The sequence below is a fragment of the Salmo salar genome, chromosome 04 (genome assembly GCF_965601325.2).
Source record: "Salmo salar chromosome 04, fSalSal1, whole genome shotgun sequence".
NCBI classification, from domain to species: domain Eukaryota; kingdom Metazoa; phylum Chordata; class Actinopteri; order Salmoniformes; family Salmonidae; genus Salmo; species Salmo salar.
Window position 1 is genome coordinate 55,944,831 of NC_138294.1, and position 72,089 is coordinate 56,016,919.

At 41.8% G+C, this 72,089-nt stretch overlaps 4 protein-coding genes across 5 annotated transcripts in view; 3 read left to right on the forward strand and 1 right to left on the reverse strand.

Annotated features, from left to right (window-relative positions):
* The first annotated feature begins 8,447 nt into the window (after positions 1 to 8,447).
* LOC106603346 (odorant receptor 131-2-like) lies at positions 8,448 to 9,420 on the forward strand. The gene has a single exon (XM_014196907.3). It carries the CDS (start codon positions 8,448 to 8,450, stop codon positions 9,411 to 9,413), a length of 966 nt encoding a protein of 321 aa, XP_014052382.1. The 3' UTR covers positions 9,414 to 9,420.
* A 192-nt stretch (positions 9,421 to 9,612) lies between these two features.
* On the reverse strand, positions 9,613 to 35,954 carry LOC100195184 (protein phosphatase methylesterase 1). The gene is given in 15 exon segments (NM_001140213.1): positions 9,613 to 10,067; positions 10,588 to 10,655; positions 19,486 to 19,550; positions 19,734 to 19,778; positions 19,910 to 20,039; positions 23,435 to 23,477; positions 23,480 to 23,563; positions 23,634 to 23,699; positions 23,806 to 23,896; positions 24,112 to 24,266; positions 24,765 to 24,816; positions 24,919 to 24,976; positions 27,549 to 27,641; positions 34,983 to 35,076; positions 35,647 to 35,954. Coding segments are annotated over 15 exon segments (1,134 nt in total). The 5' UTR covers positions 35,733 to 35,954; the 3' UTR covers positions 9,613 to 10,063.
* Positions 35,955 to 58,503: 22,549 nt separating this feature from the next.
* Positions 58,504 to 61,808, forward strand: LOC106603347 (dicarboxylate carrier UCP2). The gene is made up of 8 exons (XM_014196908.3): positions 58,504 to 58,604; positions 58,969 to 59,104; positions 59,426 to 59,632; positions 59,797 to 60,004; positions 60,114 to 60,311; positions 60,415 to 60,516; positions 60,617 to 60,797; positions 60,982 to 61,808. Exons 3-8 carry the CDS (start codon positions 59,507 to 59,509, stop codon positions 61,094 to 61,096), a joined length of 930 nt encoding a protein of 309 aa, XP_014052383.1. The 5' UTR covers positions 58,504 to 58,604; positions 58,969 to 59,104; positions 59,426 to 59,506; the 3' UTR covers positions 61,097 to 61,808.
* Positions 61,809 to 70,484: 8,676 nt separating this feature from the next.
* LOC106603348 (dicarboxylate carrier UCP2) overlaps positions 70,485 to 72,089 on the forward strand; it is a 4,108-nt gene continuing 2,503 nt past the window's right edge. The window contains exons 1-3 of one of the 2 annotated variants that reach the window (XM_014196910.3): positions 70,485 to 70,653; positions 70,832 to 70,985; positions 71,806 to 72,004. In XM_014196910.3, the coding sequence (XP_014052385.3) occupies positions 71,879 to 72,004 (126 nt within the window). In that variant the 5' untranslated portion in view covers positions 70,485 to 70,653; positions 70,832 to 70,985; positions 71,806 to 71,878. Of the gene's footprint in view, positions 70,654 to 70,831; positions 70,986 to 71,805; positions 72,005 to 72,089 lie in introns of those variants that run through there. The other variant, XM_014196911.3, reaches the window with a different exon arrangement.

The window sequence follows — 72,089 nt, forward strand, 5'->3', positions numbered from 1 at the left end:
GCTGGGGAATGCCAAATTAAAAGTTTTAGCTTAACTGTTGAAAATGGCGCCAACAGAGAGGGCTGCTGTGCTTCTAGCTCTTAGGAAACTTTGCAGTATTTCGTTTTTTTATGTATTATTTCTTACATTATTAGCCCAGAATTGTTTCGGTTTTATTACATACAGTCGGGAAGAACTATTGGATATCAGAGCGGTGGTAACTCACAAGCACTACCAGTATTACGGCCAGGAATATGACTTCCAGAATCAGATCCTCTGGGGCAATTGAACCGATTCCAGAGGCTGACCCAAAACACTGCTGGCAGCAGAGAGCATCTCGGAGTGGTCTTCTAGTCCGACTTGGGAGGCGCACACACCACCCACCGCTTCCGGAGTATATTACTCGCTAATGTTCATTCTCTGGAAAATGAAGTTGACGAGCTCAGGGCGAGGATTTCTTTCCAGAGAGACATCAGGGATTGTTACATACTCTGTTTCACGGAAACATGGCTCTCTCGGAATAAACTGTCTGAGTCCGTCCAGCCAGTTTGGTTCAAAGTTCATTGCACAGACAGGAATAAATATCTCTCCGGGAAGAAGAAGAGCGGGGGTGTATGTTTCATGATTAACGACTCATGGTGTGATTGTGGTAACATACAGGAACTCAAGTCCTTTTGTTCACGCAAACTAGAATACCTCACAATCAAATGCAGACCATATTATCTCCCAAGAGAATTCTCTTCGGTTATAGTCACAGCAGTGTATATTCCCCCTCAAGCCGATACCACAACGGCCCTCAAATAATTGGACTTTATGCAAACTGGAAACCACATATCCTGAGGCTGCATTTATTGTAGCTGGGGATTTTAACAAAGCAAATTTGATAAAAAGCCTGCAGAAGTTCTATCAACACATTGACTGTAGTACTCGCGCTGCTAAAACACTCGACCACTGCTACTCCAACTTCCGGGATGCCTACAAGGCCCGCCCTCCTTTTGGCAAATCTGATCACGACTCCATTTTGCTCCTCCCTTCCTATAGGCAGAAACTCAAACAGGAAGTACCCATGCTAAGGGCCATTCAACGCTGGTCTGACCAATCAGAATCCACGCTTCAAGATTGTTTTGATCACGCGGACTGGGATATGTTCCGGGCAGCCTCCGAGAATAACATTGACGAATATACTGATATGGTGAATGAGTTTAGCAGGAAGTGTATAGGAGATGTTGTACCCACTGTGACTATTAAAACCTACCCTAACCATAAACCGTGGATAGATGGCAGCATTTGCGCAAAACTGAACGCGTGAACCACCGCATTTAACCATGGCAAGGTGACTGGGAATATGGCAGAATACAAACAGTGTAGTTATTCCCTTTGTAAGGCAATCAAACAGGCAAAAAGTCAGTATAGAGACAAAGTGGAGTCGCAATTCAACGGCTCAGACAATCACGGACTACAAAAGGAAAACAAGCCACATCGCGGACACCGACGTCTTGCTTCTGGACAAGCTAAACACCTTCTTCGCCCGCTTTGAGGATAACACAGTGCCACTGACGCGGCACGCTACCAATGACTGTGGGCTCTCCTTCTCCGTGGCCGACATGAGTAAAACACTTAAATGTGTTAACCCTTGCAAGGCTGCCGGCCCAGACGGCATCCCTAGCTGCGTCCTCAGAGCATGCGCAGACCAGCTGGCTGGTGTGTTTACGGACATATTCAATCTCTCCCTATCCCAGACTGCTGTTCCCACATTCTTCAAGATGGCCACCATTGTTCCTGTACCATAGTAAGCAAAGGTAACTGAACTAAATGACTATCGCCCGTAGCACTCACTTCTGTCATCAGGAAGTGCTTTGAGAGACTAGTCAAGGATCATATCACCTCTACCTTACCTGTCACCCTAGACCCACACAATTTGCTTACTGCCCCAATAGATCCACAGACAATGTAATCGCCATCACACTGCACACTGCCCTATCCCATCTGGACAAGTGGAATACCTTTGTATGAATGCTGTTCATTGACTATAGCTCAGCATTCAACACCATAGTACCCTCCAAGCTCATCATTAAGCTCGAGGCCCTGGGTCTGAACCCCACCCTGTGCAACTGGGTCCTGGACTTCCTGATGGGCCGCCCCCAGATGGTGAAGGTAGGAAACAACACATCTACTTCACTGATCCTCAACACTGGGGCCCCACAAGGGTGCATGTTCAGCTCCCTCCTGTACTCTTTGTTCGCCCATGACTGCGTGGCCACGCACACCTCCAACTCAATTATCAAGTTTGCAGACAATACAACAGTAGTAGGCTTGATTACCAACAATGATGAGACAGCATACAGGGAGGAGGTGAGGGCTCTGGGAGTGTGGTGCCAGAAAATAACCTCAACGTTGTTAGGTTCTAATTTGTCAGAGTAAATAGCTCATGGACACTAGAGAAGCTTAACCAAGTTTAATTCTTCCCAAAGGGTCGACACAGCTGTGTTCAGACAAAGACATTTTTCCATCATCACAAGTATATATACCCCACTTTGGACACCCCTCCTTCTCTCCAATCCTTACATCTTATGGTTCCACAGGAAGAGGGTAACAATAAATAATTATTTATTTCTCCCTGAGGAGACAACACCCACTGAGGAGCGACTCACATCTCTCATTTTGCTTCCTCCACACCCCATAATTACTGTAGAAGTCCCTGGCTATATGTGGTTTCCTCCCCTCCAAACTGTGCTTTAATCTTTGTTCATGTCCTGCTGAACATTGTGGTCCAGAAACAAAGAACCTGGTTCTTCTATTTGAGCCAAGCTCTATATCACCAAGCTCTATATCACCGAGCCCTATATCACCAAGCTCTATATCACAGAGCTCTATATCACCGAGCTCTATATCACCAAGCTCTATATCACAGAGCTCTATATCACCGAGCTCTATATCACCAAGCTCTATATCACCGAGCCCTATATCACCGAGCTCTATATCACCGAGCCCTATATCACCAAGCTCTATATCACCGAGCCCTATATCACCAAGCTCTATATCACCGAGCTCTATATCACCAAGCTCTATATCACCGAGCTCTATATCACCGAGCCCTATATCACCAAGCCCTATATCACCAAGCACTATATCACCGAGCACTATATCACCAAGCCCTATATCACCAAGCACTATATCACCGAGCAATATATCCCCGAGCCCTATATCACCAAGCTCTATATCACCGAGCCCTATATCACCGAGCTCTATATCACCAAGCTCTATATAAAATCTTATATCACCAAGCTCTATATCACCAAGCTCTATATCACCAAGCCCTATATCACCAAGCTCTATATCACCAAGCCCTATATCATCAAGTCTTATATCACCAAGCTCTATGAATCACCAAGCCCTATATCACCAAGCTCTATATCACCAAGCCATATATCACCAAGCTCTATATCACCAAGCCCTATATCATCAAGTCTTATATCACCAAGCTCTATGAATCACCAAGCCCTATATCACCAAGCTCTATATCACCAAGCCATATATCACCAAGCTCTATATCACCAAGCCCTATATCATCAAGTCTTATATCACCAAGCTCTATGAATCACCAAGCCCTATATCACCAAGCTCTATATCACCAAGCCATATATCACCAAGCTCTATATCACCAAGCCCTATATCATCAAGTCTTATATCACCAAGCTCTATGAATCACTAAGCCCTATATCACCAAGCTCTATATCACCAAGCCATATATCACCAAGCTCTATATCACCAAGCCCTATATCATCAAGTCTTATATCACCAAGCTCTATGAATCACCAAGCCCTATATCACCAAGCCCAATATTATGATTGCTTTAATTAATTCAAGATGCATTAAACTAGAGGTATCATTACTGTTACAATGAAAACACTTGTATCTGTGTGTGGTGCAGAACTCACACAGTTTTCAAAATACATGATATTTGTAGAGGCAAATTGTTAGGGTTGCAACAGCATATAGGTAAATGGGATTTACATTTACATTTTAGTCATTTAGCAGACGCTCTTATCTAGATCATTGATTTTATGAAAATAAACAAGGGTAAGTATAATAAGGAGAAACAGTTGTGAATTACAATATCAACAACTTGGTGGGTTAGGGTGAAACATGGTTTTAGATTTGATAGACATTTTATTTGTTGTAGGACATTATAAATAGTCGAATAACATTTGCTTAAAAGTGGAATATTTCAAAGATCATGATATTGTGGTCACTGTGTTGGTTGTCTTTAGAAGGTTAAAGGTCAGGACAATGAGGTAAACCTAAGCATCTTATGCAGTGTGTCAGAACAGTGCAGCACGGACAGGTGAAAGGTCAGGAAAGTATGGCACAATTTGAACAGCTAAGTTAAAAGTTCAATAGGGTACATTGGAGAGTGTGAGGCCACATAAGAGGCTGTGTTGCAGCAGGCCCTGGTGTCTGTCGGTGCTGTGAGAGGGAGGGAGGGAGCTGCTATTGCAGAGCTCCAGGGTGCCGATCAGAAACATCCCCTCTGACCCTCTCCCCTGCCCCCTCATTAATGGTGATATGGTTTGCTAACTACCCCTCTCAAAGAGTGCAGTGTATAAAGTCAGAAAATCTGCTGTGTCAGCCACTGCCTGTCACCAAGGGAGTACCCCAATGCTCGATCTTAGGCCCCACACTCTTCTCAATTTACATCAACAACATAGCTCAGGAAGTAGGAAGCTCTCTCATCCATTTATATGCAGATGATACAGTCTTATACTCAGCTGGTCCCTCCCCAGATTTTGTGTTAAATGTTCTACAACAAAGCTTTCTTAGTATCTAACAAGCTTTCTCGACCCTTAACCTTGTTCTGAACACCTCCAAAACAAAGGTCATGTGGTTTGGTAAGAAGAATGCCCCTCCTCCCACAGGTGTTATTACTACCTCTGAGGGTTTAGAGCTTGAGGTAGTCACCTCATACAAGTACTTGGGAGTATGGCTAGACGGTGCACTGTCCTTCTCGCAGCACATATCAAAGCTGCAGGCTAAAGTTAAATCTAGACTTGGTTTCCTCTATCGTAATCGCTCCTCTTTCACCCCAGCTGCCAAACTAACCCTGATTCAGATGACCACCCTACCCATGCTAGAATATGGAGACATAATTTATAGATCGGCAGGTAAGGGAGACCTCAAGCGGCTAGATGTTCTTTACCATTCGGCCATCAGATTTGCCACCAATGCTCCTTATAGGACACATCACTGCACTCTATACTCCTCTGTAAACTGGTCATCTCTTTATACCCGTCGCAAGACCCACTGGTTGATGCTTATTTATAAAAACCCTCTTAGGCCTCACTCCCCCCTATCTGAGATATCTACTGCAGCCCTCATCCTCCACATACAACACCCGTTCTGCCAGTCACATTCTGTTAAAGGTCCCCAAAGCACACACATCCCTGGGTCGCTCGTCTTTTCAGTTCGCTGCATCTAGCGACTGGAACGAGCTGCAACAAACTCTCAAACTGGACAGTTTTATCTCAATCTCTTCATTCAATGACTCAATCATGGACACTTACTGACAGTTGTGGCTGCTTTGTGTGATGTATTGTTGTCTCTACCTTCTTGCCCTTTGTGCTTTTGTCTGTGCCCAATAATGTTTGTACCATGTTTTGTGCTGCTACCATGTTGTGTTGCTACCATGTAGTTGTTATGTTGTTACCATGCTGTGTTGTCATGTGTTGCTGCCTTGCTATGTTGTTGTCTTAAGTCTCTCTTCATGTAGTGTTGTGTTGTCTCTCTTGTTGTGATGTGTGTTTTGTCCTGTATTTATATTGGATTTATTTTTTATTTTAAATCCCAGGCCCCCGTCCCCGCAGGAGGTCTTTTGCCTTTTGGTAGGCCGTTAAATAAAAAATACACACAGTCATATTTAATGTGATGATTCACATGTTCTATTGTAAATATTTTAGTTTTTCTGTCTGTAAGGATTTTTTATGACCATGTGTGAGGTCATCAGAATGTAATCCTAGGCAGCACCCAGTAGTTGAAATACATACTGTAGAGGAGTCCAGTGCATGTAATACAAAGCATCTTAGAGTAGGAGTGCTGATCTAGGATCAGTTTAGCTTTATAAATCATAATGAATAAGAGAGGGGACCTGTACCTAGATCAGCACTCCTACTTGGAAACGCTTTGTGAATATGGGTCAAGACAACTCACAGCAGGATAGTCAGAGGTCTAACGAGACAGACAGGTACAGTTGCAGCCAAATATATTGGTCATTGGTAAACACCGCTCTGATCTGTACTGCAAAATACCTCTAATTTTGTTTCATTAATCCACATAACATTCTCTCAACATTGGGGTCTTCCTATGTTTACCAACAACCTAATTAAGCATTGAAAGAAAATAACACCCTCCCTATAATCAAACATGGGGAGGTTGGATATTGCTGTGGGGTTGCTCTGCTGCCTCTGGTACTGGGGGCCTTGAACGTGTGCAAGACATCATGAAATCAGCAGATTATCAAGGTGTTTTGGAGTGCAATGTTCAACCCAGTGTCCAAAAACTGTCTCTCAGTTAAAGGTTGTGTGTCTTCCAGCAGGACAACAACCCCAAACACACATCTAAAGCACCCTGGAATGGTTCCAGAAGAAACACTGGACTGTTCTGGAGTGGCCAGGAAAGAGTCCAGATGTGAATCACATCCAAAATCTATGGCGAGATCTGAAAACAGCAGTTGGCGGAGGGCACTCCTTAAACATTGAAGAATTAGAGCAGTTTACTGCTGAAAAGTGGGCCAACGTGCTAGTATAAAGGTGCAGCAAGCTCATTGATTGCATATTTGTCAGCAGTTATCTTGGCTAAACGATGTGCAACCAAATACTAGCTCCGGGGTGCCAATCATTTTGTCCATGCCATTTATATTTTTTTCTTCTTTTTATTTACAATAATAAAATGTATTGTGCAATGTTGAAAATCCAGTAACTTATTTTAAAAGAAATAGGGAATTATTTAAGAAAAGTGCAAGGGTGTCAATGTATTTGGCCAGAAGAACTGTACATGTAGATGCATTTTGAATTTACCACCATACACAGTGTCCAAAAAATGTGTAACACCTGCTCTTTCCATGACAGACTGACCAGGGGAATCCAGGTGAAAGCTATGATCCCTTATTGATGTCACCTGTTAAATCCACTCCAATCAGTGTAGATGAAGGGGAGGAGACATGTTAAAGAAGGATTTTTAAGCCTTGAGACATGGATTGTGTATGTGTGCCATTCATAGGGTGAATGGGCAAGACAAAAGATACCCCATTCAAAAGTGCCTTTGAATGGGGTATGGTAGTAGATGCCAGGCGCACTGATTTCAGTGTGTCAAGAATTGCAACGCTGCTGAGTTTTTCACACTCAACAGTTTCCCACGTGTATCAACAATGGTCCACCAACCAAAGGACATCCAGCCAACTAGACAACTGTGAAAAGCATTGGAGTCAACATGGGCCAGCAAGCCTGTGGAACGCTTTCGACACCTTGTAGAGTCCATGCCCCAACGAATTGAGGCTGTTCTGAGGACAAAAGTGGGTGCAACTCAATATGTTTTGTACAATCAGTGTATAGTTCAATATATCATATTTTTTACAACTTTTACTTTTACTTCACCTCATTCCTAAAGAAAATAATTACATTATGAATGTTTAGCAAAACAGAAAAATGGTCCAATTCACACAGTTATCAAGAGAACATCCCTGGTCATCCCTACTGCCTCTGATCTGGGGGACTCACTAAACACATATTCTTCATTTGTAAATGATGTCTGAGTGTTGGAGTGTGCCTCTAGCGATCCGTAAATAAAAAAACAAGAAAATGGTGCCGTCTGGTTGGCTTAATATAAGGAATTTGAAATTATTTACACTTTTACTTTTGATACTTAGCTATATTTAAAACCAAATACTTTAATCATTTAAATCAAGTAGTATTTTACTGGGTGCCTTTCACTTGAGTCATTTTATAATAAGGTATCTTTACTTTTGGGTACTTTTTCCACCACTGCCTATACGGTGCTACTGAAGTAAGCTGGGAGAATGATCAGTAAGTTGTCAACTGACCATCTCTCCTCTCAGATCATTCTGTTCTTGGGGAGTATTGGTACCCATCTCATATGTGTGTGTGTGAGTGAGTGAAAGGGTAGCCCAATCAGTGATTATCTTTACCTTAGGGCCAATGATGTCACTGAATTCATCCATTTATAAATACAGAGCTCAACAGCACAACAACAGTCTGAGGAAGGCTCTCTCAGTCCTACCAATCACAAAGGTTTGTATTTCAGATTTCGGTGTACAGATCTGTGAATGACTTGTTAGAACTGTCACCACTTAATTTTTTTTAGATTTTGAATAATGTTAATCAGATAAACATTCATGTTTAAGTTTCTTGTAATAATGATGTTCTAATAAGTTATCTTTCTTTTCAAAGGCACTCAGTATGGCAGTAACCAATGAAACCTATCAAGATACTTCATTTATACATGAACAGATGATCATATTTGAGATGAATGAGAGGACTATGGTTAAAGTGGCAGTGGCAATCCTGATGGCTGTATTTTTTATCTACATAAATTGTGTGATGATTTTTGCTATGAGTAGCAGAATGACTTTTATGGAAATTTCCCGCTACATTCTCTTCACACACTTGCTATTAAATGACTCCATGCAGTTGCTGGTCAGCTGCCTTATGTATGTGTTTGCCTTGGTTTATCTACGATTGGTAAAGGTTGTCTGTGGACTGTTTGTCATGTTTGGCAGTGGCATGTCCCGTGTTGCCCCACTTAACCTGGCGTTGATGTCTCTAGAACGCTATGCAGCCATCTGCCTCCCTCTACGGCATAGTGACATAGCCACACCCAAAAGATCTGGCATTGCCATTGCTGTCATCTGGTTTGTCATACTCATAAATCTTATAATTGATATGCTTTATTCTACAGCAAAAGATCCCGGTTTTTTTGTTACCCCGATATTTTGCACACGGCAGAAGTTATTCTTTGCGTTGTGGCAGATGCAAGTGTTTCAGGGGTTCAATACTTTTTGCTTTGTAGCTGTGTCTCTCATCATCATTTACACATACATTGCCATAATTGTCACAGCCAGGGCTGCCTCTTCTGACAAAACTAAAGCCAGTAAGGCCCACAAGACAGTGCTGCTGCACCTGGTTCAGCTGGGCCTGTCTCTCTCCTCTTTTCTGTACGCACCCATAGAAAGTGCACTGGCCAGTGTAGGCAGTAATACCATCTTCATTGACCTGCGATACATCAACTTCCTCTTTCTCATCATCCTGCCAAGATGTCTGAGCCCACTCATTTATGGGCTGAGGGATGACGCCATACGACCCCTGTTCCTACACTACTTAACTTGCAGAACTAGAAAGGTCAGGGCTGCTGTGATGGTACAATAGAAGAAAACCTGGCACTATTTTTCTTCATGTTCCTTCGAGACAGATAACTGACCGGGCAGGTTAATAAGACAATTGGGAGCCCATCGTCAGTCTTGTACACTGGCAGAATAGTCCCTAATGGGTGTCTCTGTTCACCATGGAAGTAAACAGTGCATAAACCAGACATGCAACAGAACAGAAATGAAACGATCTGTAGAAATTGTCCTAATGCATTTTTAATCATCATTCTTAAAATCCAACGATGTTAAACACATAGCACAACATGGAGTTGAACAAGAAACAGGCAAGCCATCACAGGAAATGAAAAGAAAAAAAGGTTGAGTGGGATGGGTGAAACCAAATCCCTGTATTTAAAAAAAAACTAAAATGGCAAAGTCATATTGGCAAAAGATCTACATGTACATTTCGCAAATTAATAATTAATTACAAAAGCTAATTTAAATTTAAGAACCAAAGTGCTGAGAATTTTGCAGTTGTATAGTGCTCATGTTTATTTAATTTATCCCAATCCATTTTCTTCCAGTTGGGAGTAATTGGCAGAAGATGGTGTCCATGAGGCTCCAGGCAACTCCTCCATAAGTGCTGTTTGGGTCCAGGGCAAAACTGGTTCTTTTCTATGTAGATGACTATTTATTTGGATCCCATTCCCATTAGCTGTTACAATTTGACAACAAAAAAAACAAGAACACGAAAGCATCAACACATGCCTTTTGGTTTTCCTGTACCAGTTAGCATCCCATTAGATATCAAAAATAATTACTTGTCAAAACAGACCTTATAAAGTAACTACCAATATTGGTGTCAGCAATTGTTACAAAACCTTATATTGTATGAAGTCCATAATTTATGAGTTGATTTAAAAAAAATGTATATATACATTGAGGGTTTTGTTTTTTATTTCACTGAGGAGAGAGATAGACAGAGTTAGTCATAAAGGCAGTGGGACGGATTTGTACCCCCACCGGCAAGCATGTGTTGTAGGCAGCAGTCCTAACTGCTAGACCACCCAGGCCACAAATCATGTGATTTTAACAGTGCAGAGAAGCGATACACGCTTATGCAGGTCTTAACAATGAGATTGTACATTGACTATTGGACAAGCAGACTTAAAAGTAATAAACAATGTTGTAAACAAATGTGTGATATGTTTCTATTCGAGTTAAATGAGTCTTACCACAGGAAACCCTCCTTGAGTTCAGTGAACTTGTGACGGACCATGAACGAGGCCAGAGCGTCTGCTACCTGGGGAAACAAAAACAATGTGGGTTTAGTTCCCAGACTTGACTTCCCAGACATTGAGAATAGGGTTGGGCGGTATACTATATTTAACTATATACACCGGTATTTATGCACGGACCGGTTTGGGTTTTTACTTTACCTTCTAACGGTATTTGAATGTTTGGTTTGTTAAATGTGATATGCCGTGTGTAACGTCCATTTGTATAGTTTACTCCGCTACTTGAGTCATCTCTCTCTGCTCCCTCTCTCCATGACGCTTTCCACACAGACCTAGTCCCATCCTGTCACTCAAGGACCGCATGTTGGTGTTGCTTGACCACGAGACACTTTCGTTCAGTCTGTATGGTCAATGCAGCACATGCAACAATGTTGATGACAACGATGCTGTTTCCACTTTGATCTTAATATAAATCCACAAGCGTTCTACAATTACAATTCGTTTTTGTTTCTTACATCTGCAAACAGCTAGTTTGTATTTTCTTAGCAAGTTAAGCTAAATCGTGTTAGCCACTCATGCTAATCGCTAGTTAGCTGGCTATGGTAGGAGACTAAACTCAGCAAAAAAGAAGCGTCCCCTTTTCAGGACCCTGTCTTTCAAAGATAATTTGTAGAAATCCAAGTAACTTCACAGATCTTCATTGTAAAGGGTTTAAACAATGTTTCCCATGCTTGTTCAATGAACCATAAACAATTAATGAACATGCACCTGTGGAACGGACGTTAAGACACTAACAGCTTACAGACGGTAGGCAATGAAGGTCACAGTCATGAAAATTTAGGACACTAAAAGAGGCCTTTCTACTGACTCTGAAAAACACAAAAAGAAAGATGTCCAGGGTCCCTGCTAATCTGCATGAATGTGCCTTAGGCATGCTGCAAGGAGGTATGAGGACTGCAGATGTGGCCAGGGCAATAAATTGCAATGTCCGTACTGTGAGATGCCTAAGACAGCGCTACAGGGAGACAGGACGGACAGCTGATCGTCCTCGCAGTGGCAGACCACGTGTAACAACACCTGTACAGGATCGGTACATCTGAACATCACACCTGCGGGACAGGTACAGGATGGCAACAACAACTGCCCGAGTTACACCAGGAACGCACAATACCTCCATCAGTGCTCAGACTGTCCGCAATAGGCTGAGAGAGGCTGGACTGAGGGCTTGTAGGCCTGTTGTAAGGCAGGTCCTCACCAGACATCACCGGCAACAGTGTTGCCTATGGGCACAAACCCACCGTTGCTGGACCAGACAGGACTGGCAAAAAGTGCTCTTCACTAACGAGTCGCGGTTGTGTTTCACCAGGGGTGATGGTCGGATTTGCGTTTATCGTCAAAGGAATGAGCGTTACACCGAAGCCTGTAGGTGGAGGGTCCGTCATGGTCTGGGGCGGTGTCTCACAGCATCATCGGACTGAGCTTGTTGTCATTGCAGGCAATCTCAACGCTATGCGTTACAGGGAAGACATCCTCCTCCCTCAAATGGTACCCTTCCTCAGGCTCATCCTGACATGACCCTCCAGCATGACAATGCCACCAGCCATACTGCTCGTTCTGTGGTGTAACATCTCACAGCAAGAACGGGCAAATCTGGTGCAGTCCATGAGAAGAAGATGCTGCATTAAGTACTGCAGTGCTGGTGGCCACACCAGATACTGACTGTTACTTTTGATTTTGACCCCCCCTTTGTTCAGGGACACATTATTCCATTTCCATTAGTCACATGTCTGTAGAACTTGTTCAGTTTGTGTCTCAGTTGTTAAGTTTGCTGAAAATATACGCAGTTGACAGTGAAAGGACGTTTCTTTTTTGGCTGAGTTTATAAAACAGTGTTAAGTACCTCAATGGACCGTAAAGGTAATCACTCCACAAACTATCACCGTGCCCTTAAGGAAAACACAAATATTATGGACACATTAGAAATAGTGGATATTTGGAGACTAAAAAAACCCGACCTAGTGAGCTATACAGAAGAGACTTAATCAAGCTAGTCATCTTGACTACTTTGTCTCTTTCGTCAAAGTTTAAAAAAGTTTTAATAGGAGACAGAATGTGATTGGATCATCATCTAATTGGCATTCACATAACTCTAATAGATTTCCCACGTGGACGGGGATATTGGAAATTTAATCAAAGTTTACTGGAGGATAACTTATTTTTAACTAAGACAAAATAACTTTAACTGAATTTTTCCAGTATAATATAGGTTCAGCAAATCCCCTTATTGTTTGGGATACCTTTCAAATGTACCTTCAGAGGTCATTCAATTCAATATTCATCAATAATAAAAAAGCAGTTTCTGGCTAAAGTGACAAGACTAACAAGGTACAGTGGGGGAAAAAAGTATTTGATCCCCTGCTGATTTTGTACGTTTGCCCACTTACAAAGAAAGGATCAGTCTATAATTTTAATGGTAGGTTTATTTGAACAGTGAGAGACAGAATAACAACAAAAAAATCCAGAAAAAAAAACATCAAAAATGTTATAAAATCATTTGCATTTTAATGAGGGAAATAAGTATTTGACCCCTCTGCAAAACATGACTTAGTACTTGGTGGCAAAACCCTTGTTGGCAATCACAGAGGTCAGACGTTTCTTGCAGTTGGCCACCAGGTTTGCACACATCTCAGGAGGGATTTTGTCCCACTCCTCCTTGCAGATCTTCTCCAAGTCATTAAGGTTTCGAGGCTGACGTTTGGCAACTCGAACCTTCAGCTCCCTCCACAGATTTTCTATGGGATTAAGGTCTGGAGACTGGCTAGGCCAATCCAGGACCTTAATGTGACTCTTCTTGAGCCAGTCCTTTGTTGCCTTGGCCGTGTGTTTTGGGTCATTGTCATGCTGGAATACCCATCCACGACCCATTTTCAATGCCCTGGCTGAGGGAAGGAGGTTCTCACCCAAGATTTGACAGTACATGGCCCCGTCAAATGATGCGGTGAAGTTGTCCTGTCCCCTTAGCAGAAAAACACCCCCAAAGCATAATGTTTCCACCTCCATGTTTGACGGTGGAGATGGTGTTCTTGGGGTCATAGGCAGCATTCCTCCTCCTCCAAACACGGCGAGTTGAGTTGATGTCAAAGAGCTCCATTTTGGTCTCATCTGACCACAACACTTTCACCCAGTTGTCCTCTGAGTCATTCAGATGTTCATTGGCAAACTTCAGACGGGCATGCATATGTATTCTTGAGCAGGGGGACCTTGCGGGCACTGCAGGATTTAAGTTCTTCACGGCGTAGTGTGTTACCAATTGTTTTCTTGGTGACTATGGTCCCAGCTGCCTTGAGATCACTGACAAGATCCTCCCGTGTAGTTCTGGGCTGATTCCTCACCGTTCTCATGATCATTGCAACTCCACAAGGTGAGATCTTGCATGGAGCCCCAGGCCGAGGGATATTGACAGTTCTTTTGTGTTTCTTCCATTTACGAATAATCGCACCAAATGTTGTCACCTTCTCACCAAGCTGCTTGGCGATGGTCTTGTAGCCCATTCCAGCCTTGTGTAGGTCTACAATCTTGTCCCTGACATCCTTGGAGAGCTCTTTGGTCTTGGCCATGGTGGAGAGTTTGGAATCTGATTGATTGATTGCTTCTGTGGACAGGTGTCTTTTTTTACAGGTAACAGGCTGTGGTTAGGAGCACTCCATTTAAGAGTGTGCTCCTAAACTCAGCTCGTTACCTGTATAAAAGTCACCTGGGAGCCAGAAATCTTTCTGATTGAGAGGGGGTCAAATACTTATTTCCCTCATTAAAATGCAAATCAATTTATAACATTTCTGACATGCGTTTTTCTGGATATTTTTGTTGTTATTCTGTCTCTCACTGTTCAAATAAACCTACCATTAAAATTATAGACTGATCCTTTCTTTGTCAGTGGGCAAACGTACAAAATCAGCAGGGGATCAAATACTCCCCCCCCCCCCCCCACTGTAAATCCATGTACTAATAGTACAGGTAGATAGAAATAAAAACAATACTACAGAGATACAAAATAAGTTAGAGGAAAAACAAAAATAACTTTAGGAACTTTTTCAAGAACAATCTAATGTAATCTATTACAAAAATAAAGCAAAAGATCTGAAAAATGCACAAAATTCTTCCTGAATCTCTTATACAGGAACGCTAACAAAAAGATTTTGCAGAAACTCGCTACTGAATACGGAGTCATCTATGATTCTCCGAATTATATTTTAAAAGAGGAAGCTAATTATTTTAGACAGATGTTCTCTTTTCCGTCTCATCCTCTCCCACTGAATGGAGCTTACGGTAAGGAATTATTTCCAAATAATATTTAAAAAATTGAAAATTAACAAAATGTATAGAAAGATCAGTGTGAAGGCCAAATTACGGAGGAATAACTTTGAGGCTATTAAATCCTTTCACTCTGGAAAAACCCCAGGGCTTGATGGCATACCGGTAGAGGTATGTCAAGCCTTTTTTGATATACTAAAAGCTCCATTGTTAGATTGTTTTAACTACTCCTATAGAAATGGTAGTATGTCAGGGACTCAGCAGGAAGGTCTGATTGCTCTATTACTGAAACAAGACCCAGATGGCAAATATAAAGACCCAGTCCATCTAAAAAACTGGAGGCCCCTTACACTTCAATGTTGTGATGCAAAAATACTAGCGAAATGCATAGCACTCAGAATTAAAAAAGGGTTTTACCAGGTATTGTTCATCCTGATTAGACAGGTTTTTTACATGGATGATACATTGGAGATAATATACGACAACTACTAGAAATAATAGAACATCATGAAACATCTAAGAAGCCAGGCCTGGTATTTATAGCGGATTTTGAAAAGGCATTTGATAAATTAAGACGGGATTTTATTTATATATATATTTTTTTTTTTCAATTTTGGTAATTCTCTTATAAAATGGGTAAAAATAATGCAAGGCAACCCCAGGTGTAAAATAGTAAATAACGGCTACTTCTCAGAGACTTTTGTATTGTCAAGAGGCGTTAAACAAGGGTGTCCGCTGTCACCATATCTATTCGTTATGGCCATTGAAATGCTAGCTATTAAAATCAGATCCAATAACAACATTAGAGGATTAGAAATCCAAGGCTTAAAAACAAAGGTGTCCACATATGCCGATGACTCAAGTTTTATATTAAGTCTGGAAGCTAGATCCCTGCAATGTCTCACTGAAGATCTAGATAACCTTTCTGTACTCTCTGGACTAAAACCTAATTATGATAAGTGTACAATATTATGTATTGATATTTAAAAAAAATACAACTTTTACATTACCCTGCAGTTTACAATAAAATGGGCTGATGGTGAAGTAGACATACTTAGTATTCATATCTCAAAAGATATATATAAGCTCTCCACAATGAATTTCAAGAGAAAACTAGTAATAATAGACAGGATCCTGCAACCATGGAAAAACTGCCCTGATTAACTCCTTAGTCATATATCTCAGTTTACTCACTTACTTATGGCGCTGCCTACTCCTGATGGTTCATTTTTCAAATCATATGAGCAAAAAATATTTTGCGTTATCTGGGACGCTAAACCAGACAAAATAAAATGTGCCTATCTATATAATGAATATGAATTGGGTGGGTTGACATTATTAAATATAAAATAACTAAACCGCTCTCTAAAAGCTTCACTTATTCAAAAGTTTTACTTGAACCCTAAATGGTTCCCAAATAGATTACAAAGAAAAGCTCATCCATTGTTTAAAAAAATTGCCTTTTTGCCGATTGCCATGTCTCATTTTCGATTAATTGAAAATGATACTTTGAAAAAAGTATCTCTCTTTTTCAAACGAGCATTGCAGAGCTGGCTACAATTTCAATTTCATCCCACTGTGTGCTGGTTAATAAAATACCTGTATTTATGGGAAAGATGTTTGAAAAAGGTATTTTGTTCTTAAATTATATTGTAAATTGGAATGGTAGAGTTATGTCCTTCATGGAGTTATCAGAATTGTACGGGAAGGTCTGCTCAATCCAAGAGTACAACCAATTGATAACAGCATTACCCCAAAACTGGAGGCGGCAGGTGGCAGTGGAAGGAGGTAGGGAACTGGTCTGTCTGCCCAATATAAAAGATCAAAACTGGCGGAGGAATAAAAATAGCATAAATAGGAAAGTATACCAGTTTCATTTGAGGACCAGGATGTTGACAACTGTGCCATACAGATTGCAAAATAGTTGGGAAGAGATTTTTGATGTACCGATTCCATGATACAGGGTGTATGAGTTGATATATAAAACGCAAGATTCAAGACTTTGTGCTTTTCAGCTAAAATTATTATATAGAATTCTTGCCACCAACAAAATGTTGAATATTTGGGGCATAAAATCATCGAAGCTCTGCAGATTTTGTTGTGAGGATACAGATTCAATAAACCATTTATTTTGGTATTGCCCTCAGGTAGCCTGTTTCTGGTCTCAGGTTCAGGAATGGCTGAAAATGCATAGCATTGATCTAAAATTGACCCTAGAAATAGTATTGTTAGGAGATCTGGAGAAACCAGGACAGTCAATTACTAATACTCTTAGCAAAAATATTTATCTTAAACTGTGGATTCTATTCGTTTAGATAGATTGAAATTGTACGTTAAACATCACAGCATAGTTGAAAGATATGTGTTGCGTAGAAATCCGAAGAGGGTGGCCAGCAGAGATAGATGGGATGGGCTGAAGGAAGCTGAGGGTTGGGATGTGGAATTGGAGACAAGTGGGAGTGGAGTTGCTGTGTGGAAGATATGATTGTCAAAGTTAAAAAAAGAGAGAAAAGTTTAAATAAAACATAATAAAAAGTACTTTTGAATGACACTGAGGGGGCGTGTTTTTACAACAACTAATGCCGGTTTGCCTGAGGCTGATGCCGTGCAGGTGTTTGTATACATGCATATACACACACTCTCATTCAAATAAACGCATACAAGAACACACACATACATGTAATAATGCCAGACATGCACACAAACATATACAGTTGGCATTGCTGTTATGATTTTAGTTGTCCTTGATGTCCTTTGTTGAATTTTTTTTGTTTATTTCATTGAAACAATTTTTTGCATTGTTGTTTGCTGTTTTCTTCTGTCTTTCTTTTTTCTCTTTAGTTCATTCTCTTGGTTGTTGGTGCATTGGGGGGTTTATTTTTATTATTGGGGGGGGGGGGGGGTGACTGTGGGAGGGGTCTCGAATGGTTGAGGAACAGCTATTGGGGAACTGTGGGGGGGGATCTTGGAGGGTTCGGGTTCACGTTTTTTGGCCTGGTGGGAGATCTGTCAACGTGCCCTTGAGCAGGGAATTGACCCTGGATGCTTCTGTGTATCGCTCTGAATGGGAGTCTGTTGGATGACTGGTATGATGTAGTTGTTGAGCGGCTTCACTGCAAGTACATTGTATGTTTCGGATATTCAATAAAAAAATAAACGAGCTAATAAAAGTACTGAGTCAGAGCAAACGTAGCTAGCTAATACAGCCTGATACCAGTACTGGTGGAGGCTTAAATCAGCATGTTGTTTGTGCAACAGTATCTTCTAAATCAAAGAGGAATAGGCAAAGCATGAATATGTTGGCTGTATGAATAAATATTTAATGTAGCCAAAGATTGTAGGGTCCCCTAGCAAACACTGAACATCACTTTGGTTCCTACCCTGTCACAATAACTCATCCATGGCATTTTCATTCGTTGTCATGTCAAACAACACTGTACTCAAAGTGCCCACTATTAATTATATTCTAACTATATAATTATAATAAATATTCTATTTCCATAATTCCAAAAGTTCACCCAAGTGTTTTGATCTAAATCGCAATTGCAACATTTGGTTAAAAATAAGGTCAAGTATTTTTGCCCATATCGTGGCAGTGTGGAAATGATCTCAAATGACTGCAGGAAATGCAGAAATTGATGGAAATGCAGGAAATTACCTTTATTTAACCATGCAGGCTAATTGAGAACAAGTTCTCATTTACAACTGCGACCTGGCGTATAAAACAAACCGAATGGAGAAAGACCCATTAAAATAATTTGGAATATATGTGATGCCACCCTATGGTCACGCACTACTCATAAAAGCAAATTTAGAACTTTTATTAATCAAAAACATAAAATACCGTAAAAAATTTGTAAAATAACATATGATATTTTGGCCATATCAACGAGCCCTAATTGAGAATAGTATTTTGTGTGCAATATTACTTGGCCTGAACCTCTACTATCGCAACAAAATGGAAAAGAAAGACATGCCAACTTGATCTCATAGTTTCACGTCGGGAGTTGGATGAACGTAAATTTTTTAACCATTAATTCCACGTGGTTCAAATCAATTCAAAGTTTATTTGTCACGTGCACCGAATACAACCTTACAGTGAAATGCTTACTTACAGGCTCTAACCAATAGTGAAAAACAACAGTAAAAAGACAGGCTATATACAGTAGCGAGGCTATAAAAGTAGCGAGGCTACATACAGACACAGGGTTAAAACAGAAACAACTCAACTTTAGGCATTCATTCCTAGTGGTCAAGGTTAGGGCTATGGTTTGGGGCAAGCATAATTTTTTTTAAACAAAATTAAATAAAAACTCATCAAGTACTCTCCGTGCTTGCTAGACAATTGTGAACTGCCGGGCGCAGTGGTCTAAGCAGCGCGCTCTGGGTCTGAGCGTCGTGTGTTCCAGCCCAGAGTGATGCCGTAGTTTAACATTTTTGGGGTGAGCGCCGAGGACAGCATATATCGACATTTTATTTTCAAACGTCCAAAATCGACATGTGTTTCTAGTGACCTGCCTGCACATTCACCAAGCAGTTGTTCAGCCTCATACCTTCATATCCAGACAGTTAAAACCCACTCACTTTTTCAGGGGCGTCCTCATGGACAGCATGGCCACACTGAGGGAGCACCTGCATCTGGAACTTCCCTGCACACAAACAGAACACAAATCTTCATGTGCAACACACTTCTATTGGATTTAAATGTTGTGACAGTAAACCAACAAGGAGTGGGTGGGGGTAGATCTACAGTGGGATTTCACGGTCACTATCGGAGCCATAATTGTAAACAACCAACCAACCTAACACACAATCTATGAAGCCGTCCTCACCTTGCATCTGTCCAATTGTGAGATCTTTATCAAGCCTGTCCACACCTGTAAAGAGGGAAATGTTATATCAACAATGTGTGCTCTAGTCCAATGTCAAAGACGAAAAAGGTATTTTAATTATATTGAAAACAATTTAAAGTCATGTGGATTAAAACTGACTTAACTAAGGGACTCACCAGCGAGCAGGAGCAGTTTTGGCACAGGGCAGGAGAGGAAGAGGGCAGACAGGCCACTGAACCAGCCCTCCCAGTACTTCTCTGTCTTTGACAGATCAATCTGCCAGGTATAGAGGCTCTCCTTCTTCACCTAAAGAAGCTCAAGAGACAGTTTATTTAACTAGGCAAGTCTGTTAAGAACAAATTCTTATTTACAATGACGGCCTACCCCGGCCAAGCCCTAACCCGGACGACACTGGGATAATTGTGCGCTGCCCTATGTTAATTTACTCTTCATGTACACACTACAACAGACTGTGTAAAGGTGGGAAATGTAATACACACTTCCCCAAGATGACATATGCACCCAGATGAATACACCAACTGGGTTGTTCCAATAATTTTTTTTTGCCTTTTATATTTTAAGTAGAATAGGTGCACCAATATGGAATTTTAAAAGCCTGATATATTAAATAAAGTTCCCTTTAATATAGACCACATTGAGAACTCAATACAGATTTTATATATATATATATATATACACACACAGAACAAAAATGTAAACGCAAAATGCAACAATTTCAATGATTTTACTGAGTTACAGTTCATATACAGAAATTAGTCAATTGAAATGAATTCATTAGGCCCTAATCTATTGATTTCACATGACTGGGCAGGGGCGCAGCCATGGGTGGGCATAGGCCACAAAAGGGCTTTATTACAGACAGAAATACTCCTCAGTTTCATCAGCTGTCGGGTGGCTGATCTCAGACGATCCCGCAGGTGAAGAAGCCGGAAGTGGAGGTCCTGGGCTGGTGTGGTTACACGTGGTCTGCGGTTGGACGTACTGCCACATTCTCTAAATTAACATTGGAGGCAGCTTATGGTAGCAAAATTAGCATTCAAATCTCTGCCAACAGCTCTGGTGGACATTCCTACAGTCAGCATGCCAATTGCACGTTCACTCAAAACTTGAGACATGTGTGGCATTGTGTTGTGCGACAAAACTGCACATTTTAGTTGCCTTTTATTGTCCCCAGCACAAGGTCCATCTGTGTAATGATCATGCTGTTTAATCAGCTTCTTGATATGCCATACCTGTCAGGTGGATGGATTATCTTGGCAAAGGAGAAATTCTCACTAACAGGGATGTAAACAAATTTGTGCACAACATTTTATAGAAATAAGCTTTTTGTGCTCATGGAAAATTTGGGGGATCTTTTATTTCAACTCATGAAACCAACACTTTACATGTTACGTTTACATTTTTTGTTCAGTATAAATAAAGGCTCGCTAAGGGGCCAAAATTCAGTATTTTGACATGTCTCTTCGTCAACACTATCACTTCCAATAAGATTTTAATCAGAATTGAAAAGCCCTAGTTATTTTGTTGCTTTCGAATAATTTCTTAAGAGTATTATTTATTTCATGTGATTAGTTATTAATTTGTCCCTCATTTTATGGTCACCCCTGTAATGTGAACTGAACTCTTGTTTTAATATGGTGAAACCATTCATAAAAATAAAAAAAAATGTCTAAAGAAACAAGTTACACTTCTCAACATCAATTTGTGGAACGGCCCAACCACTAACGCCTAAGAAGACTCATGCATAGAAACCCACCTGAATACATACAGTGCATTCGGAAAGTATTCAGACCCTTTCCCCACATTTTGTTGCGTTACAGCCCTATTCTAAATGTATTAAATAAAATGTTTTGTCATCAATCGACACACAATACCCAGTAATGACAAAGCAAAAACACATTTAGAAATTTGGGTATTCAAAATGTAAAAACCCCCAGATATGCCTTATTTACATAAATACTCAGACACTTTGCTATGAGACTCAAAATTGAGCTCAGGAGCATCCGGTTTCCCTTTTATCATCCTTGAGATGTTTCTACAACTTGGAGTCCACATGTGGTAAATGCAATTGATTGGATATGATTTGGAAAGACACACACCTGTCTATTTAAGGTCCTATAGTTGACAGTGGAAGTCAGAGCAAAAACCAAACGATGAGGTCGAAGGAATTGTCAGTAGAGCTCCGAGACAGGATTGTGTCGAGGCACAGATCTGGGAAAGTGTACCAAAAATGTCTGCAGCATTGAAGGTCCCCAAGAACACAGTGGCCTCCATCATTCTTAAATGGAAGACGTTTGAAAATACGTACTCTTCCTAGAGCTGGCTGCCCGGCCAAACTGAACAATCGCGGGAGAAGGGCCTTGATCAGGTAGGTGACCAAGAACCCAATGGTCACTCTGACAGAGCTCCAGAGTTCCACTGTGGAGATGGGAGAACCTTCCAGAAGGACAACCATCTCTGCAGCACTCCACCAATCAGAGCTTTATGGTAGTGGCCAGACAGAAGCTACTCCTCAGTCAAAGGCACATGACAGCCCGCTTGGAGTTTGCCAAAAGGCACCTAAAAACTCTCAGACCATGAGAAACAAGATTCTCTGGTCTGATGAAACCAAGATTGAACTCTTTGGCCTGAATGCCAAGCGTCACGTCTGGAGTAAACCTGGCACCATCCCTACGGTGAAGCATGGTGGTCATGATGTGGGGACGTTTTTCAGCAGCAGGAACTGGGAGACTAGTCAGGATCGAGGGAAAGCAAAGTACTGAGAGATCCTTGATGAAAACCTGCTCCAGAGTGCTCAGGACCTCAGACTGGGGCGAAGGTTCACCTTCCAACAGGACAGTGACCAATAGTACACAGCCAATACAATACAGGACTGGCTTCGGGATAAGTCTCTGCATGTCCTTGAGTGGCCCAACCAGAGCCCGAACTTGAACCCGATCGAACATCTCTGGAGAGACCTGGAAATAGCTGTGCAGCGACGCTCCCCATCCAACCTTGAGAGGATCTGCAGAGAATAGGAGAAACTCCCCAAATACAGGTGTGCCAAGCTTGTAGCGTCATATCCAAGAAGACTGTCGTGGAAATTCAGTACTGAGAGACTTGGTCTTGGTAATTTCTTCAAACAATCATCTTTATTTAATATCGATTAATTATTGCAATAATGAGACCGTCAGCCCACCAGTCTTGACTGACTGTTAGGCTGAGAGTCTAGCCTTTAGATGATGCACAGTTTTTCTATAGCTGATACCAAGATTGCTTAGTCAGTCACTTCTAACCTTCCCATAAGCCACCTTGGTTACCTACACAGGATGGTATTTTACTTAGTTTCCCAGATGCTAGGAAGATGACTCTCTCGCTCTCTCTCTCTCTCTCTCTCTCTCCACATCTTGTCTATAGAATGCTAGCTTTTAGGTTTTTATCACCAACACAAATCAATTGTCAGCTTCAAGCTATCTCTAGTACAACCCATGTCCTCAACACCCAGACTAGCGGCACGGTGCTAGAGTGGAGACCATAAAACACAGCATTAGCAGATTTCATTTATTATTTTTATATACATTTGTAAATATTTCTGGAATGTGGAAAAAGTCAAGGGGTCTGAATACTTTCCAAATGCACGTATAAAATGTAGTTATGTTTTTAAATCAACAACATTTCCCACTAATCAGCCCAGCCCTGACCTCTTGGTCGTCCTCCTTCTTTCTCTTCTGATTGGATTCTCCTTCTCCTCCTCCTCCTCCTCTTCCTCTTCAATGATGACTTCACCGATGCTTTTGGAGACACCTGGACTGTTGAGGGGTTCCTCACATCTATGGAGGAGGTAAAGACTTGTATTTAGTTACAGGTCCTGAACAGTCACATCATAAAGTCCAGACTTACTTTTTCACCTGGCCTCCCATGGACACCCGGGCTGACTCAATGTTTCGGATCTGTCCACTCTTCACACTGATGGGGGGATGGACAAGTTCAGAGAACACATTACTTGGATTATGCTCTAATAGTAAAGCATTTGAGTATTTTTACGCTTCAGCATGTATGGACAGCACCTCACCTCCACTCAATGGCATTCTCCACAGACTTAAAGGTCTTTGGTCGACTCCTGAGGAAATTCTGCATACTGTTCAAGGCATCCATTGCTGTGCCTGAATAAACACAATAGCATAAATATGATTAACTAATCAGTCAATCAATAAATTGATGAATACGCCTAGCTGTGTCATATCACTTTACTAGAAGCATATAAAACAATGAATTAATCAATTTTCTCTTTTGTCAGCTCCCGAACTGCTGCTTGTTTGATCATCAAAAGACAAGTCCCGATCATGGGACAAAACAAAAAAACAAGTACTATAATCACCTTCCACGACGTCAATGACACAAAGGCCAAGTAACGACGGCACGTGGTTGGCTGCAGCAGTGTGAACTGCTATAGCTCCACCCATGCTGTGTCCAATCATCATGATCGGAGGTGGGTTTTCTCCATAGAGTGCTTCAACCACTTTGCCAATGTCCCTGGTGGAGACAACACCAGCATCAACCAACTGCAGGAACAATCTCACTCATACAAACCAGCCTTATCCAGCTCCTCAAACAACCACAGACAACAGAATATGGACAATATAGGAATCTCTATCCCTTAGCTTCCAGAGCAGAGACAGGAAGAGATGTCAGTTTCTTCCCACTGGCACTTTGTTGATATAAACACTATTTTGGGGGATGCAGCAAGCCTGTTTTCTCCTTGCATCAAACAGCAGATCAGTGTCTCAGTGGGAGGCAGCAGCAGCAGATGGTTCATCTGACTCAGTCCTCTCTCTCCAGCAGGTTCTCTTCACCCCCCTGCAGTACACCTACACCACTGCCTCCTGTCCTGTCCTGTTCCCTCCCATACCATCTCAACAACACAATACCTCCCTCATCACTCGCCCTGCATAACACTCATCTCTGAATGACAGAGCATGTGGGTAATTTTATCTGTAAATGTTAGTAGCCCAAAAATTCCTGACAACTTACTTGGCCATCGTTTCCGCTGAGAGATCGTCAGAATTCTTTACTTTGGTGTCACCTGTGTGGGACAGAAAACAATAAAATAAAATAATACTATTGAGATGAATATGAGGTAACCAGATGAAATGTGTGTCATCATGAGGAAGAGTTAGCCACTCACCATGGGCCCTGAGGTCCATAGCCACCACCCTGCAGTTAATTCTGCTATATATCACCTCCTGAAAACAGTTTACACAGAGTGGGTTTGTGTTAACTCTGGCCTGAATGCAGTGTCAATCTGTGCTAAAAGGCAGGCTCACAAACATACTGCTCCATATTCAACAGTCACTTAACACAACCTTAAATGCAGGACATGTTGTGATGATACAGTGGTTCCTCCTTTAAAAGTTGCGTCATACTGCAGCACACCTTGCGGGCTGCTGCAGCATTCTATGGCACGTTATTTAATTGTCAGCCATTTTTTACGTTAATGCAAGTTAGTGCTAGTTTGACCACCAGAGGGCAACTTTGAGAAGCATTTGATAATCTCCCTTATTGGCATTACTAGATAATTGAAAACCTTTTTTGTAATAACATAGTATATGGGATTGATTAAGAAATGTGGCTTAATTCATTTGATTCATATTATGGGGTTTCTATTCCGAGAAAAACGAAACCCTCAGGGTTTCCGTTAGGATGGAATGGAAAATATTGCGCTGTACAACGTGACGGTCGGGAGTAGGCTACAGCATAAGAGGATTGGAGGATTCTAAATTAATATCTAAAGGGGCATAACATTTCCACACCCTAATTGAAGTGTAACCAATACTCATTTCGCCTATGGTAGGCATACAGTATATCTACAAATATTTTTTTCAATGACGTGACTCTCCGCCAATAAATACATTTAGAGGATTTGAGGATTCTATATTAATATCTAAGGGTCATTTTCCGTTAGGATCTGTGAGAATATTATATTTTATATTATTCTATATTAATTAATAATAAATCGCTTGTTTAAAAAGTAAAGATATTTTGGAAATTTCGTTTTCATTTAACCTAGCGTGAGCGAGAAAAAGGCAATTCTTGAACATGGGGTGAAACATTCTCAACAATTTGTAAATAAAGGCAGTTTGTTATTTAGAATCACTTATTTCTGGAGAAACCTAACTTGATTATTTAGCAGACATCACTTGCTTATATTCTGTCAACACATATATCTTAAGAATATCATGGAATATAATTGAACATTTTCGTTTCTCCATGCTTGTCTCAGAGCAGCGAGAAACACTGCTGAAATAGACGTCCACAGCGGGAAGGCGCATGCATACAACGTGACTATGTGTGTTTGAAAGAGTATTTTACAGTAAGCAACAATTTATTTGCCTTCATTAGACAACTTTGTTCCAATATTTCTGTTTTTCAGTGATATTTATTCCCATAGTAATTTATTATGGATCCATAACTAAATCAACATCTGCATTTTGAAAGAGTATTTTTATCTTTATTTTCTTAATGACAGTATAAAGATACTGTACAGTACTGTATTTCTTCATCAGCATATGCTTTACATTTGGATAATAAAGCATTTTGAAGATATAAGCCACCTGCATTTGTTTATTAGGCTACTGTGCAGTCTGACAAGTAAACATAGCCTACAGTACATACTGTAGTAAACATGGGAAAGTGCCTAATTCCTTACATAACGGAGAGCAGGCCATGTCCAGACTCTCCCAGTGACCTCAAGTACCTTCAATAATGGCTGTAATAGAGAATGCGGGCAAGTGGGAGACCAAGGTTCAATTCACCGATGGGGAGTATGGAGTAGGCTGTCCTTGTAAATAAGAATTTGTTCTTAACTGATTCCATATGTGTTATGTCATAGTTGTGATGTCCTCACTATTATTCTACAATGTAGAAAATAGTAAAAATAAAGAAATCCTGGAATGAGTAGGTGTGTCCAAACTTTTGACTGGTACTTGTTTAATTCATTTGATTAATATTATGGTGATTGTATTCCAAAAAAAACAAAAAACCCTCTGGGTTTCCGTTAGGATGGGTTGGAAAGTATGGCACTGTACAACGTGACGGTCAGCAGTACAGTACCGGGCTATTTAGCTGAAGAATCCCCATGTTGTGCGGCCAGGGCACGCGGGAGAACGGGGTTCAATTCCCCGACAGGGAGGAAGGAGTAGGCTGTCCTTGTAAATAAGAATTTGTTCATAACTGACTTGCCTGGTTAAATAAAGGCTACACTAAGAGCATAACATTTCTATTTTCTAATCCTAGTCTAACCAAACCCCAAACGGAGATTTAGTGAAAATAAAAATCTCATTGATTTATCAAGACAAGTCCCCATGCTTGTCTCAGAGCAGCGCGAAACCGTGCTAAAATAGTTGTAGGCTATTGCGTCTAACTTCAATATGCTCTTTAAATAAATAAGACCTAAACCACTTTTAACAGCACAGTAAGAGCAAAATAATCCTAACAAAATAAAAACCTTAGTGTAACAGTTTTAGTAAGTAATACTGAAGTCGTGCACAATTATCAGTTTCACTGACAGCCGCAACTTTTTTTTAGGTTTATGTCGTCCATTCATTGTCAGAGACACAGTAGGACCCAAAAGCATAATCAGAACTCCCCCTTGTGCTGGTCTGGAGCAATGACGTGGTGACGAAGGGTACCGTACCGTAATCACAAATTACCTCTAAGTCCCGCGGCGTAATGTCGCAACATTTAAAGGAGGAACCACTGTAGTGTGTGTACATAAAACAGGATGGGTGCTCTCTGCTATTTGATAGTATTACTCACAGTGAACACAGCCCAGGAGAGAGCAGAGTGGCCTCCTCCATGGAGCAGTAGAAGCACAGGACCATGCTGGCCACTGCTATAGATTCTGAACGTGTGCAGAGTAGTCAAGGAATATAGAGTACAGACACATCAGGGCTTCTGCTAAAGCTGATAAAACTTGCCAGGAGAAAAAAAAATATCCTATGGCAAAATAATGCTTTATATTCAATGATGGAAATACCAATTGATGGAAATACAGTAGACCCTCATGCTTATCGGTCTATAGGATAATTTCCACAACTTTGTGGAATTCGGCCTCGAGTCATCGTGTATCTTATTTATCCAACAATAATCACAACTAAACTCAGCAAAAAAAGACCGTCCTCACACTGTCAACTGCGGTTATTTGCAGCAAACTTAACATGTGTACATATTTGTATGAACATAACAAGATTCAACAACAGACAAACTGAACAAGTTCCAAAGACATGTGACTAACAGAAATTAAATAATGTGTCCCTGAACAAGGGGGGGTCAAAATCAGAAGTCAGTCAGTATCTGGCCAGCTGCATTAAGTACTGCAGTGCATCTCCTCCTCATGGACTGCACCAGATTTGCCAGTTCTTGCTGTGAGATGTTACCCCACTCTTCAAACAAGGCAGGCACCTGCAAATTCCCAGACATTTCTGTGGGGGGGGGGGGGGGCCTAGCCCTCATCCTCCGAGCCAACAGGTTCCAGACGTGCTCAATGGGATTAAAATCCGGGCTCTTCGCTGGCCATGGCAGAACACTGGCATTCCTGTCTTGCAGGAAATCACGCACGGAACGAGCAGTATGCTGGAGGGTCATGTCAGGATGAGCCTGCAGGAAGGGTATCACATGAGGGAGGAGGATGTCTTCCCTGTAACGCACAGCGTTGAGATTGCCTGCAATGACAACAAGCTCAGTCCGATGATGCTGTGACACACCGCCCCAGACCATGACGGACCCTCCACCTCCAAATCGATCCCGCTGCAGAGTACAGACCTCGGTGTAACACTCATTCCTTTGACGATAAACGCGAATCCGACCATCACCCCTGGTGAGACAAAACCACGACTTGTCAGTGAAGAGCACATTTTGCCAGTCCTGTCTGGGTCCAGCGACGGTGGTTTTGTGCCCATAGGCAATGTTGTTGCCGGTGATGTCTGGTGAGGACCTGCCTTACAACAGGCCTACAAGCCCTCAGTCCAGCCTCTCAGCCCAGCCTCTCAGCCTATTGCGGACAGTCTGAGCACTGATGGAGGGATTGTGCATTCCTGGTGTAACTCGGGCAGTTGTTGTTGCCATCTGAGAAGTAAACATAGCCTACAATACATACTAGAGGTCAACCGATTAATTAGGACCGATTTCAAGGTTTCACAACAATCGGTAAATCGGCATTTTTGGACACCGATTATGGCCCATTACATTGCACTGCACGAGGAGACTGCGTGGCAGGCTGACTACCTGTTATGCGAGTGCCGCAAGGAGCCAAGGTAAGGTGCTAGTTAGCATTAAACGTATCTGGTAAAAAACAATCAATCAATCTTAACATAAATCACTTGTTAACTACACATGGTTGATGATATTACTAGTTTATCTAGTTTGTCCTGCGTTGCATATAATCGATGCTGTGCCTGTTAATTTATCATTGAATCACAGCCTACTTCGCCAAACGGGTGACTTAACAAGCGCATTCGCGAAAAAAGCACTGTCGTTGCACCAATGTGTACCTAACCATAAACATCAACACCTTTCTTAAAATCAATACACAAGTATATATTTTTAAACCTGCATATTTAGGTAATATTGCCTGCTAACATGAATTTCTTTTAACTAGGGAAATTGTGTCACTTCTCTTGCCTTCTGTGCAACAGAGTCAGGGTATATGCAGCAGTTTGGGCCGCCTGGCTCGTTCCGAACTGTGTAAAGGCCATTTCTTCCTAACAAAGACAGCCAACTTCACCAAACGGGAGATGATTTAACGAAAGCGCATTTGCGAAAAAAGCAAATTGTTGCACGAATGAACCTAACCATAAACATCAATTTAGTTAGAAGAAATTAATGTTAGCAGGCAATATTAACTAGGCAAATTGTGTCACTTCTCTTGCGTTCATTGCACGCAGAGTCAGGCTATATGCAACAGTTTGGGCCGTCTGTGCAATGTAAGCAATATTTAGACTTATGGATGCCACCAGTTAGATAAAATACAGAACGGTTCTGTATTTCACTGAAAGAATAAACGTCTTGTTTTCTAAATGATAGTTTCCGGATTTGACCATATTAATGACCTAAGGCTCGTATGTGTGTTATTACATTATAATTAAGTCTATGATTTTATAGCGCAGTCTGACTGAGCTGTGGTAGGCAGCAGCAGGCTCGTAAGCATTCATTCAAACAGCACTTTCCTACGTTTGCCAGCAGCTCTTTGCAATGCTTCAAGCATTGCGCTGTTTATGACTTCAAGCCTATCAACTCCCGAGATTAGGCTGGCAATACTAAAGTACCTATTAGAACATCCAATAGTCAAAGGTATATGAAATACAAATGGTATAGAGAGAGAAACAGTCATAATAACTACAACCTAAAACTTCTTACCTGGGAATATTGAAGACTCATGTTAAAAGGAACCACCAGCTTTCATATGTTCTCATGTTCTGAGCAAGGAACTTAAACGTTAGCTTTTTTACATGGCACATACTGCACTTTTACTTTCTTCTCCAACACTTTGTTTTTGCATTATTTAAACCAAATTGAACATGTTTCATTATTTATTTGAGACTAAATTTATTTTATTGATGTATTATATTAAGTTAAAATAAAAGTGTTCATTGTTCATTCAGTAATGTTTTAATTGTCATTATTACAAATATATAAAAATTGGCCGATTAATCAGTATCGGCTTTTTTTGGTCCTCCAATAATCGGTATTGGCGTTGAAAAATCAGTCAGTCGACCTCTAATACATACTGTAGTAAACATGGGAAAGTGCCTAATTCCTTACATAAGGGAGAGTAGGCCATGTCCAGACTTTCCCGGTGACCTCAAGTACCTTCAATAATGGCTGTAATAGAGAATGCGGGCAAGCGGGAGACCGGGGTTGAATACAGCTGTACAGAAACTTCGGGAAGTATTAAACTTGGTTAAGCTTCTCTAGTGTCCGTGAGTTATTTACTCAGAAAAATAAGAACCTAACAGTAGAAAATAGTAAAAATAAAGAAATCCTGGAATGAGTAGGTGTGTCAAACTTTTGATTGGTACTTGCTTAATTAATTTGATTAATTACAGAAATGTCGCAACAGTTATTGTTGTTGTACCTGTCCCGCAGGTGTGATGATCGGATGTACCAATCCAGTGCAGGCATTGTTACACATGGTCTGCCACTGCGAGGACGATCAGCTGTCCGTCCTGTCTCCCTGTAGCGCCGTCTTAGGCATCTCACAGTATGGACATTGCAATTTATTGCCCTGGCCACATCTGCAGTCCTCATGCCTCCTTGCAGCATGCTTAAGGCACGTTCACGCAAATGAGCAGGGTCCCTGGACATCTTTCTTTTTGTGTTTTTCAGAGTCAGTAGAAAGGCCTCTTTAGTGTCCTAAGGTTTCATAACTGTGACCTTAATTGCCTACCGTCTGTAAACTGTTAGTTAACAACCGTTCCACAGGTGCATGTTCATTAATTGTTTATGGTTCATTGAACATGCATGGAAAACAGTGTTTAAACCTTTTACAATGAAGAGCTGTGAAGTTATTTGGATTTTTACGAATTATCTTTGAAAGACAGGGTCCTGAAAAAAGGGATGTTTCTTTTTTTGCTGAGTTTATGTGCACAACATACAGAACCTATTTTAAAGGGGATTTATTTTGCTTCTCCAAAGCCCATTCATTGCATAAAAATTCTAAAAGCAATTGCCTATTAAGAACAGTTTCTGTGCATGATAAAAAATAGCTACCATTTTTATTGGTAATTGAAGCACCATTAAACTGCCGGCAACAGGCTATCAGCGCATCACCCACCACTTTACAACGTGAACTTGAAGCAGTATGCATTTTGAAAAAAGAAACCTGAATGTTTTACTTCATATGATGAGGCATGTCTTAGCTTGCTTCAAAGTAGCCTCTCTCTGTAGCGCTCCACCAATCAGAGTGGTGACTAGAGTGGACAGACGTAAGCCACTCCAGAACAAAGTACTGAGAGATCCATGATGAAAACCTCAGACTGGGGCGAAGGTTCACCTTCCGACATGACAACGATCCTAAGCACACAGCCAAGACAACGCAGGAGTGGCTTCGGGACAAGTCTCTGAATGTCATTGAGTGGACCAGCCAGAGCCCGGAGTTGAACCCCGATCTAACATCTCTGGAGACTTGAAAATAGCTGTGCAGCAACGCTCCCCATCCAACCTGACAGAGCTTGAGAGGATCTGCAGAAAAAACTAATGGAGACACTCGCCAAATACAGGTGTGCCAAGCTTGTAGCGTCATACCCAAGAAGACTCGAGGCTGTAATCGCTGCCAAATACCTAAGTAAAAAGCTGTAACGTAACACAAATGTGGAAAAAGTGAAGATGCATCTATCGTAGCTTTGATTGGACTGTCAATATCATACTTTCAAAATCTTAGCAGGCAAGCAGTCATGAATCATGTCGACAATCTACTGGCAAATCCTTTTCAATCCTTGTCATATGAAGATAAAACGTATCGGTGCTCATCGGCCATTAAACAACAAGTTGGAAATCGCAGATTCAACAATGAGTGGTTTGGAAGGAATCAGTGGCTAACTGCAAGCGTTGCAAAGCAATCACTATTTTGCTTCCCCTGCCTGCTATTCAGTGGAGGGCGTGTGGTCCAAGTCTGGGTTTAAGGGTGTCTTTTCCAAGCTTAAAGGATTAACATTCACATGCAACACTATAGCCAGAAAAAGTTGAATACATTGGTCATGCTGTCAATCCAGCACGACTTCTGCCGCGTTCAAAACAAATGGAAACTCAGAACTGGGTAATTTCAGACTTCAGTGAGTTCAAGACAAATGGGAACTCTGAAAAAAATTAGCTCCAACTGGGAAAATACGTTTTGAACGGTCATCCAACTCAGAATCACAAGTCGTGAACTCGGGCCTCTAGTTTTTCCTGAGTTCCCAGTTGTCTTGAGCACCACAAATCTAGAGAAAGCAAGACTTTGATAACGTTTCATGTCAAAATTTGCCCAAAAGATGGAGTGCCGTGCCAACTTCCTGTTCAAGTGAGCGCAGCACAACGATGAATCCAAAAATGTATTGTATGCTGCTGCATAAATGATATAATATGCCAAGGAGATACGTATACGATAGCTAAGAACATAATACTAAGTGTATGTTGTGTATTAAGCTGTTAGCAGCCCATGTGCCTCACCCTAATAATATAGTCCCTTTCCCCCTCAGAATTTAGCCTACTGTTCTGACTTGGTGGTGCACATGTATTATGGATTATTATTATTATTTATTTTTTTTTCTACTGCATCATTGATTGTATGTTGTTTTACTCCATGTGTAACTCTGTGTTTTTGTATGTTGTCGAACTGCTTTGCTTTATCTTGGCCAAGTCGCAATTGTAAATGAGAACTTGTTCTCAACTTGCCTACCTGGTTAAATAAAGGTGAAATAAATAAATAAATAAAAAATGTAGCCTATAGCATGTTTTAGAGAAATGTTATCATCGAATATTGAAAGCTTTCATTGTCTGCTTATATGACCCCGTTATTTATACCACGGTTCTGACTTGGTGTACAGGGAGAAAACTAAGAACGGCCCATGTTCTGAATTCTGTCGCTGTACATTTCAAAAGTGCCGAACAAATAGTTATATTGACTACGTCCGTCTTAGCTCGCTCATTAATGTCCTAATCGAAATTACAGATTGCCTCTTATCTACTCATCATTCCCTTATGCCATAGTTTGTACATCTCAATTGTAAGTAAAAACCACATTTGTTTAAGCAAGTCAGCTATATCAGCTGTTTTTTTTATAAAAAAGGCAGTAAATGAGGCTAAATGAACTGCTTCGCTGCCAGACAAGGCTCTGCTGAAAGCCAGGTGTAGCAGTGGTAAGAAATCACTCCATGGTCCTGAAAAGAAAGCTCTGCTGTTGGGACAGCTTTATGTAGGCCCTAACAGTTTGTGGGCACCGTTTGTCACCGTTATAGTGCAATTCATGTATTGTTTAGCGGCTTTGCTGGCATGCATAAGTATATATAAAAAAAAAAAATTCATGTTAATAAAGGAGTTTGCCCCACCAAGATTTACATGCCAAAATCGCCACCGTTCAAGGCACATTATTTTCACACATATTTAAGATTCTGTTCACTGAAAGCAGCAACTCAATAATCAGCTGGGACTATTGCCACCGGCGCTGCCCAAATTACAGGCACCCCCAAATTGGCATAGGTCTACGAGTTTATGATTTAAAACAATTCACAGGTATTTTTCTTTTTATAAGTTAATGATTATCGATTCCGCTGTGGCCAAGTCATATTTCCATTTACTTTCCTATTGAATCCACCGCTATGCCATTTCTCTCCTGTTCTATTGGTTTTCATCTCAACTTTCTATTGATGTCCAGAAGCCAAAGGCACCATACTGTACTAGTCATAATAGCAACCCATCTTGGTTGTTGCATCTTTAGATTAACCCTCTATTCTAAGTTTCTAACATATGGAACCGCTATAAGGTTTGCTGTTTAGAATATTGTTTTCCCACAAATTGCATTTTGGCAATTGCTTGAAAATGAAGTTTTATTGGCTGCTTCATCACAGGAGTTACACGTTCTGTTAAAATGCATTAACATAATCCAAATGTGATGCATGTCATTCTGAGCACCATGGGTGGATGCCCTAATGGGTTCTTAAAGGCGTTGCATGGTCAATCCGCTGTCTGTATTGGCCGTGCAGCATTTATAGCCACTGCAGAAGGCAGGGCATTTATACCTCTTGCACTTCACGGAGAAGTGCAGAGCTGTTGTCAAGGAAGTGAGTTTGTGTTTCCAGGACCTCCTGCCCCCACCTACTGTCAACCAATCATGTCAATGCAGAGCTATATGGAGCCCACCGCATTGTTACAAAATGTGGGCAGCGCATGGTGATGCAGTACAGAGCTCAATAAGGCCTCTGTATGCCTCCTGAGGCTCGGCAATTTACACATCCTCATATGGAGTCTCTGACCACATTTTCAGTTCAAGCATAAATTGTCTCTTACAATTTACATTTCTCAAATGGCCGGTAAATTAAAATCTTCCCGGTCACGTTGCCCAGTGCCACATTATATGCTCATGATGCACTGGATCAGGAGTTACACACTGTATGAAAGGCCTTTTATTATTTTTCAAAAATAAGATACATTATTCATGGTCCTATTCAATGTGTAGAAGTACAGTAGCAAGCTTATGGCCTACGCAGTAAAGGATATATCTTTGCCGTTATCGTTTTCCACTTCAACATCTTCCATCGTTTCAAAGTATTGACTCCAGGACAGAGGGGAGAAGTCTCTCTTCCGTCCAGGTCTGTGTCAGGTGGAGTATAGAAACAGGAAGATTATTTTAAACAAACTGTGTAGTCAGTCCTACATTATCCCCTAGTTCAAGCCCAGTAGTACTCACTCAAATAACAATAGTGAAGAATATGGAGGCAGCACAACCCATAAAAAGAGTCGTAGCTAGCAAGCTTAGCAACTGCTTTCAGAACGGTCACTTGACTCGACTCAAGTTACTGATGATGACAGCCTTCTGACCTGTCAAAACCAGCTGTCTGTCGCACTTGAATGGAACAACAAGTGAATACGAGCATTGTTCACGACAAGATAATACAATTGAAACGCCTCACTAGTTTCAGTACCAAATGTCAACTGTCAGATAGATTGAACTGTTACTTTAGTTAGCTTGCTAACGTTACCCATTTAGCTTGCTAGCTATGTTGTGAACTTAGCTAGCTAGCTTTACCACAGTTAAAAATAGAAAGAGACTGTTGTTGGGCCATGTTAGTTAGCTATGCATTCTCCAGTTGCAGTGCTTAGTCACAACTATCAGAGAAAACCTCGCTAAGCACCTCAACTACTGTACTGACTATGAACTCACCCCATTCTCATTTTAGACCCAGACTGCAAACCTCCTGGCACGGGAGGTCTGGAGGCTAACAAATTCAAATGCAGCTGTTTCTCCATTCAGTCGAACGCGGGGCCAAGGCCGTTCAGTCAACTACCAAATCTTGCCCCTCCTTCGAACCAACCATACGCTACGATTTTTCTTCCAATACCGGGTAGCTTTTTCGCAGCAACAAATTGAAAAGAAATGTGCAAATGCAGCTAAGATTGTTCTCCTTTCACGAAACAACCAATCCTCTCCACCAACCCGTTTGCCACATTGCACTATGGGGCATGTTTGCACACTGTACACCATTCTCAACTAAAACATCAAGATACAGACATACAAAAACTACGTTTCCCAGAAAACATGGCTTGACGTATGTAAATAGTAAAAGATGACGTAATCAGTTTTACCGAAATTGTAATCATTATCATAATACCAACGGTTATAATCATAATAGTCATAACTGGAAACCTAATCATCATCCCTGGAGTGCAAGTTAATGTAATACCTCTATGGGTGAAAGGCATCAGTTCCCTGCATAGAGGTATGTACATCTTTGTGTGCAAGTGTGCATCAATAAAAGAAGGTGAAGTATATTACTGGTGGGCACTACCATACAGTAACCAGTAGACGGCAGTGTGATGCAGGGCAGAGATGAGCAGTGTCCTTTTTATACACACCTGACTCCTCAGTCCTTTTTATACACACCTGACTCCTCAGTCCTTTTTATACACACCTGACTCCTCAGTCCTTTTTATACACACCTGACTCCTAAGTCAAAGCAATTTAGAAATAGCCTAAATTCTGACATGTGCAATGATGTGTGTATGTTCTGGTGTGTCCGTGGTAACAGGGATTGTTACACCATGCCATCATCATCATTGCTTCAATCTCCCCCATCATTCCCTTCCCCCCTGACCAGGATGAAGGTTGATATTTCTGAGATTCCCTTGGTGCTGAATGCCATGAGGTAACAGCACACATATCATGTAATCATGGAGAACACAGGCAACAACCCCGGGTTACGGCTCTGGCTTTCAGTTAACCTTCTATACTCAAACAGATGTCTTCCTCTATCCTGAAAGTATGCAAACTGTCATTAATGCAAATAGAGTCATCCCCTATGTATATGGTCATGTCATCATCTATTCAATTACCTAGGTGACTCCTACTACTAGAGAATATCCCTCACTGCAACAAAGCACTAGAGGGCAATACAGAAGATATTATCAGAGCTCAACTACAGACCAGTATAATCCTGTAGAGCTCTCTCAGGAACAAACTGTCCTTGGCTGCAGAGAGTGACTGAGTAATAGACAAATTCTTGTTTACGGTTCCCCTCTACACTGTACATAAAGTACATACAGTATAACACCCTCTGTTTCCGTATCATAACTCAGCAGACATAACAGTTGTTGGTGAAGTTGTGGCTTATTGATGTGATAGAGAATACAAAGCTGTGGTTTGGAAACTTCCTGGTACTGTTAACTTGAATGAGGTGGTGGGAGACTATCATTGAGCACAGACATAAACACATACACACTCTCTTGCTCGCTTCAAGCACGAACACACACTCAAAAAGTCTTTCAGATGTCAGCTGTGACGCTCTCCAGTGTTTAAAGGGCCTCTCATACTAGTAATACTAGTGACACAGAAGGAAATGAACCGTCAGGCTTATAGAATCAGAGTTTTACATGGAACAAACAAATCCCCAGTGTTCCTCAGAGGAACCTATTTCACTGTATCACAGCATTCACTTTCTGCACATGCAGCAGGTGCTCAATGTACCACATGTATACTGTATGTACTTTTACCCATTACTGAATCAGCGTACAAGGCCTTGTAGACATTTTGATTCCAATATGTTTTATATAGTATCAGTGAAACCAAGTGCTGGCAGGCAGACTCTGGCTGCTATTGCCATGGTTTTCATGTAGAGATATAGTGCACAACACCAATCAGTAGGCCGTAGGTGCTGCCCTAAATGCTTACGAGACTGAACAAACACCTGCTTCCGAATGCTTGCAGAGCATCCATTTTCTAATATAGTGAGTCAAGAAACGCCCTTCTCCTTTGTTTACTCAGTTTGCCATGTAGAGGAGCAGTGCTGTACTTAAGTGACTATTGCTACGAGAGGACATGATTTGATTTGATCCATTTTCTAATATAGTGAGTCAAGAAACGCCCTTCTCCTTTGTTTACTCAGTTTGCCATGTCGAGGAGCAGTGCTGTACTGAAGTGACTATTGCTACAAAAGGACATGATTTGATTTTAACAGACAGTACTAGTATCTGCCACCCTAGACTATTATTTATCCTCACTCAGTGTTGCTGTATTTTGTGCACATCACATCACTGCGCATTTATGTGAGTTTGTTTTGTCTCACCTTTTATTTATGCAAGAAGAAAATATCATTTTGGTTGACTCAATCTAATTCTGATGATTGATGTTTGTTCCAGTTTGTAAAGACCAAAACAGTGTTTCTCCTAATTTAGCCTCTTGACGGGCTGCAATTGTGTATACACATTCCACTCTTTCTCTTGCCTTTCCTATGCATCAAGGGGAATAATGAACAGATGTTGCTCTAAACCAGTGGTTCCCAAACTTTCAACCTCCAGCTGCGTACCCCCTCTAGCACCAGGGTCAGCACACTCTCAAATGTTGTTTTTTGCCATCATTGTAAGCCTGCCACACATACACTATATGATACATTTATTAAACATAAGAATGAGTGTGAGTTTGTCACAACCTGACTCGTGGGAAGTGAGAAAGAGCTCTTATAGGACCAGGGCACAAATAATAATATAATAATAATCAATAATTTTGCTCTTTACTAAGCCAGCTTACATATAAAACCTTATTTGTTCATCAAAAATTGTGAATAACTCACCACAGGTTAATGAGAAGGGTGTGCTTGAAAATATGCACATAACTATGCAATGTTGGGTTGTATTGGAGAGAGTCTCAGTCTTTTTCCACACACAGTCTATGCCTGTATTTATTGTTTTCATGCTAGTGAGGGCCGAGAATCCACTCTCACATAGGAACGTGGTTGCAAAGGGCATCAGTGTCTTAGGTGTTCCCTGTGGCTCAGTTGGTAGAGCATGGTGTTTGCAACGCCAGCATGGTGTGTGCACCGCCAGGGTTGTGGGTTCGATTCCCACAGGGGGCCAGTACAAAAGAAAACGCATGAAATGTATGCATTCACTACTGTAAATCGCTCTGGATAAGAGCGTCTGCTAAATGACAAAAAAATAAATGTTTTTTAAATGTTAACAGTGCGATTTGCCAATGCAGGATACTCTGAGCGCAGCCCAATCCAGAAATCTGGCAGTGACTTCTGATTAAATACAATTTTCACAGAACCGCTTGTTTCAATTTCGATGAGGCTCTCTTGTATATGGATAACGAATCCAGTTGTTTGTGTCATCCGTTTCCAGAAAGGACCTGCGTAATTGCACACCCAACTCAGGTGCTTCGCTATATCACATTTGACATTGTCCGTAAGCTTGAGTTCCTTTACACACAAAAAAATCATACAATGATGGAAAGACCTGTGTTGTCCTTGTTAATGCAGACAGAGAAGAGCACCAAACGTCCTAATAATAGCCTCAATTTTGTCCCCCACATTGAATATAGTTGCAGAGAGTCCCTGTAATCCTAGATTCAGATCATTCAGGCGAGAAAAAACATCACCCAGATAGGCCAGTCGTGTGAGAAACTCGTCAGCACCAAACTTCCTAAGAATTAAGTCCTCCACAATTGTATGGGGCTTGCCTGTCCTAGCCACTCGGTAGCTCACCATATAAGACGCTTCTAGCCCCTTCTTATTAATGGTATCTGTTGCTTTTATACATGTCTTACTACTCGAAAGTCGTTTTAATTCTCGCTCAAAAAAACTCCCGTGGCTTATTTTTCAAATTGGCATGTTTTGTTTCTAAGAGTGAAGGTTTTATCGAGTTGTGAGATTGTACTTTTGCATATACAGTTGAAGTCGGAAGTTTACATACACTTAGGTTGGAGTCATTAAACTCATTTCTCAACCACTCCACAAATTTCTTGTTAACAAACTATAGTTTTGGTAAGTCGGTTAGGACATCTACTTTGTGCATGACAAGTAATTTTTCCAACAATTGTTTACAGACAGATGATTTCACTTATAGTTCACTGTATCACAATTCCAGTGGGTCAGAAGTTTACATACACTAAGTTGACTGTTCCATTAAACAGCTTAGAAAGTTCCAGAAAATGATGTCATGGCTTTAGAAGCTTTTGATAGGCTAATTGACATCATTTGAGTCAATTGGAGGTGTACCTGTAGATGTATTTCAAGGCCTACCTTTCAACTCATTGCCTCTTTGCTTGACATCATGGGAAAATCTAAAGAAAACAGCCAAGACCTCAGAAACAAAATTGTTCACCTCCACAAGTCTGGTTCATACTTGGGAGCAATTTCCAAATGCCTGAAGGTACCACGTTCATCTGTACAAGCAATAGTATGCAAGTATAAACACCATGGGACCACGCAGCCATCATACATCTCAGGAAGAACACGCATTCTGTCTCCTAGAGATGAACGTACTTTGGTGCGAAAAGTGCAAATCAATCCCAGAACAACAGCAAAGGACCTTGTGAAGATGCTGGAGGAAACAGGTACAAAAGTATCTATATCCACAGTAAAACGAGTCCTATATCGACATAACCTGAAAGGCCGCTCAGCAAGGAAGAAGCCACTGCTCCAAAACCGCCATAAAAAAGCCAGACTATGGTTTGCAACTGCACATGGGGACAAAGATTGTACTTGTTTGGAGAAATGTTCTCTGGTCTGATGAAACAAAATAGAACTGTTTGGCCATAATGACCATTGTTATGTTTGGAGGAAAAAGGGGGAGGCTTGCAAGCTGAAGAACACCATCCCAACCATGAAGCACGGGGGTGAAAGCATCATGTTGTGGGAGTGCTTTGCTGCAGGAGGGACTGGTGCACTTCACAAAATAAATGGCATCTTGAAGCAACATCTCAAGACATCAGTTAGGAAGTAAAAGCTTGGTCGCAAATGGGTCTTCCAAATGGACAATGGCCCCAAGCATACTTCCAAAGTTGTGGCAAAATGGCATAAGGACAACAAAGTCAAGGTATTGGAGTGGCCATCACAAAGCCCTGACCTCAATCCCATAGAAAATTTGTGGGCAGAACAGAAAAAGCGTGTGCGAGTAAGGAGGCCTACAAACCTGACTCAGTTACACCAGCTCTGTCAGGAGGAATGGGCCAAAATTCACCCAACTTATTGTGGGAAGCTTGTGGAAGGCTACCCGAAATGTTTGACCCAAGTTAAACAATTTAAAGGCAATGCTACCAAATACTAATTGAGTGTATGTAAACTTCTGACCCACTGGGAATGTGATGAAAGAAATAAAAGCTGAAATAAATCGTTCTCTCTACCATTATTCTGACATTTCACATTATTAAAATAAAGTGGTGATCCTAACTGACCTAAGACAGGGAAAGTTTACTAGGATTAAATGTCAGGAATTGTGAAAAACTGAGTTTAAACGTATTTTGCTAAGGTATATGTTAACTTCTGACATCAACTGTATAACACACTGTGGCTGAGGAAAGGCACTACTCCCAATATAAGTGAACCCCAAATCAATGTAGTTCTCATCATATTTGCCCCTCTTCGATGGTCCGACGTCCCCGTCTGTTGTTCGGTGCTTTCCCGGGTAAGGTGGCAATAGCTCTTCGGCTGCATCAGATTCAAAACTGTCAATGTACATGCTAGCTGGGCTTACAACAAAAGAATTACTGATGCTAGCATTGGATGTGCTCGTGGAAGCAGAACAACTTGTGTCGTCGACAGGTGCAGGTGTAGTACTGCTGGTAGTAGCAGTACTACCAGTAGAGCTGATATGTGTCTCTATGGACGCGAGCCTTACTTTTTTTTTAACCATTTATGAATTTTTTATTTTTTTACTTTTTAGATTTTTTAAATGTGAATCACATTTTTATTTAGCGTACCCCACAACGTGCTTAGTCATTGCCGATAAGGATGGGATAAACACTGGACCTGAGGATTTATGGTGGATATGGACCATATGGTTCAGTTTACTCTCATCTGTAACAGGTGATGTATCCTTTAGAAAGGAGCGGGGACCGTCTAGGGCATACACTATATGTTCCTCTCCCTCACATGACCTTGTAAGATGTACCTCATCTCTCAATCCATCCCACACGTATCCCTACAACCTCCCCTACCACTCCCCCAACAACAATCCCTGAGGAGAAACTCACATCTCTCCATTTCGCCTCCTTCTCTCCTCCGGTCCCCCCGGGATGATCGGTGGTGGAAAAAGTACACCATTTTTATACTTGAGTAAAAGTATAAATCATTTCAAATTCCTTATATTAGCCAAACCAGACAGCAGGATTTGCTTGTTTTTTTTTAAATATAGGATAGCCAAAAAGTACCCAATTGTCATTCTTGTGTAAAAGTAAAGATACCTTAATAAAAAAAGACTCAAGTAAAAGTGAAAGTCATCTAGTAAAATACTACTTGAGTAAAAGTCTAAAAGTATTTGGTTTTAAATCTACTTAAGTATCAAAAGTAAATGTAATTGCTAAAATATACTTCAGTATAAAAAGTAAAAGTATAAATCATTTCAAAATCCTTATATTAAAACAACCAGAAGGCAAAGTTTTCTTGTTTTTAACATTTACAGATAGCCAGGGGCACACTCCAACACTTACACATCATTTACAAACTAAGCATTTGTGTTTAGTGGGTCAGTCAGATCAGAGGCAGTAGAGATGACCAGGCATGTGCTCTTGATAAGCACGTGAATTTGACAATTTTTCTGTCATGCTAAGTATTCCAAATGTAACGAGTACTTTTGGGTGCCAGGGAAAATGTATGGAGTAAAAAGTATATTATTTTCTTTAGGAATATAGTGGAGTAAAAGTAAAAGATGTCAAAAATATAAATAGTAAACTACAGATACCCCAAAAAACGACTTAAGTAAACTCAGCAAAAAAAGAAACATCCCTTTTCAGGACCCTGTCTTTCGAAGATAATTTGTAGAAATCAAAATAACTTCACAGATCTTCATTGTAAAGGGTTTAAACACTGTTTCCCATGCTTGTTCAATGAACCATAATCAATGAATGAACATGCACCTGTGGAACGGTCGTTAAGACACTAACAGCTTACAGACAGTAGGCAATTAAGATCACAGTTATGAAAACTTAGGACACTAAAGAGGCCTTTCTACTGACTCTGAAAAACACCAAAAGAAAGATGCCCAGGGTCCCTGCTCATCTGCATGAACGTGCCTTAGGCATGCTGCAAGGAGGTATGAGGACTGTAGATGTGGCCGTACTGTGAGACGCCTAAGACAGCGTTACAGGGAGACAGGACAGACAGCTGATCGTCCTCGCAGTGGCAGACCATGTGTAACAACGCTTGCACAGGATCGGTACATCCGAACATCACACCTGCGGGACAGGATGGCAACAACAACTGCCCGAGTTACAACAGGAACGCACAATCCCTCCATCAGTGCTCAGACTGTCCGCAGTAGGCTGAGAGAGGCTGGACTGAGGGCTTGAAGGCCTGTTGTAAGGCAGGCATTGTGCCTATGGGCAAAAAAACACCGTCTGTGGACCAGAAAGGACTGGCAAAAAGTGCTGTTCGCTGACAAGTCGTGGTTTTGTCTCACCAGGGGTGATGGTCGGATTTGCGTTTATTGTCGAAGGAATGAGCGTTACACTGAGGCCTGTACTCTGGAGCGGGATCGATTTGGAGGTGGAGGGTCCGTCATGGTCTGGGGCAATGTGTCACAGCATCATTGGACTGAGTTTGTTGTCATTGCAGGCAATCTCAATGCTGTACGTTATAGGGATAGAATGGAATGTCAGTGTTCTGCCATGGCCACCGGATCTCAATCCCATTGAGCACGTCTGGTACCTGTTGGATCTGAGGGTGAGGGCTGGGGCCATTCTCCATTCAAATTAGTGTATTCAGCTATTTCAACCACACCATTTGCTGACAGATGTATAAAATTGAGCACACAGCCATGCACTCTACATACAAACATTAGCAGTAGAATGGCCTTACCAAAGAGCTCAGTGACTTTCAACGTGGCACCGTCATAGGATGCCACCTTTCCAACAAGTAATTTTGTCAAATTTCTTTCCCTTCCAGAGCTTCCCCGGTTAACTGTAAGTGCTGTTATTGTGAAGTGGAAACGTCTAGGAGTAACAACGGCTCAGCCGCGAAGTGGCAGGTCACACAAGCGCACAGAACGGGACCACCGAGTGCTGAAGCTCGTAGCGTGTAAAAATCATCTGTCCTCGGTTGCAACACTCACTGCCAAGTTTCAAACTGCCTCTGGAAGCAACATCGGTACAAGAACTGTTTGACAGGAGCTTCGTGAAATGGGTTTCCATGGCCGAGCAGCCGCATCACCATGCGCTAAGATCACCATACGGAATGCCAAGTGTCCTCTGCAGTGGTGTAAAGCTCACCACCATTGGACTCTGGAGCAGTGGAAACACGTTCTCTGGAGTGTTGAATCACGCTTCACCATCTGGCAGTCCGGCGGACGAAACTGGGTTTGGCGGATGCCAGGAGAACGTTACCTGCACCAATGCATAGTGCCAACTGTACATTTTGGTGGAGGAGGAATAATGGTCTGGGGCTGTTTTTCATGGTTCGGGATAGGCCCCTTAGTTTCAGTTAAGGAAAACCTTAACGCTACAGAGTACAATGACATTCTATACGATTCTGTTCTTACAGCTATCTGGCAACAGTTTGGGGAAGGCCCTTTCCTGTTTCAGCATGACAATGCCCCAGTGCACAAAGCGAGGTCCTTATAGAAATGCTTTTTCGAGATCGGTGTGGAAGAACTTGACTGGCCTGCACAGAGCCCTGATCTCAACACCATCAAACACCTTTGGGATGATTTGGAATGCCGACTGCGAGCCAGACCTAATCGCCCAACATCTGTGCCCAACCTCACTGATGCTCTTGGCTAAATGGAAGTGCCCGCAACAATGTCCCAACATCTAGTGGAAGCCTTCCCAGAAGAGTGGAGGTTGTTATAGCAGCACAGGGGGGACCAACTCCATATTAATACCCCAGGAGTTTGGAATGAAATGTTTGACAATCAGGTGTCCACATACATGTAGTATATATCCTCTCTCCCCCTGTGTGTGTGTGTGTGTGTGTGTGTGTGTGTGTGTGTGTGTGTGTGTGTGTGTGTGTGTGTGTGTGTGTGTGTGTGTGTGTGTGTGTGCGTGCGTGCGAGTGCGTGAGAGTGCGTGAGAGTGTGTGCGTGTGTTGCTTGAGTTAAACAGTGTCTCTATTTAATACTGTATCTCTGTACTTGTAACGCCCTGGCCATAGAGAGGGTTTTTTTGTTCTTTATTTTGGTTAGACCAGGGGGTTACATTGGGTGGGCGTTCTATGTTCCTTTTTCTATGTTTTTGTATTTCTTTATTTTGGCCCGAGTAGGGTTCCTAATCAGAGGCAGCTGTCTATCGTTGTCTCTGATTAGGAATCATACTTAGGCAGCCTGTTTTCCTTTGGGGTTTTGTGGGTAGTTGTTTCTGTTGTGTGGTTTGCACTGACAGAACTGTTGGCTTTTGTTTTCCCTGTTTGTCTTTTTGAAGTGTATCATTAAAAATCATTATGACCACTTACCACGCTGCATCTTGGTCCCCTCTTCCAGACGATCGTTACAGTACTGGGATCCTGTGTTGCTCTCACTAGTAAACCCATACTATTCCTTCTAGTAATCCCCTCAAACTTTACTCTAATGTACTCTACTCTACTGAATTAAACTACACTGTACTGTACTTTATTGTACTCTAATGAATTAAACTGTACTGTACTGTACTCTACTGAATAAAACCCTACTCTCTTGTACTGTACCGTACTGTACTGAACTGTACTGTACTCTTCTGTGTTTTAGTCTGCTCTGCTGTACTAAACTGTGCTCTACTGTACTGTGATGATCAAACTTGTGAAACATAGCCTAGACGTCTATGATTCGTTCAGATTTGGATCTGGTCCGCATCGTGTTTATTTTACATTTACACTTTGGTCATTCAGCAGACGCTCTTATCCAGAGTGACTAACAGTCAGTGTATTCAACTAAGGTATACTGTATAAAGAGCATAAGACGTATTTTTGACGTCTGGAAAATATGTCTTCCAAACTTTCATTCAGCACCTGAAATGCATGTGATGTCTGGAAAAGACATTTAAAATAAGTATTTTCAACACCATTTTGCTTACTGGGCACTTTCCTCTCTCTGTATTTTAGCCTTCTGCCCCAATCTCACCCTCATTGCTCCTGAACAGCATGTCCTACATTGTTCCTGAACAGCATGTGCTATATTGTTCCAGAACAGCATGTGCTACATTGTTCACAGTGTCAGTAACCAGTTTTCCGTTCTTTCTTCCATATCAGTGGTGTAGTGGAGGGTATACCCAGGTATAGAATGGTGGTGCTGGGGCCTCCCGAGTGGCTCAGTGGTCTAAGGCGCTGCATCACAGTGCTAGCTGTGCCACTAGAGATTCTAGGTTCGAGTCCAGGCTCTGTCGCAACCGGGAGGCCCATGGGGCGGCGCACAAATGGCACAGCGTCGTCTGGGTTAGGGGAGGGTTTGGCTGGCAGGGATGTCCTTGTCTCATCGTGCACTAGCGACTCCTGTGGCAGACCGGTCGCAGTGCATGCTGACACAGTTGCCAGGTGTACGGTGTTTCCTCCGACACATTGGTGCTGCTGTCTTCCGGGTTGGATGGGCATTGTGTCAAGAAGCAGTGTGGCTAGGTTGGGTTGTGTTTCGGAGGACGCATGGCTCTCGACCTTCGCCTCTCCTGAGTCCGTACGGGAGTTTCAGCGATGAGACAAGACTGTAACTACTACCAATTGGGGAGAAAAAAGGGGTGAAAAATAAGGAGGAGGAGGAGTCTACCATGTCCAGAAGCAACTTCACTATTCATTTTCAGGATTCAGGTTAATCCAAACACCATTTTAAGCTTTGTTTTACTAATGACAGTAACAGCTGATTTCGGAGTTGTATATCAATTAGCGCTCCTTAAATATTTGTCATCTGATGTATTCGTTTCAGTCTCTGAATTGTTTAATCAAACTTTTCGCCGCCAGTTCCCGATATCAGGGCATAAAAACTACAATCTGTGTCCTGAATTTTCCTAGTGTGCTCCCAGCTATATCCTGTCCCGAATTTGTTTTCCCCGGTTTTCCTTGGCTAATCCACTGAGGCACAGAGTTTCTAAACCAAGGTGCAATACAGGAGACTTCTGGGAACGCTTGTGAAACAGATCAAGCCGGGGTTTGGGGTTTGAGAAGTCAATGAGAGAAGCGAAAAATGATTTCTTAGTTAATTTTCTCAAAATCTAAAGGCACAACCTAGATTCAAGCCAATGTCTTTAAACACTTTACTCCAACCTCGTGAAAGTGACAAACTGACACGTTTTCATTTGTCAAAACAACTTTAAATCAAATGAGTGCCTTTGATTTGACGGCCTGCTCATGCGCAGTTCGGCGCCAGGCGACCATTAGACCCGATGACGTGTTTCTACGCATGAGTTTAGCTAGCCAACGTTGCCATGATATCGCTTACAAGTGTGATCAGGGATTTCTATTGGAGAAGCAGTTTTATCCTATCTTCATACTGTCTTTGACTGAGGTATAATAAGAACTGGAGACTGTGTCCAAGATGTCCTCTTGTTAAGGTAACGGGTTGCATCCGGTTTATACAGACCAACATTACATGTGCAATAGCACTCAGTGCGCACAGGGAGCAGCGCGAGTTGGGACAACGTCATCCAAAAACATGCAGACATTGGATGAATATAAAGGCCTCAGCGACTATTATTTTAATAATTCAATGGATGTTTTGTGCACAAAGGTGATGACAAAATTGTTTAGTCATTTTCTAATCTGACTTTCTATGTGGCCGTATAGAAATGTTCTTTCTGGGCCGGGAGTCAGTTAAACAGCAGTAACGAATCAAAACCTTAGGAGTCGAAACCGTGCTTCTAGACCAGAACCCTGGCCCCTTGGGCTAAACTAGCGGAACCATACAAGTTTTAGTCCTCATTGCCAAACTTTCTAAATACTGCATTCTCAACTTCAAAACTATTTGACAAGTTATACAATCATGTAAGAAATTCGCTAGAAAGAATCTTTAAAATGATTAGTTTTTTTTAATAGTCATGACTGGTTTGAGCTATCTGTTATGTCGTAAGACTACGGTGGCGAAGGATATCATTACTACTTAAAGCGGATCCAAGTTCAGTTTTGAGATGCACCAGCGTCATTGGCGTAGCGTTAGTTTGACATTTCTGACTGGTCTTGGAACTGTGACAATGGGCAGTCTGTCCCCGCTTGGCTCGGTGGGATACAGTGCATTCGGAAAGTATTCAGACCCCTTGACTTTTCCACATTTTGTTACATTTTGTTACAGCCTTATTCTAAAATGTATTAAATTGTTTTTTCCCCCTCAATCTACACACAATACCCCATAATGACAAAGCAAAAACAAGTTATTAGAAATGTTTGCAAATGTATTAAAGATAAAAAACTGAAATATAACATTTACATAATTATTCAGACCCATTCTTTACTCAGTACTTTGAAGCACCTTTGGCAGCGATTACAGCCTCAAGTCTTATTGCGTATGATGCTACAAGCTTGGCACACCTGTATTTGGGGAGTTTCTCTCATTCTTCTCTGCAGATCCTCTCAAGCTGTCAGGTTGGACGGGGAGCGTTGCTGCACAGCTATTTTCAGGTCTCTCCAGAGATGTTCGATTGGGTTCAAGTCTGAGCTCTGGCTGGGCCACTCAAGGACATGCAGAGACTTATTCCGAAGCCACTCCTGCAGTGTCTTGACTGTGTGCTTAGGGTCGTTGTCCTGTTGGGAAGTGAACCTTCACCCCAGTCTGAGGTCATAGAAACAGCATGCACCTGATCTCAATTTCGAGTCTCATAGCAAAAGGTCTGAATAGTTATGTAAATAAGGTATTTCTGTTTTTTTGTTTTTAATACATTTGCAAAGATCTCTAAAAACCTGTTTTTGCTTTGTCATTATGAGGTATTGTGTATAGATTAATGAGGAAAAGTTTTTATTTAATCAATTTTAGAATAAGGCTGTAACGTAACAAAATGTGGAAAAGGGGAAGGGGTCTGAATGTATATGGTGGGTCAGTGCCATGTGGGCATAGTGGATAGATGACTGATGTAGCATGGTCATCAGATACGCTACAACATCAAACAGTTTTTATAAGTGGTAGAATAAATCCATGTAAAATGTCCATTGAAAGTTCTCACTGAAGGGTTCAACAATATGTACTGTGACGACCCTCCCACTCTGTCTGCCGTATTCTCTCTCTTTGTTCTTGTTCCTTATTAGGATGCCGGTGGGCGGAGTTGGGAGGGTCGTCAGCTACATGGGAAACACCTGGGCCCGGGTGTGTCCCAGGATAAAGGCACCTCTTCCACATTCATTGGGGAGACTCTCTCCATGCAGACACCTTGTTGTTTTTGGTTGTTTGCTTTGGCACCTTTCAACACTCTGCATTATTACATTCAGGTATGCAAAACACTCACTTACACTACTGATTACACACACCATTGTTAATTGTTCATTTTGTTTAGTTACTTTATTTAATAAATATATATTTTGGTACTCCTTGTCTCCACGTTGTCTCCCTTTTGTTGCGAACTCAGAGCCGGTTCGTAACAGTACTACTACAACCTCCATTTCATACGATTGATCCGATATGATGGCGCCAGTGCCACAGTCTTGAATATGCCCTGTCAGCCTGTCTCACTGCCCAACTATTTCAGTCATTGTGCAGGGAGGGTTGGCACAGAATGTGGAGCTGGGTCACCATCCTACACCACTACATGCCCTCTGACCCCCACCAACTGACCTAGTAAAGACTGGGGGCTGATGGTGGAAGTTTGCTGTAAGCTCAAATGTGATACGGGCTGTGGGTACCTGGGGAGAGCTGGCGGCTGGGTTGCCAGCAGATTCCGACCCCACTGTCAGCTTGTTTACACTGAGCTGCATTGTGGTGTGAACACCATCATGTCCAACTCAATAACGTGACTTGGCAGAAAGCACCCCATATCCCTCAGGCTACGTGTTTGATACAGCCTCGTGCATCTGAAAACAGGAACATTGTCTGGTATGTCTGGGAACCTGGCTGGGTAGTCAGCAGATTCTTACCCCACCATCAGCTTGCTTACACACCAGTGACCTCTAACCTAGTCTATGCTGCAGACATCCCTTCAAGCTCTCTCTCACTCTGAGACAATTGCCAACAAACTGATTACACTTTATTTTTCTATTTTGTGTTGTGCTCATACAAAGGTGTTAGTTGTCTTCATGCGTGAGAGCTTTGCTGGGGGGCCAGTGGCCTGGAACTTGATCCCAGATATTTCCATGAAGCCCTAACTCACCCCTCTTAGTAAACAACATACAGCATATTAGGTACATGTCACAAGGTGGAAAAATTACCAGGTTCTTAGGATCTGGGTTGAGCAGTTGTGTGACGTAGAGACAAAGGATCAGTTTCAAAACATTTATTTTAAGGCATGGTTCTTTCCATAACTTAACAATCCTCTGCTGCTCCATTACATTGTAGCAATAAATGGCTTTAAAAACTATGCAGGATTATAACACAAAAACATAACAAAGGAAAATACACAAGCCCAGGAGGCAGGTTGTCCATGGTCTTTTAACTTCCATTGTCCTACAAACCTAAACCATCTCACACATAGCCCAGCAAACAGTAACCTGCCAGACCGCTGGACTGCATCACTTCCCATGGACAGCCACCTAAAACACAGAAAGAAAACAGGGTTTAAATACATGCTACCTGTAAAATCAATCAGTCCATTATCCAATCAAATTGCTCATTTAGTCAATGAGGCAACTTGTCAAACCTGTGAGGCTATGACACAAGGTAACAGTGCTCAAGGTTTGTAAAGTATTTGGATTGATAATATCTTACTGTGCAGTTTGCATTGGGGAGTTTGTGAGCCCTTGCTTAAACCTATTTGCTGAAATATAGACCATAGGTCATGTTCTGATCTCTTATGTCCATAGAGGGAGCAGGTGTACATGTATATCATACTATCTGAGAAATGAATTGCAGTCAAAGGAGGCCTCACACAAAAACCCACCCTCACACAAACGTCCAAATATCTCAGTCACACGGCAGTTTTCCATCAGGTCAGTGGGCTCTACTAACCTCATAAGGATGTACTGACCGATATATTTATAGTGATGCAGGAATGATCTATTTCACCAGCCTGAGCCAGAGTACATAGTAGACTGAGGGAGGAGGGGAACGAGACATCTGGTGGCTGTGTGAGGCAGCCATGTCTGGAATCAGTTTCAGTTTTATAAGAGAAGAGAAGTGGGGGCAGGGCAGGCTTGTGAGCGAGAGGGTAGGGTGGCTGTTTACCAGAGTGTGTGCGTAAAGGTCATAGGATGTGTCAAGGAAACTGGTTCCAGCCAGAGAGAGAGAAGACATGCAGGTGGCATCAGAAATTCAGTCTCTCCTTCCCTGTAGTAACGTGTCACAGTGTGCCCAAACTACAGTACATGCCTGGGATTCCTGTCGTAGTGCCTTGTGGAGCTTGAACAAAGGCAGAGCTATGGTGTAGTGGTGTGTTCCTGTGCTATTGGGTGGCAGTTGAGTTTGTTAGTAGCTAGGTTTCCATTCAATTGGTGACAGATTTTCAAGAGATTATTCAAAAATCTGCATAAATCAAATTTGCGCATTTTCCCATCAAAGATTTGTTTCCATCAAATTGACTTGTAGTCATAGTGTACATAAAAATACCTTTTGCGGTTAAATTCCCATATACTGTATAAAAAATACAAGTTAAATGGATGTCCATCGCATTTTCAACTAATTATCTTTTTTAGCAAAATGTTTTGCATTATACAGTGCCTTCAGAAAGTATTCACACCCCTTGACTTTTACCAGATTTGTTGTGTTACAGCCTGAATTTAAAATATATTAAATTTAGATTTTGTGTGACTGGGCTACACACAATATCCCATAATGTCAAAATGGATTTTTTTTTTGAAATTTTTACAAATTCGTTAAAAATGAAAAGCTGAAATGTCTTGAGTCAATAAGTATTTAACCACTTTGTTATGGTAAGCCTAAATACGTTTGAGTAAACCTTTGCTTAACAAGTCACAAAATACATTGCATGCACTCACTCTGTGTGCAATAACAGTGTTTAAAATGATTTTTGAATGACTACCTCATCTCTGTACCCCACACATACAATTACTGTATCTGTAAGGACCCTAAGTTGAGCAGTGCATTTCAAACACAGATTCAACCACAAATACTCACTCTAACTTAAAAGATAAGGCCAAATATACACTGGAGTTGCTTACTAAGACAACATTTAATGTTCCTGAGTGGCCTAGTTACAGTTTTGACTTAAATCAGCTTGAAAAGCTATGGCAAGACTAGAAAATGGCTGTCTAGCAATGATCAACAACCAACTTGACAGACCTTCAAGAATTTCAAAAAGAATAATGTGCAAATATTGTACAATCCAAGTGTGCAACGCTCTTAGAGACTTACCCAGAAATACTTACAGCTGTAATCATTGCCAAAGGTGATTCTAACATGTATTGACTCAGGGGTGTGAATACTTATGTACATTTGATATTTCTGTATTTAATATTCAATACATTTGCTCAAATTAAATTTGATCAAATGTTTTCACTTTGTCATGGGTGAGATAAAAAGAAAAATCCATTCTCAAAATGTGGAATAAGTCAATGGGTATGAATACTTTCTGAAGGCACTGTATAAGGTTAATTTGAGTAACATCAACCCCAGACAGTGAAGGGCTATCCCAGGCCAGCACGATGCTTGACCTTTATTCGGGACTCAAATAGAAGTGCAAATGGATGTTACATAAGGCTTTGCCATTTACTCATCATACTGTGTGAAATGTTCTATCTGTGTATGGACTGTTTCTAAATGTAAAATCCAAGGTTATCAGCTGGTGAGAAAAAACATTTTCTACTCAGTGTGCGTGTGCATGCATGTGTGGGAGAGAGGAAGAACGAGTAGATAAAATATTTTAAGTTAAACTAAAGTCAGCATCAAGAGTTAAGTGATGGAGCAGAAAAGGAGGCTGGAGCGCAGTGTATGTGGAGGAAGCAGGGATGGGCAAAAATTCCAAAATACAGATACAAAATACCATAAAGATCAATGTATCAAAATAAATGCCATTAAAGCCACTTCACAAAACTAAACAATACATTCATTGCACTATAATGGTGGCAAACGGTGCCCACAAACTGTTAGGGCCTACATAAAGCTGTCCCAACAGCAGAGCTTTCTTTTCATTTCTTACCACCGCTACACCTGGCTATCAGCAGAGCCTTGTCTGGCAGCGAAACAGTTCATTCAGCCTCATTTACTGCCTTTTTATAAAACATAGCTGATATGGCTGACTTGCTTAGTGTGAGTGGGTGAGAGCCTACTCCAACTACGGCAGGATGTCCAGACTGCTGTCGAGTACGTGCGCACCTTCTGGACAGTAGCAGCATCCAGAAGATTGAATGAGCCAGCGCTCTGTATGCTATTCAGAAGAGGACTGCGCGAGGAGGTCCAGACGGAACTGGCATGTCGAGACGACAACCTGTCCTTGGAAGCATTCATCACGATGGCCATCCGTCTGGAAAACCTACTTTGGGAGTGTCGGTACCCTCATCGCTTCTCTCCATCCCTCAGTGACCATTCTGTATCAGAGCCTGAACCCATGGAGGTAGGGTCAAACGCCTCCCCGCGGTTGAGCGACGCAGACGGAAACAGCTGGGACTCTGTCCCTATTGTGGTCAAGGGGGAAACCAGCTTCGGCAGTGTCCGGTACGTTCCAACTCGGGATCCACGAGAGCAGAGGGACGGTCATGTGATCTTCCACCTCCTGGGGTAGGTGTGAGTATTCCATCTTCATCACTTTCCATCAAACCCTTTAGTGTCGATTTCTACAGCGCTAGTGGATTCCAGGGCGCAAGGGAATTTTATTGACCAGACCCTTGCCTCCTCTCTCAACATCACCTCCTACCTGCTCTCCTCTCCGTTTCCAGTGCAAGCCCTTGATATTCAGCCACTATTACCATTACACACGCCACTCACCATCACCGTGGAGTCATCCATCAGGAAAACCTTCCCTTCTTCATCATTAGTGCACCAGCTCACAAGATCATCCTCAGCCTCCCATGACTCCAACGCCATAACCACAGCATCTCCTGGTGAGGATGAGAATAACGGACTGGGCACCTGAATGCCGGAGAACATGTTTTCCTGTCCCCTGTGGTTCCATGTCGGTTGAGAGTCCTGTGGTTGCTCTTCAGCCCAACATCCCGGAGGTATACCAGGTCCTGCAGGAGTTTTTTTCCAAAACCCGCGCCACTTGTCTTCCTCCTCATCACCCCTGGGACTGTGACATTGATCTGTTTGCAGGCTCTGCGCCCCCACGCAAACACATCTACCCTCTGTCAGTGGCTGAAACCAATGCAATGAAGGAGTACATCCATGAGGCTCTCCAAAAAGGTTTCAGCCACACGTCCACCGCCCCTGCGTCTGCAGACTTCTTTGTGGCGAAGAAGGATGGAGGATTACTGCCGTGTATTGATTAGAGGACTCAATGAGATCACCACCAAATACCGTTACCCTCTCCCATTGGTGCCGGCAGCTATCGAACAGCTCCGCGGGGCCCGGTTCTTTACCAAATTGGACCTGTGGAGTGCACACAATCTCATCCGCATCCGGGAGGGGGATGAATGGAAGACAGCTTTTAGCACAATGTCTGGTCACTACTAGTATTTGGTGATGCCTTTTAGTCAATGCTCTATCAGTGTTCCAGACATTTGTCAATGAGGTATTCTAGGACATGCTCGGACACCAGGTGGTCATGTATATCGATGACATCTTGGTCTACTCGGCTACCTTGGAGGATCATATCGCCTATGTCCGAGTAGTCCTGCAATGCCTTCTGGCCAACCAACTATATGTCAAGGCAGAGAAGTGCCAATTTCATCAGGAAGCCGTCTCCTTTTTAGACAACCAGATCCGCCCGCAAGGAGTGATGATGGACGTTAAGAAGGTAGATGCGGTCAGGTCATGGCCAGTCCCAACCACCTTAAAGAGGTTCCAACGGTTTTTGGGGTTTGCCAACTTCTACTGCCATTTCATCAGGAATTTTAGCTCCATCGCCTCTCCTCTCACCTCTCTCCTCAACGGTGGTCCCCGTAGGTTTTTGTATAGTCCAGATGCTGATGAAGTCTTCCACCTACTGAAGGGACGTTTCACCTCCTCCACATTACTCAAACACCCAGATCCTACGATACCCTTTGTGGTGGAGGTGGACGCTTCAGAGGTGGGCGTGGGGGCTGTCCTGTCTCAACGACAAGGTAATCCACAAATTGTATCCTTGTGCGTATTACTCTAAGAAACTTTCTCCTGTAGAGAGGAATTATGACGTAGGCGATTGAGAGCTTCTGGCGGCGAAGTTGGCATTAGAGCAGTGCAGACACTGGCTGGAAGGCGCCAAGGACCCATTCGTCATCCTCATTGACCATCGGAACCTGGAGTACATACGGACAGCTAAGCGGCTGAATCAGCGCTAAGCAAGGTGTGCCCTTTTCTTTACAAGATTTGACTTCACGCTGACCTATCGTCCAAGTTCAAAAAACACCAAAGCCGATTCCCTGTCCAGTCTCTACAATTTGGGAGAGGGTCCTACCCTGAGTGCACCCATAATTCCTCCCTCTTGAATTGTAGCCCCTGTGGTCTGGGACGTAGATGTGGACGTTCGGCAGGCCCTGCAGAGGGAACCTGCACCCACTACCTGTCCTCCTGAGTGCATTTACGTTCCCACGAGGATAAGGAATCAGCTGCTGGCCTGGGCACACACAGCTGTCATCGCTGGACATCTAGGTATCACTCACACTACTCAATCTATCGCCGAAATGTATTGGTGTCCCACCTTGGCGCAGGACGTTATTCGCTACGTCAACTCCTGTTCCATATGTGCCAAAACTACATTTCCCCGGCAAGCTCCAGCAGGGAAGCTCCTTCCCCTTCCCGTGCCTCAGCGTCCCTGGTCTCATCTATTCATTGATTTTGTCACTGATCTCCCCTCCTCTGACAGTTTCATCACCGTGGATAGATTCTCCAAATCCTGTCATTTTGTCCCTCTCTGGTCTCCCTACTGCCATCCAGGTCGCTGATGCACTGTTCCAGCAGGTTTTCCGGCATTATGGCCTTCCGGAGGACATCGTCTCCCGCTCCCCCATTGACTACCGTATCTCATCACGTCCATTGATCCTGTCAATCATCATTACGCAGACCTGGCACCATTGTTACGGACACCTGCGCCTCATTGAGGCACTGCTGGACTCCATCACTTCACTGATTACCTCCCCTATATCAGTCACTCCCTTAGCTCCATTGCCAAGGCAGTATTAGTTATGTGTTTCGTTCCATGTTTCTTGTACTATTAAACTCACCACCTGCACCTGCTTTCTGACTTCCAGCGTCTCCGTTACAACTTACACTTAGTATTACATTCTTAGCTTCAGTATACATATCTCCCTGGCATATAACATAATTTATGCAGCAGCATAGAAGACATTTTTGGACTCGTCATTGTGCTGTGCCCACTTGAACAGGAAGATGGCATGACAGTCTTTGTCGGCAAATTTTGTCATCAAAGACTGGCATTCTCTGGATTTATGGTGCTTTCAAGACAACTGGGAACTCTGAAAAAGTTTAAATCATGACGTAAGTGATCTTCAGGTCGGAGCTCTAGAAAGAGACCCGAGTTCCCGACTTGGAATTCCGAGTTGGATGACCGTTCAAAATGTATTTTCCCAGTCGGAGCTTGTTTTTTTCAGAGTTCCCAGTTGTCTTGAACTCACTGAAGTCTGAGATTTCCAAGTTTCAAGTTGTTTTGAACGGGGCAGAAGTCATGCTGGATAGACAGCATGGCCAAAGTATTCAACCTTTTCTGGCCCATGGTGTTGAATGTTTATCATTTTAAGCTTGGAATAGAGACCCTTTATCCCAGACTTGGACCACACGCCTACTCCACTGATGGGCAGGCTAGTGATTGCTTTGCAACGCTTGCAGTTTGCCACTGATTCCTTCCAAACCATTCATTGTTGAATTTGCGATTTCCAACTTGTTGTGTAATGTTTTGTCCAATGGCCTATGAGCACCGATATAATTACTCTTCGTAAGACAAGGATTGAAAAGGATTTGCCAGTAGATTGTCGATGTGATTCATGATGATGACTGCTTGTCTAGCTTGCTAGCTAAGATTTTGAAAGTATGATGTTGACATGATCAGTCACAGCAAAGCTACGGTAGATATAATGTGATTTTACGTTGTTTTATCTGTGGCCAATGACCTTGAGCATTCTTGGATGGGTACTTCTAATGTAACTCTATGGCAGCACCCAAGGGGCTTGAATTTTCTAGCTCTCCCCGTATATTTTGCAGTGACAGTGTCCCCATGAGTGACAGAACACTGAGCCGATCACGGCGCAACTAGAGAACATTACCAACCCCTACGCTCTGTATTTTCGACTGGCTGGCCCACCACAGAAAGCACTGATCTAGGCTGAAGCACTTGCATTTTGAAGCTGCCTTAATCAAAAAAGAAAAAAAAGAGAGCATGTTTTTTTAATTATTATTTTCTTTTTTTTACATTGTTTGCAAACTGATATGTGACACGTATTAATGCCAAAATAACATGCAAAACAGGCAAAAAACCTGCCCTGAATGAACCTGCCTTGAATAACGGGTTGCCACTGGTCGGAACTAGAATACTCAGACATTTCCGACTAGCCAGTGAACGTGACATAGGACTGAGAGTAGTGAGAGTTCTGCACTCACTGACTGAAGAAAAAAAAAGGAAGAACAATTTTGGAATCCAGACAAGCCCCTCCGCCTGATTGGCTAGACTCTCACCTATTATACAATCCGTGACCAATAACATGAGTGTGCCTAAGATGTAAGCAGGGACGCAGGAGGTAATATGTAAATAAATGTTCTGTGTTAAAGAGGTGACAGATGATGTGTCAATGTTATTTCATCATGTGAATAAATTAAGCACACAGCTCTTTAGGAACAAAACTAATGCAGTTCTTATAAAAAAAGGAATCACATATTCTATTGTTTCTCTAAATAAATCAAAATTCTATAGCCTATGTGAAATCAAGTGTAGGCCTATTTCAATAGCTCAGTACACAGCTGTTAGATCTGTGTTTGAAAAAAGAAAATTAGGCCTACAATGGTTTGAATAATTTTCATACCATATTGTTTCTTGTATACTAAATTTAGATATTGTAGGCCTATTATTTTTGTATGTGTTACTTACAAAGGCATACATTAGTGAGACATATATTTAAAGAAATTCACTAAATAGGTGAAATAATTTGGATAAAAACATGCTCTCATATAGGCTAAATTCAACCTAGTAACCTGTGAAGAGCATGTTTGAAATGGCCCAAATGCATAATGAACAACTTCACAAGTTTAGAAATAACTTCTGTTCAGATTTTTTGAAGATGCAGATACAGTAAACAACAGCCCAAGACGCACGACCTGAACTTGTTGTCCTACCATAAACACTTGACTTGAGATAAACATAGCATGTGTGACTCACTACGCAATTTGACGGTATGCCTGAGCTGCAGCGCGTAAGACGAGCCTATAAATTGAGGAGTGCTTTTGTAAAAGTGCAGTACCCTGAAACAGCAAGGAGCAAAACACAACAGGATAAAAAAATTGAGGATTAATTTTTATTTTTGAGGTCATATATTGGATTACATTTTTTCTACAAAATTCCAAGAGGTAAATATACAGATGAATTGCTTGATATATGACAGAATAAGAGCATTTAGTAATTTAACCTACACTTGACTATATAGCCTGCACTTATAGATGTATTTTTGTGACAATTTGTTTTACAAGTCACTAGGTCATTTTGTTGTGTTAAAATTGGTTTAAATTTAAATAGAAGTAGCAACAGTAGGTCTACTTGATGGTAAAATAAGGAGAAATGGTACCTATGGTAGGACTAGCAGCAACTGTAATGAGTGGTAGCATTTTAAGTTGTAAAAGATAAGTTACCATATTTCATGCCAGCTAAAGTCATACTTTACCATCATTATAGTCATGATCATAATCATTGATGAAAGTTTATTGATGTTCACAGGTAGTGGCATGCTGCTTTGCTGTCTCCAGGCAGATTTTATGGACCAAGGCATTTCATCAGTAAAACACCTCCAAACAAGAAGTTTACCTGTGAAAGAGACTTGAAGATTCTCCTCATCAATATCGCTCACTGACAGGTACTACATCCCACTGAGAGTTGCACTGTATGGGAAAACCTTAGCAAATAAATCAAAGCATGTCCCACTTAGCATTGGATGACAGTGATTGACAGCACCATTCTCTGTATAGCTACAATGAAAGTTCACTATGTCAGTTTGGATGAACATACTATGCTAGCAGCAGTAATCTTAACCAGACAAGTCATGTGCAAATTCATATATAATGGAATGGAATGTTGATATGCAAGTGGTCACCTGTCCTTCATGAAAATGCCTCTGTGTGATGTGATATAGTATCCAATCATTATCTCTGTGTCCTGTCCCCTCTGGTAACCACAGAGTTGCTCAGCTGGCTGATCCTTGTTGTTCTACTGTTGAATTGATTGTCTTGAACTCAAGCAACACATCTCCGGCACAGCTATGGTTGGAATAAAACCCACAGACCTGGCGCCAACGACGGCTGTCAAGTTTGTTGGTGCAGGCACAGCAGCCTGCATCGCTGACCTTGTGACCTTCCCCTTGGATACTGCCAAAGTCAGACTACAGGTGAGGGGCGTGGATGGATGAGAGGCAGGCTAGGTGGCCTTGATTAAAACTGAACATTAAATCTGCACAAATCAGTTAAAATGTAGACTGAATGTGAGAAAGCGCAAGTCATGGTGAACATCCCCCAGTCAGGTGTAAGCAATCCTATCTACTTTGTATTCCAGATTCAAGGGGAGGCTCAGTTGGGGCATGGGGCCCAGGCTGTGAGGTATCGGGGCGTGTTTGGTACCATCACCACCATGGTGCGTACGGAGGGGGCCAGGAGCCTCTACAGCGGGCTGGTGGCAGGGCTCCAGAGGCAGATGAGCTTCGCCTCCGTCCGTATCGGCCTCTATGACTCCATGAAGCAGTTCTACACTCATGGCTCTGACAGTAAGTTTTAAAACCCCTATATAACCTTATAACCTCACTTGTGCTGACCTCTATCTTATACACTTAATTTATTGGGGACCCATAACGAACTGTGCACACCTCTCTTCAGGTGCTAGCATCGTTACTCGGCTCATGGCAGGCTGCACCACCGGAGCAATGGCTGTGATGTTTGCTCAGCCCACAGACGTGGTCAAGGTACGTTTCCAGGCTCAAGTACGTCTGGCTGACGGGGTGAAGAGATACAACGGTACTATGGACGCTTATCGGTCCATCGCCCGAGATGAAGGGGTGCGGGGCCTTTGGAAAGGTTGGTAGCAATCTCACAGTCAGGAAGGAAAAATGCCTGACCTGAAAATATTAGAGCAACTAAGAACAAAACACTTACTTAAATCTATGTTCCTCTGTTCTAGGCTGCATGCCGAATATAACGCGCAATGCCATTGTGAATTGTTGCGAGCTGGTCACCTACGACATCATCAAGGAACTCATATTGAAGTACGACCTAATGACAGGTAAGGTTACTCTCTAGTTTTGACCTAGAACTGTGTTACATAACATATTAATGTAGCTATGTAATGTTAATGTAATGAATGTTTGATATTTCTCCCCCAGATAACCTTCCATGCCACTTCACGGCTGCGCTCGGTGCAGGTTTCTGTACCACCATTGTCGCATCACCAGTAGATGTGGTTAAGACCAGATTCATGAATTCAACGTCAGGCCAGTACAGCAGTGCAATGAACTGTGCCTACACTATGGTGACTAAGGAGGGGCCAACAGCCTTTTACAAGGGGTAAGAGTTTGATCATTAAGGCTTGCTAGAAAACACTTTGAATGATATTATCCTAGATTAGCATGGAAAACTGCTGCACCCGCTGTAACATCTGCTAAACTGTGTACGTGACTAATAAACTTTGATTTGAAAACACCTGTCTGCTACACAGCTATAATAGCATCTCCTTTCCACTCTCTCACAGGTTTGTGCCCTCCTTCCTGCGACTGGGGTCCTGGAACATTGTGATGTTTGTGTCTTATGAGCAGATCAAGAGGGCTATGATGAGGACAAAGGCCTCCTGGGAGTCACCATTCTGATTTTGTGTTATTTTTCTAATGTTTCTCTGGACTGAGCCTTGCAGGCCTGAAGGCTTCACCACAGCACAGTGGAAATCACGCCCGTTCTCCCCCATTGTTCCATGAAATGGATTTCTGGAGTGGGCTTCTAACAGTGGTGACATATATTCATTTTTAAAGCCAGAGAGTCAGATATGTAGGATTCACAGGAGGTTGGTGGCAACTTAATTGGGGAGGACAGGCTCCTGGTAATGGCTGGAGCGGAATGGTATCAAATACATCCAACACATGGTTTCCATGTGTTTGATGCCATTCCATTTGCTCCATTCCAGACATTATTATGCTCCGTCCTCCCATCAGCAGCCTCCTGTGGTAGGATTATCCACCACTATACATGTTAAGGTGTAAGGCCCAAATGGGGCCCATGTGAAATGGTCTTGTAGCAAATGGCCTGTGAAACAATGGCCACTTTTAGATAGTAGAGCGGAGCCATAGACCGTTCCTCTTATTCTCCCTCATTCTTTTCCTTTGACTGTGTAAAGAAATGTTTACAGTTTTGCGCTTATGATGAAGTTGTTTATATTTCTATGTATTATTTGTTTACATGTGGCATTTTCTTGGTTTATCGCTGGTCGATAACTCATAATCAGGTCATGAATTATGTATATTCCAATGCAAATGCAATACATTCAGTTGACCTAAAACATAAATAAAGCTGCACTTTTTTCCCCGATTGGGTTGCCTTTTTAGACCTAAAACGACATTCTAAATGGTAGAGAAGTATAGAACTAACCTCACTTACAGCTCTTTATCTAATGGGATCAATCTTCTCTCTGTAAAATTCAATTTTGACCACTGGAAGAAAAAAAATGGGCGTGTAAGTGGGGCAGAGACTTTACTCGATACACACCTGCTTTCTTTTACAAAATTGAGCATCTTTATACTATCTTTATCCTTAGTCTAGAGTGCCATACACATACAATAGTGTGCTAAGTAAGATTTAAAACTGCAGACCCAAACCATTGACTTTAGTGAACCAAATACTTTCTTCCAATAATATTTGAGAGACACGTAACAACAGAAACAGATGGAAATGCTTAAAGTTCTATTAGCACCAAGTGATTCTACATGCATCATGCACTCAGTTGTTTTTAATATCATTTCATGTTTTAAAGTAATACACTTACTTATCCTCTCAGGGAGCATGGTCATTTCAGCCATGCATTGTTATGTGTCCTTATTATCACAAGGCAGCTTGTGTCAGTTGAGGAAGCTGATTGTTTCCCAGTGACGGTCCTTCTCAGCCTGTGATTGCTGATAAAGCCAGAGGCTCAATGATGAACCATGTGTTGAGGTGGTGGTAGTCAATCCTGTGACTAGACTTAAGGCTAAGTCCAAAGTTAGTCAATCCATATATTTGCTTCAGCTTGATCAGATTTATAAATTGAATTATTTTCATAACACACCCATCTTGTCCAGGGGACAAGACCAACACTGGGAGGGGGACAAGGGGTTCGAGACAGAGGTCAAGACGGAGGCCAGAAAATGTTAGTCCAATACAAGACAATGATTGTAATGTTGTCAAAACATTACAAAATGTCCAGTATTTCTGTGTTCATATTTCAGAACAACATATGGATTCTTTAGACATTCAGAATAGTGAGAAAATGCTGCTGAGGAAAAATAAAGCCACTCTACACATTATTACTAACCCAAACACAGTGGGGAACAATGGGCCTTCTGCACCATCAGAGAGGGGCTAAGGATTTATCAAATAATTATTATAATAATATAATAATCATGATGATTATACTATTATTTTCAATTATGTTCTGATTTAATCTCTTCAGTTTTTTTGGGCAAGGAAATCGTTAAGTTAAAACTTCTTCAGGATTGGTGGGTCCTCTGCGGGATGATTGAGCTAACGTAGGCTAATGCGATTAGCATGAGGTTGTAAGTAACAAGAACAATTCCCAGGAGATAGACATATCTGATATTGTGAGAAAGCTTAAATTCTTGTTAATCTAACTGCACTGTCCAATTTACAGTAGCTATTACAATGAAAGAATACCATGCTAGGAGGAGAGTGCACAGTTTTGAAAAGTTATTAATAAACAAATTCAGGGCCTTCAGGGCCTGAGCTACAGGCAGTTAGATTGGGGTATGTCATTTTAGATGAACATTTTAAAAAGGGGCCGATCCTTAAGAGGTTTTAATGGTTGGGTGTTTTTGTATTCTTATGATTGGGACCTACTGGCTTATTATGTCCATGTTTATGGACTGCTTATCCTTTAACATCATGCTGTGTGTGACTGCTGTCTTTCCATCAGCCCTATGCAGTGGTGTAGTGGTGCCTGGAGAACTGGGTATACTCTAATTTTGCCAAAAAGTCCCAAACAGCTCGCCCAGCGAAGGAAAGCACCCTGTGGGAAAAATCCTATTATTTCCAATGTTTTTTAATGAGTTTCCGATAGATTTTTCAGATTTTCACTCTCAAAACCACACCTTTTTTTATATAATAAAAATGTGATGGTCTAAGTCCACAACAATGCTTAAATCACATCAATCTGATTGGGTGGGCCTGTCAGGGCCTGGCTCCCCAGTGGGTGGGCCTCTGACCACCCAGGCTCATCCATGTCTGTGCCCCTGATTACGGTTCACAAATAGCCTACTTACCAACACTTCGGACTAAACTTTTTCAATACTTGGTTTGCATACCCATTGTTGCCTTAGTTAGCATATAATGGTAGATATCACAAGTTCAAACGTCTTTCCTACCCTACCGGCTACCGATGTCATTCTTCTGTGAGCTGCTCCATGCCAAAACCAGCTGAGAGCTGCACACTCTTGCTGCCTGCTGATGATATTCCGCTAAACTAGGATGTGTGCAGCAGGCATGCAAATATATTTCACGTGCTTTGCGAATGTGTAGACTACTTTGTGCATGATTTCTCTATTGTACTACATAATTGATAAATCGTATACCTCCACTACACTACTTTGATATGCATTAGTAAGGATTAAGAAGTGAGTATATGCAATGCTCACTGAAAGAAAAGTGGGTATACGGTTTACAGTGGCGACTCATCATTCAGGGCAGGTGGGGCTAGCTAAAAAATACAAATTAATTAATTCATGCGTTGTCTGTTTTGCATGTTATTTTGGCATTCATTCATGTCACATATCAGTTTGCAAACAATGTGAAAACAAATTTATTGAGTGAATAAAGCTGCACACAAACAGGGTTTCTTTATTGAGTAAGGCAGCTCCAAAATGCAGGTGTTTCAGTCTATCTCAGTGCTTTCTGTGGTGGAGGGGCATCCAGTGGGAAATACAGAGCATAGGCGTTGGTAATCTTCTCTAGTTGCGCCATGATTGGCTCAGTGTTCTGTCAGTGTTCACTCATGGGGACACTACGTCACCGCAGTATCTACAGGGAGAGCTAGACAGTTCAATCCCCCTTGGGTGCTACCATAGATTTACATTAGAATTGCCCATCTAAGAAGGCTCATGATCATTAGCCACAGATAAAATTATGTCAAAGCACATTATATCTACCATAGCTTTGATTGGACTGATCATATCAACATCATACTTTGAAAATCTTAGCTCGCAAGCTAGACAAGCAGTCATCATCATGAATCAAGTCGACAATCTACTGGCAAATCCTTTTCAACCTTGTCATATTAAGATAAATTATAGATAAAATGTATCGGTGCTCATCGGCCATTGGACATAAACATTACACAACAATTCAGAAATCACAAATTCAACAATGAGTGGTTTGGAAGGAATCAGTGGCTAACTGAAAGTGTTGCAAAGCAATCACCATTTTGCTTCCCTGCCTGCTATTCTGTGGAGAGGGTGTGTGGTCCAAGTCTGGGTTTAAGTATTTAAAACATCTTTCTGACAGGGTCTCTTTTCCAAGCTTAAAATGATAAACATACACACGCAACACCATGGCCAGAAAAAGTTGAATACATTGGCCATGCTGTCAATCCAGCATGACTTCTTCCCTGTTCAAAACAATTGGAAACTTGGAACTGGGAAATCTCAGACTTCAGTGAGTTCAAGACAACTGGGAACTCTGAAAAAAATTAGCTCCGACTGGGAAAATACATTTTGAACGGTCATCCAACTCGGAATTCCAAGTAGGGAACTCGGGCCTCTTTCTAGAGCTCTGACCTGAAGATCACTTACGTCATGATTGAACCTTTTTCAGAGTTCCCAGTTGTCTTGAAAGCACCATAAATCCAGAGAATGCCAGACTTTGATGACAAAGTTTGATGACAACATTTGCCCATTAGAAGGACTGACGTGCCACCTTCCTGTTCAAGTGAGCACAGCACGACAATGGTGAGTCCAAAAATGTCTTGTATGCTGCTGCATAAATGATGTAATATGTCAGGGAGTTATGTAAACTGTAGCTAAGAAAGTAATACTAAGTGTATGTTGTGTAGTAAGCTGTTAGTAGCCCATGTGCCTCACCCTAATCATTTTGTCCCTTTCCCCCTCAGAACTTAGCCTACTGTTCTGACTTGGTGGTGCACATGTTGCCTATAGCATGTTTTAGAGAAATGTTATCACTGAATATTGTAAGAGCTTTCATTGTCTGCTTAAATGCCCCCTTTATTTATCCTATGGTTCTGACTTGGTGTACAGGGAGAACACTGTAAGACGGCCCATGTTCTGAATTCTGTCGCTGTACATTTCAAAAGTGCTGAAAAAATAGTTATATTGACTACATCCATTTTAGCTCGCTCATTAATGTCTTAATCGAATTGACGGATTGCCTCTTTATCACTCATCAATCCCTTATGCCATAGTTTGTACATCTCAAGTGTTATTGGCCTATTGCTTATATAAGTCTAGCTCATTGGTATCTTATTCATCATTTTAGGCAATGTTGGAATGATATCATTGTTTTGCTTACTTTGTGTATTATAATTAGCTCATGTGCTTTTCTTGAGGAGGAGAAAATACTATATAATGTTGTTGGGTCTGTAACCATGTTTGCCAGTAATTCCATATTGCGAAGGTTGTGTGTCAGTATATTGTCTATAAAAGTGGATCCTCATGATTGTATTTTCCTTCCCTTTTAGACCACATATGCCTAATAAAATACTTTAAATGATAGACTAACCGTCTCTCTCTCGCTCGCTCTCTGTGTGGGGACTTAAAGAAGAGTAAAGTTAAGGCCGCAACATCTTGCTGAATATATCTGCACTAACATCTATCTGAATTTCTGTCGGTGTCCATTTTGAAAGGGCTGAAGGAGTAGTCCTACATCGTCGCAGCACGTTTGCTTGCACGTGCTTTTACTTAGAGCTAAGTGTTAATAATATTAGAATAAACATGATGAATTTGTGAAAATAAATGTAATAAGGTTTGTATATGGTTCAAAAGTCAAAACTCATTTTGGAGTTTTCCCTGTGGCTCAGTTGGTAGAGCATGGTGTTTGCAACGCCAGCATGGTGTGTGCAACGCCAGGGTTGTGGGTTCGATTCCCACGGGGGGCAGTACAAAAAGAAAATGCATGAAATGTATGCATTCACTACTGTAAGTCACTCTGGGTAAGAGCGTCTGCTAAATGACTAAAATGTAAATGTAAAAATGTTATTATTGAAGGAGAATGCGGTTCTTATTGACTTACCCAAATTCAAAAGGAGTTAGTAGTAACCACATTTGTTTAAGCAAATCAGCCATATCAGCTACAGTTGAAGTCGGAAGTTTACATACACCTTAGCCAAAGACATTTAAACTCCGTTTTTCACAATTCCTGACATTTAATCCTAGTAAAAATTCCCTATCTTAGGTCAGTTAGGATCACCACCTTATTTTAAGAATGTGAAATGTCAGAATAGTAGTAGAGAGAATTATTTATTTCAGCTTTTATTTCTTCATCACATTCCCAGCGGGTCAGAAGTTTACATACACTCAATTAGTATTTGGTAGCATTGCCTTTAAATTGTTTAACTTGGGTCAAACGTTTCTGGTAGCCTTCCACAAGCTTCCCACAATAACTTTGGTGAATTTTGGCCCATTCCTCCTGACAAAGCTGGTGTAACTGAGTCAGGTTTGTAGGCCGCCATGCTCGCACATGTGTTTTCAGTTCTGCCCACACATTTTCTATATGATTGAGGTCAGGGCTTTGTGATGACCACTCCAATACCTTGACTTTGTTGTCCTTATGCCATTTTGACACAACTTTGGAAGTATGCTTGTGGTCATTGTCCATTTGGAAGACCCATTTGCGACCAAGCTTTAACTTCCTGACTAATGTCTTGTGATGTTGCTTCAATATATCCACATAATTTTCCTTTGTCATGATGCCATCTATTTTGTGAAGTGCACCAGTCCCTCCTGCAGCAAAGCACCCCCACAACATGATGCTGCCACCCCCGTGCTTCATGGTTGGGATGGTGTTCCTCAGCTTGCAAGCCTCCCCCTTTTTCCTCCAAACATAACGATGGTCATTATGGCCAAACAGTTCTATTTTTTGTTTCATCAGAGGACATTTCTCCAAAAAGTACGATCTTTGTCCCCATGTGCAGTTGCAAACCGTAGTCTGGCTTTTTTACGGCGGTTTTGGAGCAGTGGCTTCTTCGTTGCTGAGCTGCCTTTCAGTTTATGTCGATATAGGACTCGTTTTACTGTGGATATAGATACTTTTGTACCTGTTTCCTCCAGCATCTTCACAAGGTCCTTTGCTGTTGTTCTGGGAGTCCTCTCCTGTACTCCCTGTTCACCCATGATTGCGTGGCCATGCACGCCTCCAACTCAATCATCAAGTTTGCAGACGACACTACAGTGGTAGACTTGATTACCAACAACGACAAGACGGCCTACAGGGAGGAGGTGAGGGCCCTCGGAGTGTGGTGTGAGGAAAATAACCTCACACTCAACGTCAACAAAACAAAGGAGATGATCGTGGACTTCAGGAAACAGCAGAGGGAGCAGCCCCCTATCCACATCGACAGGACAGTAGTGGAGAAGGTGGAGAGTTTTAAGTTCCTCTGCGTACACATCATGGACAAACTGAAATGGTCCACCCACACAGACAGAGTGGTGAACAAGGCGCAACAGCGCCTCTTCAACCACAAGAGGCTGGCTTGTCACCGAATTTTCCAAGCTGTTTAAAGGCACAGTCAACTTAGTGTATGTAAACTTCTGACCCACTGGAATTGTGATACAGTGAATTATAAGTGAAATAATCTGTCTGTAAACAATTGTTGGAAAAATGACTTGTGTCATGCACAAAGTAGATGTCCTAACCGACTTGCCAAAACTATAGTTTGTTAACAAGAAATGTGTGGAGTGGTTGAAAAAAGAGTTTTAATGACTCCAACCTAAGTGTATGTAAACTTCCGAGTTGTTTTTTTTTAAAGGTAGTAAATGAGGCTGAATGAACTGTTTTGCTGTCAGACTGTTAACCTGTTAAGCTATAGTCTTAATGTTTCAAGAAAGGAGTGTATATATTTGGCCTGGCGAAGTGGTTTAATGCGCTGACTGAATGGAAACTGATAATTATGAGTTTTTTACTCCGCTGGTCTCGGCTGGTCTCAGGAAGAAATTAGCAGTCCCCAATGTCCAATATCTGACACCGAGACAAGATTGAGACACTCAATATGTGGTCTGGAGACCGGACTCCAATACTACAACACTACTCCAGACAGAAGACCTTTCACCCTCCTCTGTCCTGGAACATTGGAGTGTCTCATTAAACACTTCAGTGTCAAGAAAAAAAACACACTTATTGGAATCATTTGGGAGCTGTAAGAGGTTTTTTTGCCAGCTGCCCCTGTACCTTTTATCATAATAACACATAATTCAACCTCTCTGTTGGGCCTAATCCTTTGACACAACATACACATGATTTTAAGAAGGGGCACATAAGGAGGGGAGAGCAAAGGGTTTCCATCTGTAGGGGAGTCTGCCATGCCGGGTCTTACACAACAGCCTTGGAGCTCGTAGCATAGACGTCTACTTGGATGTTTCACATGTGGATTTTATTATTCTAAAGTGGTGTAGGATCTGCTGGTATATCCTCATCATGACTCAGCATCACCAGATGTAAACAGTTTAGGCCTACTTCCACACCTTAACTTATTTCACCTGGTCAGCTAGTTGTTAAAAACGCAACAGCCTTCGGTTGTGCAAGTACACCCCCTAGACAGGATGCTTGTCTGTCGCAAGGCCCTAAAATAACGGGATCCTAATCTTGTCCACCTACTGGCTCCCTCTCTGCGCTGACAACTGAGCCTGGGGACAAGGTTATGTTGCAGTCTTTGTGCTGTACTCAATGTCTTTAGCATATGTAAGAGCATTTGGCAAAATCAATGTGAATCAAATGTCTTGAAAAGTAGATACAGGACTGACTTGAGCTAAGAAGCAAAGAATATGATTAATTCAGGAGGTCGGAATAGGATTATAGCGGTGAGTCATCTGGTATCATCCAGTTGTTACAAGGTCGGAATAGTGATAAGGAGGTTTGATGAGTTTTAATCTTGATCTAGGGAATAAAACAATTAACAATCCTGCCAATAAAATGATATGTGAAATTGTGTTATTATAGATGCTATAGCCTATGGTTTTGAGATTACAGACCCTGCCTTTATGCCTGCACAGCCTATATGAACCTGCACAGCACACTCTGTTTGTTACTGGTTTATATTAATCAATTTAATATTTAATTCAATATTATGCAATTAACCCACCATGGCATGTATTGTTGGTAGAGGTGTGGAAGGCAATTGAATGAGCTTACCTCATAAATCGAATTGTGCCAATGGCAAAATTTCATATTCATAAATGTAAATTCGCTAATAAAAAACACTGTTCTGTGTTTTCTATAAGGAATTTGAGCAGTACATTAAGACCATTCAACATTCTTCTAATAAGAAAGCTGTTAAAACAATCAATATGTGTGTTTCTTTTAAAGTCTTTGTATAATCTGTAATTTGTTGTACCCCCTAGCATATGTTATCATTGTCTATTTGTGTACAGACTATTCTACGTTCTTATTTTTTTAAATGAATGAGCCAATCACAAGCAGCTATGTGAATTTGAGAACAGCTGGTGTAATCAATGGGCGAGTTGGTTCTACATCACCCGGTGCCCGGATTAGGTTTAGTGCGGTCATTTTAGACCATTTCATTGGTCCTAAAGTGAAATCTCCACCCTCCCGGGGCACCAGGTAATGAAAAATGAACTCGCCCATTAGTCCAAATTGTGCAATGGAAAGTGTTTACTTCAAACGGAAAACGTTTTGCAACAAAAACAATATTTTTTTATTGGACAAATGCAGGTAGATCCCTCCCCGTTTCGTGCTTCCGTTTGGTCCTAGTGAATACACCCCAGGGCAGGGCCAGTTCAGCTCGAACCCGCCAACCAGCTGAGAACAGACACGGTTGTCTTCTCATGACGTAACAGTGGTGGTATAAAAAGCTGCAGGGTTTGTTTTACCGCTTTCCGCTAACTCGACTCGAGGTTTCACTGTACGTGTTATCACAGAGGCATCAACCCAAAGGATTTGATATAGTTTTTTCCTGATCTAACTTTTCGTTATTTTATTCACGGTAAACTTTTAATATGTTCATAGCCCTACTGTCTATAGATTTTGTTTCACTTATGGAGAATGTAGTACAAAGTTAAGTTTATGTTACTGGTTATGCTTTGATAGCGTGTTTATTTTATTGCATCCTTGTTGGTGTAGGCTATAGATTTGAACTAAACCTGTTTTGTCTTGTTTTTCAGAATTTGTAGTATGTTTTTTGGATACGTCGTTTTTGAACGTTTTTCTATGGAAGAACAAGGCAACCAAATCATAATTGAAAGTAATTTTGACCAGAGGGACGCCTTTAGAGAATCCTGATCTCTGCCGTCACCATCCTGGGTCACTTGAGTAAAGGTAAAGTAGGCCACGTGGTTTATAAAAAAAAAATTAAAAAAGTTGGGTAAAGCTTTCGCCTGATATCTAGGTGTAATAATGCATAGCTTCATTTTATTAAGTAGATAGTACGTTGAAATGTCTTCAACAGTTAATATACTTATAATTAAACATTAATATAGGCTTGTCTGTTATTTTGAATTTGTAGAGTTAGTGCTTTTGGTTTCACGATCACTACATTGTATCGCTACACGCAGTGTTTCCTGAATACTCACTGTCTGATTCAGTATCGCGTAAACGAGGTACAGCGCTTCCTTTGTCTCGAGTCATTTGCTTAGTAGAGCGCTACTGACATGGCAACAGGCAGCTCCGCCAATGGGGATGCCTCATGGCAGTTCTGCAAATTGAGTAGACCAGTAAGTGATGTCCGTTGAAACAACTGCTTGCCTACAGTTTGAACTAAGCCCCTCGATTTTCCACTTGCTTGGACCCTTTGGGGACAGTAGGCTACCGTCCATGCCTGCACGAATTTGACTGGTTCCAGGTGTAAGCGGTCACTTGGGGCATCAGCGAAATGACAAATGTGTAGAATTGCAGGAAATATCATTTAAAACTACAAAAATATCTCTGCCCCATGGGAAGATGTGTAGAACTGCAGGACATTAACTTTAAAACTCAGTTATTGTCCCCAAAAGGCTGGAGCTGGCCCTGGCTACCAGTCTAGTCTGAGTTGTTGTGCCAACAATCAATTGTGACATGGAAGCATGTCAGTGAAATGATGAATATTGCCATTTATTTGTACAATTGTTAATACACATGTGTTGTCCCTCTCCCTTTTCAGAATTGGGTAGAGTTCCCTTTGTCTTCACCTCATCAGTCTTCTTAAATTTTCACATTCCATTTATCTGGATAAAATGGTTGGATTCAGACCTGCTGACGTGCCCCCAACCGCTGCGGTGAAGTTTATCGGTGCTGGAACAGCGGCCTGCATTGCTGACCTATTCACCTTTCCCCTGGACACAGCCAAAGTCCGGCTACAGGTAAGCCTATGGATCATGTGTTCTTTGTTGAAATGAACTGGTGGGGTCCTGTATTGTAGCGCCATGAAATGGATCAACCAAGCAT

What these genes read in the sequence shown, in the direction of transcription:
- LOC106603346 (XM_014196907.3), top strand. Translation starts at nt 8,448, where the DNA reads ATGGCAGTAACCAATGAAACCTATCAAGATACTTCATTTATACATGAA.
- LOC106603347 (XM_014196908.3), top strand. Translation starts at nt 59,507, where the DNA reads ATGGTTGGAATAAAACCCACAGACCTGGCGCCAACGACGGCTGTCAAG. An exon ending in GAAGTACGACCTAATGACAG is followed by an intron (nt 60,517 to 60,616) that starts GTAAGGTTACTC and finishes TTTCTCCCCCAG; the next exon opens with ATAACCTTCCATGCCACTTC. An exon ending in CCAACAGCCTTTTACAAGGG is followed by an intron (nt 60,798 to 60,981) that starts GTAAGAGTTTGA and finishes ACTCTCTCACAG; the next exon opens with GTTTGTGCCCTCCTTCCTGC.